Below are 72,089 nucleotides of genomic sequence, written 5' to 3'. Positions count from 1 at the left end.
GAAAAATAATTAAATACAGTTTGAGCTTTGGGTCTAAATTCAACCACCATCTGCAAAGTGTATATTAATCCTTGGACAAAAATTTTTTAGGAGTGTAACTAGATAATGCCCATGATTCTCCGATGTATAAGTCCATAAGACTGTAGCAGAGACATTACACTGCAAGCTCCTTTGGATACAGGAACTCATGATTGCAGGTGTTGTAGAAAGTGTAGAATTGAGAAGGCTATATGAATTAAGAAACTAAGCATGCCTTGTGATCACAAACAAAAAAATAGTAATCATTTGGGTGCACTGGGATATCAGCTCTGGGAGTCCTCAAGTGCAGACGGGTATAAATGAAAATTGTGAGGTTTCTGTTTACAGTAGATGTTTTCATTTCAGTGGCTTACAATAAAATAACATGCTCTTTTTAAGATTAACAATCCATAGGTATGGGATGATTATAAATTTAACATACACCCAAAAATATTTACTCCCCTGAGATATAGACATGATGGGGACGTCTGCCCATGGGACATAAAAGTGCATGATAATGTCCTAATCAATCAGAGTGTGAAATCACAGTGTACTGTAAGTGCTGTCTAGTGTGGCTAGTTTATCAGTTCACCGTGTTCTGATGTCTGTCATAAAGTATGTCTAATTCCAAACCAAAAACAAACATGCAAAACACAGTCAACTAGCTTGTTTAATGGTAGGGACAGATTTCTGTGGGTTAAAGTGTACCATGCAAAGCATGCCATAGGAGCTCATTGTTAGTTGGGCATAGTGAACAATGAATATTATATTGCTTATTGTGAGATATCTTCCAGCTTCAGCTTCCATTGTGGCTGGTGACATTTGTTCACCTGACATCTCAGACCCCCCCCCCCCCCTCTGCCACAGGGCTGTCTTAATAGCATCATAAGCCCCTAGGCAAAGTGAGGCACTGGGGCCCTTACCAGCCATCCCCAAGTTATACACCTACTCTCAAGGCAAAGGGACGCAGTACAAAGGGGATCAGGAGGGCTAAATACTGGGATCAAGAGGGCACAGTATAGGTTCTGGGCCGCTACCCGGGACACGGCCATCTTGGGACACCTTACTAAAAAGCATGACTGTCCTGGCAAATTTGGGATAGTTGGCAAGCATGATGTAATGCAAAACTATCATGGGGCCATGCACCTGGGGCCCTTGGGCAGTGCCCAAGACAGCCCTGCTCTGCCAGATGGTGAGACCACAAGCCTGAGTGAGATAGCCATTTAGACCTCATGCACATGGGATACAAATGCACATAAAACTCGGTATATGAGCCACAGATGTTGTGTACATCCACCCACAAAAATGAATGGTTAAATGCGTATATGTGTATTGATCATACACAAGATACACCTCAGTACTTGCATAAATGCACGCGTATGTATGGACATATGACCAGTGGTGTATTTAGGTTTTGTGCTGCCCTAGGCAACACATAAATTGTGCACCCCCCCCGAGAGAGCAAGAGAGATCAATGAGTGTGTGCAGGGGTGGACTGACAACTCATGGGGCCCTTGGCAATAGGGGATCATAGGGCCCCTGTGTCCTCGTCCAAACCCAAAAAAGCCTATGAAAAAGCCAATGAAAGGTACCAGGGGCATCTCATGGGGCCCCCTACTGACCAGGGCAGTGGCCAAGTGCTCGAATGGTCACTCCGCCCCTGAGTGCGTGCGTGTGTATATATATATTTCTTTCTTTTCCCTCTCTCGCTCTCTCTCTCCCCCTCTCCCCCCCCCTTTCTCTCCCTCTCTCTTTCTCTCTTCCCTCTCTCTCTTCTCTTGCCTCTCTCTCTCTCTGTTCTCTCTCTCTCTTCCGTCTTTCTCTCTCCCTTTCTCCCTCTCCCTCTCTCTCTGTCTCTTCCCTCTCCCGCCTTCTAGCACATATTTCCCCCATTCCTCCTAGCAAATACGACCCCCCCTCCCAAAATCCACATTACATTTCCTAGAAAAAGTGGAGAGGAAAGAGCCAGGAGGAGGTGAGCTGTGTTGTGTTCTCTGGGCTCTCCCTCCTGTCGTCCATGCAGCACATTAGACAGGATCACTGATAGATCGTATGGGACTGCCTGTACACACACACAGTATGATTACCACCCCCTACCTCCTCCAAGGGCTGCTGATTTTCGGGCAGCAGGAAATGTGGGTAGGGGGTGGTAATAATTCTGTGTGTGTGTGCAGGCAGTCCCATATGATCTATCAGTGATCCTGTCTCATGTGCTGCATGGATGACAGGAGGGAGAGCCGCCCCTTAAAAATTGCCACCCTAGGCAAATGCCTTGTTTGCCTCGTGGTAAATACACCGCTGCATATGGCCTTGGGTGAAAGCCCAGCATGTGTCACTGTCTGTGGGACCCACTTTGATGTTCAAATGGTAAAGTACCAGCCAAACTATCTTTTTTGTACTGATTTAGGAGGTGAATGCTCCATGCTTCACTAGCCCAGTCCTGCCTTGATTCCAAAGTGCAGTGCACCTCTACCACTATGGTCATTAAACAAGGCCCAACCTATAACTGACAGCAAAAATACAATGCATCACCCCACCTGATGTCCATCACAGATCTCAAAATATATACAAGCACTCAAAAGATTCTAGCTGCAAACTACTAGTTGAACAGTTCAAATACAAGGTTCGGGAATGCATTCACGCCAGTCAGAATTCATCTTTCATTGATCTGATCATATTAATCTGAATTCTGAGCAGCTGCTATGGCTCACTGCATATAGTACATGACTGCAATTAGCTCACATGCACACCAAGAATCAGAAAGCAAATATTCCCCATGGATGTAAGTTATTTGTGGTGAAGAGATCAAACATGACATAGGGCTCAATTCAAATCTCTGCTGCATTGCGTGAAATTGCTTGTTACACTGTATAGTGTGCTGCAATGCCTTAATGGCAACACAATGCACCTAGCCGTTACCCATGCGTTGCTTCACACCACAATGCATGGTAATATTATGGCTTATGGTGCAGCACGATTGAAGAGAGTTTATACTCTAGTTTGGAACAATTTAGATGTAGTAAGCAGCACATTCCAATGAATGTGATGTCCTACCACAACACACAGTAACATGCAAAAAACCGCCTAGCAACACACGTGCGGCGGTGCATCACACAGATGTGAACCCAACCCAAAGATCATGTTTTGCCACTCTAAAATGTTTACATATAAACTTATTCTGTCATGAAGCAGAATTAAAAAATAATGAAGGAAGCTACAAATCTTGTTACTGATCTGCTGCGTAGTTGCATTTTATCTTTGTGAGCGGAGTTCACAGACTGTGCAGTTTCTTGGCTCACACTTCTGAAAAGAACAAAGAGTGATATTAAAGATATGGATGCTAATCCCTTAAAGTGCAAAACCACTATTCTCTTCATTTCTGGTAGATGTGATTTTTGGAAACCTGACCATAAATTGGAAGATTCGACCTGCCATAAAGTTCTTCACAAAAGAAAAAAGACCAGATAAGAGATGCTGAGGCTGGCAGCCGGAGCCCCAGTAATCATACTATCAGGTTCCCAGGTATAGAAATGAGGGAGGCTTATGTGTTAACTACCTGTTTCCCAAGTCACCTCCCTGGAGTTTCCTTCATGTGTATAACCATTCCCAGCTAAAGCCTAGAGTTGTGAAAGAACAGAGCACTCCCTTTGGGTGTTGCCGTTGCCTGGGGATTCAACTAAGAGACCTATTAAGGGTAACAAAAATGCTGGATTATTAGTTATGTTTTTAGAAAATCACTGTGCACATACAAAATGTTACCTGAACCAAGTGTCCTGATACATTTATTGGTGAATGAGAGAATGGCAGTTGGCCATGCTCTGACAATGGTACCACTCTCACATATTTAGGACTGTCACAGAAATAAACACTCTTGGTTCTGTCTTGTAGTCATACAATCGATGACTAACTTCTCATATCTATGGGTAGCTTTAGCCTTACTTACATACCCTAAGCCCCACCTCTTTTCTTAGCATATTGTGACATGTACAAAAGAAGGTCTCATTATAATGTATATATGGTGCAAACTACATGACAAAGGCCTCCCAGAGCACTATGGGTTATCTAAAAAGACGCCAAATGAGTAGTTGCTGGATGAAAGACTGCTGGTAATGCTGAGAAGCTGTGATTCAGATAGATGATTTAGAATCGTAACATTAATATTTATGTCACAGATCAGGGTACACAGGGTATGGGGACAATGCAAAAATATCGTTGTCCATCCCAAGCCCTAGAAAATTGACCAATATGCTGGCAAATTAGCACGAGAACTCAAAATTTCCCATTCCAGATACAGGAAACAAATGAAAACTGCATGCACACACTAATATCTAACTGCTGCCACAAGATCACATCCACAATAACTTGCTAACCAAAGGGAGATCTTTGTATGGAGGAGGACGGATGAGAAAAGTGCTTGCTTTGGGAAAGTAGAATGAGGCTGTAAAACAGTTATCACAGTCTGCAATACCACCAGCCACCACTAAAGGGATACCATATGACTGGACACACACACGCAGGCAGATGCAAATTTTTGCATATAACCTGATGCACTCTAAGAGTTGTGTAGCAGTAAGGTGATTCCCACGTGCTTCTGTAGTTACCCAAGCTATCTTGTGTGCAAGAATCCATGTGTCACCTTTCCGTTGCCTATACACATACACCAGATACACAATTCACATTGTAGAATGCCACCATCTCCTGTTCGTCAACTGACTAGTCTGCTAGGCAACCATACACACATATATATCAATCAGCTGTAACATTATGACTACTTACCATTACATGACCACCCACATACTATTAAGTAGGTCCCCCCTTTTGCCACCAAAACAGCCCCGACTCCACTAGACATCTGAAGGTATGCTGTGGTATCTAGCACCAAGCCATCAGTAGTAGATCCTTTAAGCCCTGTAAGTTGTGAAAGGGGTGCCTCCATAGACCAGACTTGTTTTTCAGCACATCCCACAGATGCTCGGTTGGGTTGAGATCTGGAGAATTTGGAGGCCAAGTCAACACCTCGAACACACCTTCTTCCATTGATCCGTGGTCAGTTCTGCTGCTCATGTGGCCATTGTAGGCACCTTTGGCTGTGGACACAGCAACCTTTCAGTTCACTGAGAACTAGAAGCTGTCTGCTGTGGTGGCAGATGGGATTTCTAGTCCCCATTGGAGGCCCATGAAACAGGAAAACAATGTAAGAGCACAACTGGGAGACACAGTGTTGTCACCCTATTACAGGAAGTGTCATAACAAGGACTTTAATGGCAGGATCACTAGGGATTATTATAAGGGAAGCTGCAGATTTAACAGGATTGAAATAACACTTCTGAAATGACATTAGCATGATAAAGATGAAATGGGATTTTAGTGACCAGGTTTACATATACTAGTATTCTTCAGTAGTAGTTATTCCTTGAACTGACCATTAATCATTAGTAGAACGATGTCTCTTTACCGTTCAGTGATTCAACATTGCACACCGCTATGCTCATCATGGGAGTTTCCACGGTCTGTAGTTCCCCATACAACTGTGAAGTGTCAGAACAGAAACTGGTGGGAGGAAGGCAGAGCAGACTGTAAATTAGTCAATAGTAGTTGTTTTAGCTAGCAGGGTTAATGTACAATCTATGCAATCCTCTTATAGTAATACATCTCTTTGGAGATCATTTTATTATTATTATACAGGATTTATATAGAGCCAACAGTTTGCGCAGCACTTTACAAACTGAAGGTAGACATTACAGTTACAATACAATTTGCTACAAGTGGATACAGAGGGCCCTGCCCATTAGAGCTTACAAATTAATAATAAAATATGAGTAGATTTACTTTTTGTAGAAAACCAGGGAAATTTGGAGTTTTAGAATCCTGTAAAGCTGAAATCCAGAAAAACAGCCTGTACAAATTATATATGTACATAAGAACTGCTTTACCTGCCGAAAAGATTTGTTTTTCTGTTCATCCATTTCTGAGATTTATACCGCCCTGCCACACAGCATAGCCAGCTAATCTGACTATTCTCTACTTCAGTGACAGCTTGTTCACAGTAGCCGCTCATTAACCACTTCCCTGCCGGCCGTAGACATATATGCAACCTCTCAGCATGTGGGCATTAATGCCGAGCAGCCTCATATATGCGTTCCTATGCGCCCCAGTATCAGTACAGTAACCAGCAGGTAAAGGAAAGCTGCCAATGCATACTTGCGATCTGAAGCTTTTTGATCATGTGACCATTGTGACTTCCAATCACAGCTGTCACGATTGGATTGCCTGCCTCTGCCTCCTGGAATTTAGAACCTGTTAAAGGGCCAAGAGGTAGCTGCGGGAAGGGGTTAAAGTGTTACTAAACCCACAACAGTAAAATCAGTCTGTATATGCAGTAAAGCATGCTTGTTATACTCACTGTGGTACCTAAGGGGTTAATCCTCAGCATTGTGTAAAAAGGCTGTTTGATCTTGACTTCTCTGATCCTCCCCTTCTTCCAGTGTCCCCCTCTTATCTCCCCATGAGACATATCATGTGCAGTCACTCTGCACATGCTAATTTTGCTGTGTATTGCTAGAGAGGTTTTTTTTTCTTGGGAGGGTGCATGTGATCAGCACAGGACCAATCAGCACTGTCTAGGTCAGGTCCTGCATCCTCCAAGAGCAAAATGAAAACTCCTTTTGCAAGTTTTACCAGTGCTCTGCTGGACAAGGATAGAAATCACAAGATTGCTATATACTGCGGATTAAAAAAGAAGGTATTTAGTAGTTTATATTTACTAAAATAATTGCACTTCCATGTTCTGTGTACTGTGGGAGACCAGATAGAGTGGATGCAGGGCCCTGTGTTTAGTAACACTTTAAATTGATTAATTGTTGCTAGTGTCGGTTGTGTGTCGGCAGTGTCTCATGTTGTTGCAACGCAAGGCACTGTATATGTTTAGCTTTCTTTTTGTATCTTTATTAAAATGTGAAAGTGACAATTCATTTATTTCTGTAGCTCTGCTGTGGTACAAAGACAGATGGTGACTTCTGATCTGTTTGGTGAAAGTGCTGCATGTTTGAATTTTTCCGCAAGACACCTGCAAGTAGCCTTTCAGCATGAACAGGACACACAGAAAACAATTGTTTTCTATGTTCCCTCATGGTGCGTGGTATTAATCAATGAAAGAAAAATACTAGTCACTGCACACAGTATGAATGAACCTCCAAAGCCCAACTCTGGGTGAAAAACAACCCCTGAAGTGGGGTCCCTCCACACTGCAAAGGGTAAGTGCTCATTAAGTCTATTTTGCAGTAGAGATCAAATTACTTACCTAAAGCAGGCCATACATGGATCGAATTCCAAATGTTTTTTCGATTGAAAATCGGAAACATTGTCCGTTCTGTAATCTGATGGTGCCACCAATGATTTCGAAAATAGTTCGATTTTCAAGAATTTTACAGCATGCCCGATAAACGAAATGGGCAGGAACCATGAAAATTGGCCCCACTAACAGAGAGAAAATCGGTCGATTATTCTTAGGTCCAATTTTCGAACGAAAAATCGTTCGGAAATCGACCCATGTATGGCCGGCCTAATTCCTCTCTCCAGCAGGTTCCAGAGCTCTTCCCTCTCCCTGAAGGTCCGGCCTGTAGTGATCCCCCAGTACCCTGTATTGTACAAGAGGGAGCCAGGAGAGTGACTGTGGCTGGAGCAGCTTATAGAGTCTGCCGTGGACTGGTTGTTTGCTAGAGCAAGGAGGAGGCAAGTAATACAACCTTTCTAGACTGAGCTCGGGTTCACACTGATGCGGTGCGGCACATCGCATTCTGTGCAAATAACATGCGATTTCTGTGCGGTGCAATTTGAGCCATACATTTTGTATGGATCAGATCACACCGCATCCGCACCAAAATAGTGCAGGACCCTTTTTTTTCTCCGCACCAGAATCGGATCGCATGGGTATTCACACCTATGCAATCTGATTTTGCACATCGCACCGCAAACCGATTTCGGAGTGTTGTTAACATACACACCCACAGCAGTGTGCATGAATGGGGCGCGATCATGCTGCGGTGTGGAAATCGCACGGAAACCGGTGCGAATTCTGCACAGCATCAGTGTGAACCTGGGCTGAATGATCATTTAACCTTTGTGAGGGGGGTTTTGTGCCCAGGGTTGGGCTTTTTTCAGCGCACCTGGAAAACTCCCCTGCCTCCAGCCTGTGGTTGGACGGTGAAGGAGCAGCAACAGATTGATGGGGTCACCTCTCTGATCTTCTATGCATTTTTTTTGTCAGCATCAGATTGGTCACAATGGCTCCCCCTTTCCTTTCTCAGTCTATGGGATTCAACAGGTATTTTTTTAAGATATGTTCATATGTTTTTTTTTCTTTTAATATCTGCATAGAGTTCAGCTTTAACCCTTTGAATATTTTACCTATAAAGCTCCTTTTATTTACCAGATGAGCAATCAGCCACTCCCATATTTTGCATATAATACACTCCTAGCCACTTGTACCTGCAGTTACTTGTTCAGATAAATAAAGGAGAACGAGTTTGGGTGTGAATGTGGATTCACAGAATATCTTCAAAAAAATCTCTGAAAGAAGCTAAGGGAAATGAAAGCATATCTAAACCCAAGAACAAAAAATGAATGTATTGCAGCTTGCCTGTCCTTAGATGTAGTGGCTGCATTTGTTTTTTTTTTCCCTTTTATTTTACCATGGTAATCTTGCCAGTAACACACGTCCTGTACTAGGGTGGCCACTGTATTGAATTTAGGAGTATTAGGAAGGCCACCTTAGGAAGGGAGTGTGTTTGGACTATATAACATCTACTCTCTCCATACCTCAGGGGGAGGTGTTTTGTAGTCCATAAAGATAGTGGGGAACAATGCTAAATGATAACTATTTACAGAAGAAGAAAGAAAAGAAAGTTATCAGCCTACAAGTAGAAATGAGTTCCAATGTGCTTTTAACTCATCTCTAGCTGAACTTGGACCAGTTTTTTTTACTTTAAGCCTGGGTGCACACTGATGTGGTGCAGAATTCGCACCGCATCACAATTGCACCTCGTTCATGCAAACCGGTATGGGTGTGTATGTTAAGTTAATGACACACCGAGATCGGTTCACAAAACGCGGTGCGATGTGCAGAACCAGATCGCATGGGTGTAAATACCCATGCGATCTGATTCTAGTGCAGACCAAAAAAAGCGTATGTGGTGCGATTTGAGCAAATGTTTGGCTTTAATTGCACTGCACAGAATTCGCATGTGATTCGCACAGGAACCGCACTGCATTCACAGGGGCAATCCAATCAGGTCCAACCTGTCAGTTTTTCAGGCAGACCTGATCAGAAGGTCCATGCATTCCTATGCACCGATCCGGTCTGCTGCAAAACAACAAAAGGGATCCAGCCTCTTCCATTTAGAAGGTTTGGGGAGTAGTGGATGTAAATAGACAGCTGAGTTTGTTTACTCCCAGCCACCCACAGAGCAGAGCAGACAGAAACTGAGTGGACACGGATGTATCAGCCACCCACTCTGCTCTGATTAGCAGAGGATCCCCAGCTGATAGGAACAGGAATTTGCCCTATGTTAATTGAGACTAACGAGCTCTAGTCTGGGTCATTCCTGCTCTGAAACTCACGCAAGTTCACAGCTATGTGTGTTGCGATTGATGCATTCTGGCATATTTTGCTTTTATTTTGGGCCAATAGGAAAGTATTGAGTGCGACTTTGATGCAACTTTGGATGGTTGCGACTTTGACGCTACTTGAGTGCCAGAGAGTGAAAAGTTGCATCAAAGTGACAGCCATCCAAAGTCGCATCAAAGTTGCACCCTCCAAAGTCGCACTTAATACTTTAGTATTGGCAAAAAAAAATGTAAAGCACATCAAAATTGCAACATTTGCATTTTTGGTGCAGTTTCACTGAAGTCTTTTGCACCAAAAACACAATCTGCTTTGGAAAAAAAAATGTGCCTTATCCTTTCTAAAAAACACAGCAGCTAAAAATGCATAGATGTGAACGTGTCCTATAGCAAACCATGTTAAACGGACTGTAGTGCATTTCTGAAAACTGAGAAACGCACTGAAAACCACAAGGGTGAACCTAGAGCAGCTGTGCGGTGGTAATGACCAGGCCCGCAGCTCACTGGAGTAAAGAAAAAAAAGAGCACTAGTTTGGAATTCAGCTAGAGAGGAGTTCAGAGTATGCTAGAGCTTGTCTCTACTGATAAGATTTCTACTGAATCACTTCTTCTTTTGCACATGTCAAATAGATATAATAAAATGCTTTCAATGGCATATTTAAAGTGGAAGTAAACCACCGCATCAAATGCGGTATATGGCAGACTTGCCTGCCATGCGATCCCTTCCAGAGCTGCAGTATCAGCATTCTCGGTTGTCACTGGAGCTTCAGTCTTCTCCCGGCTTTCGGACCCTCTTAGACTACTTGATTAGCTGGGCCACAATGACTACACTCCCACACATGCCTACAGGCAGGGTTCCTACACAGGTTGCTAGGGGTTCCTCGAACAATGAGAAATTCTGCCTCTCAGATAAGTTTTCACTGATACCATCGGTTGTTTTAGCTATCTGTAAAGAGGGAATTCTTCCCAAAGACCACAAGTGTAAGGATCCTTTCACCCCGGCTTTTGTTTTTTTTGTTTTCAAAATCGAAGCTAAATGGATTAGGACTTCACTTTTTACCTACATTTTCATATCCGTTTACATCTATTTTTTCATCCGTTTACATCAATTTTGTTTTCATCTGTTTACATACGTTTTTCATTTGTTTACATCTATTTTTCAGTTGTCTGGGGTTTTTTACAGAAGAAAAATAGATGTTAACGGATGCGGACATTGACCGCTTCCCAACCACCATATAGCAGAACTACTGCTAGAGGGTGGTAGGGCTGCGCAAAATCATGTATATATATATATATATATATATACGTGTGTGTATATATATATATATATATATATATATATACATGATTTTGTATTTCTGGGTGGGGTGTGGCTAGAGGTGTCGATCACTGGGTCCCGGCTGGAGATTCCCTGCCAGCACCTGGCGATCGCTGACGAACACTGACAAGGGAGAGATCTGTATGTAAACAATACAGATCTCTCCCCTGTCAGCTGCAGCATGCTTTGTTTTGCTCTGCATAGTAGAGCAATACAAAGCAGCATATTTAAAACATAAAACACACACAGCACACATAATAAAACACAACACAGCACACAGTTAACACTTTGATCTCCCCAGATGTTAACCCCTTCTTGCCCAGTATCATCAGTACAGTGTCAGTGCTTTTTATTAGCACTGATCACTGTATTAGTGTCACTGGGGATATCAGTGGCAGTTAGTCAGTGTCAGTTAGTGTTAGAATGCCCGCCGCAGTCCCGCTATAAGTCACTGATCGCCGCCATTACTAGTATTCAAAAAAAAAAAATTCCAGCATATATAACGCCATTTGTAGATGCTATAACTCTCACGGAAATTTATTAATTTACATGTATTGGGATTTTTTAGCAAAGACGTGTAGCTGAATACATTTTGGCTTAAATTTATGTAACGAAATTTGATTTTTTAAAATTTTTTGTACTGGATATGTTTTATAGCAAAAAGTCAAAAATATTGTTTTTTTTTTCAAAATTGTCAGTCTTTTATTGCTTATAGCGCAAAAAATTAAAAACCGCAGATGCGATCAAATACCAGCAAAATCTATTGTGGGTAAAAAAGGACGTAAATTTAATTTGGGTGCAGCATTGCATGACCACGCAATTGTCAGTTAATTGTATCGCAAAAAATGGTCTGGTCAGGAAGAGGGAGTAAATCCTCAAGAGGGAAAATGGTTAAACATGGTATTTGTGTGTTTTTTATTTTTCTCGCTTTAAAAAAAAAAAAACCTGACAATTTTGAGAAAAAAAACAATATTGTTGACGTTTTGCTATTAAACATGTTCATAAATTTAGGCCAAAATGTATTCTGCTACGTCTTTGCTGAAAAAAATCCCCATATGTGTAAATTAATTGGTTTACGTGAAATTTATAGCATCTACAAATGGCAGCATATATACTAGAATTTTTTTGCGGCGGGCATTCTGACACTGGACAGGAACTGACTGACTGTCACTGACATCTCCAGTGACACTAATACAGTGATCAGTGCTAATAAAAAGCACTGACGCTGTACTGACACTGAGCAGGACAGGGTTAACTTGGGTGATCAAAGGGTTAACTGTGTGCAGTTTTACAGTGTGCTGTGTTTTACAGTGTAAGAATGCTGATTTGTATTGCTCTGCTATGCAGAACAATACAAAGCAGTGTGCTGGAGCTGACAGGGGAGAGATTTCTATTGTTTACCTACAGACCTCTCCCCCGTTAGTGATACTCAGCGATTGCGGGGAATCACCAGCCGGGACCTGGTGATTGACAGCTGAAGCCACCAATGGCGGCGCGGGTAGGGCATGTGTGCAATATCACACATATATATACATGTGAGTTTGCGCAGCCGTGCCGCCCTGTAGCAGTATTTCTGCTAAAGGGTGGAGGGCAAGCAGTTAGCAGATGTAAACAGATGATCATCTGTTTACATCAGTTAGTCCATAGAAATGCATGGGTGTCTGTTTTTCATCCATAAACGGACTGCTGAAAAACGGACATACGGAATGCCCGTGTGAAAGGACACTAAAGAGCATTCTTCCCACTGACCATCACACTTATGTATCATGAGCTGTAGATATAGTCACTTTTAGCAGAGATTCCCTGAGACCAGAAAGTTATTTCAAGGGTTCCTCTGTGTTGAAAAGGTTGAGTACAGGAGTCGCATCATCACGGCACAGAGCAGTGCTGTACATGTACGCTGAGCTATGCCTGAATGCAGGGCAGTGGATAAGGGGGTATTTCCAGTCCTCCTGTACGGGGCCCAGGCAGCTGGGTGAATCGGATGTGGGCAGGAAGGGTGAATGGGGAGATTACTGGAACCAATCCCCTGTATGGCTCTCCCTGCAGCAGCTGAAAGCTGGGTTCTTCTCCTCTCCCCCCCTGGCTGGCTTTCAGCTGCTGCAGAGATAAACATACAGGGGATCAGTTTCAGTAATTTACTAGCCCCTTCCATTCCTGAATGAACACAGCGAGTGATTGCTACCGATCACTCACAGTGTTCATTCATAACTGGAGCACAGTGCGTTTTTTTGTGGGGATGGGGGAGGCCCTGTTAGGTTGGCTGTATGGGGCCCCGTGGTTTGGGCTGTCAGGGGCCCCGTGGTTTCTAAAAGCAGCCCTACCTGCATGCCTCAGTGTACATAAATGCTGGCAGACAGGGAGAAGAGTTTATAAGAGAAAAGACCAACAGGAGTCTCTCCTGTGATACAAAACCTACCTGTCAGCCAGTTTGTAATTATTTGAGCTTAATTCTGCTTTGCTTTATTCTGCTTTTTACGTACACTGTTAAGGTAAGTGATTGGAGCGAGACGTAAGTTGTGTTGTATGTAGATGGTAACACCTCCACTCAGACACTGAAGCACATCACACACATTGCTTCCTCTTCTGACATTTGGCCCCCACCCACCTGTGTTCTCAGGCAGATCTCTACTACAGCCATTGAAAAGAGGAAGACGCATATTTCTGAAAAGGGAACAAACACACACGCTGCTGCGTTGCAGGTGATGAGTGCTGGGTCCTGGCCATGCTTAGGAAATGGTCTTTGGGGAAAAGTCTGATGGGCTTTTCCTGTTCCTAGTACAAGGATAACTACTCCAGTCCAGATTTGAAAGTAAGTGATCCTTTGATTTAAGATCAGCAGCTTTTATTGACTGATGTGCTTGCATACATAGTATGACTGCTTCATTTTTACCATAGACTGACCTACATTCAAAACAATGGTTTCAAAGGAGATATTAACCAAGGTTGACTTTAAAATCCTATTTTAAACATTTATATTACTCTACACACTTAGGATACATTAAGATACTTTATCATTTTAGTTGTTGGCTTTGAATATACTTTAACCTCCAGTTTCCTTTGTAATCCAGATTGAAGTTCCTTTAATTTGCAACTTCCTTTGTTAATCCTCATGCACACTGGATGTTTTGATAATGCTGGTAACATTAGCTGTGTGAATTTTTTAGCATTTTTGCATTAGTGTTTAGTGGTGATTTCCTGTGTTTGCATTTTTTAGCTGTTTTTTTTTCCCCCCAAAAAAAAATGTTGGGGGGTCATTTAAACATCCAAAAACACCAGTTTGAGGCGCTTTTGTGTTTTTCAGCATTAGAGTGTTTTTACAGCTATAAAAGCTCATCTAGAAGCCCACTAGTCCTGGGTTTTTTTTCCCTAGCCAAAAAAAGTCTCAGCCAAAAAAAATTGCAGTCTGTGTGTGCATGGACACATAGGCTAACATGCTGGGGAGCTTGCTAGCTGTAGAAAAAAATGTCAAAAAAAGCAGCTGTAAAAATGTCACGTGTGCATGAGGACTGATACAGATTGAGGATACTTTGCACCAGGGGCGGACTGACAACTCATGGGGCCCCCGGGCAATAGGGGATCATGGGGCCCCTGTGTCCTTGCTCAAACTCAAGAAAACCTATGAAAAAGGTACCAGAGGCATCTCATGGGGCCCCCTACTGACCCCGGGCAGTGTCTGAGTTTCTAAATGGTCAGTCCGCCCTTGCTTTGCACACAGGTGTTGCTTAAATCATTCCTTAAACTGGCAATACACTGTAGGACTCATTTAGGGCCAGTTCACACTATAGAAATGCAGTCCAGATGCATTTTTGCATGAGCGTTTCCAGACGCGTTGCAGTGTGTTTTTATGCATTCCAGTTAATTTTTTCCTCTCTCTTTTTCTTCAATTAAATAGGGACATGTTCGTTCAAGTGCATTTTTGGTGCGTTCCAGCACAGTTCTGTGCAGAAAAAATGCAGCATGTTCTACTTTTTTCTTCTGCAACTGGAACGCACTGGAACTGCAAGCACTAATATGAACTATGACATTGACAACCATACTTTCTGTGCGTTTTGGATGCAGAAAAGAGTAACTGAAGTGCATGTAGTGTGAACTGGCCCTTACACTTGCAGCCAGAAGAAGGTAAAAATAGGTGGTTGAGCCATGTTTTACCACCCCAATGGCTGCCCTTGTTAAGCAGCAAAGGCAGCCAGATGGGGTTGTACACTTGCCACGAACTGCATTGCTGCATTCAAGTGCATAGGGCAACTTTCCTGCCAGTGGTGTGTGATTCATAGGGTTTAAAATGAAATACCTCTGAAACTAATATCTATGAAAAGTGATCAAACGCAGCTTTTCAAAGGGGTGGCAAGGTCTGCCACAGGTGTAAACCTAGATTTATTTCTAACAGATTTCTCATTTCAAACTAACAGCACGAATGGGCGCATTCCTTGGGTTGGCTGTTGAATCCTGGCAGCAGTTGTCAAAGTATCTGTATGGGGGCTGCATCTGATTGGATGAACCCGCTGTTTTACTTTGTCAGACTGAGCAGGACTGGTAGGGACACCCACCAAGGAAACAGTAAGGACACAAATTTGCTCAGTGTATGGTTGACTTGGGTTCACTTTTGATCCAGAGAAGGAACAGACTGTGACATGCTAGTGCATTTGCTTTCTGTGTAAGACCCCATACATACATGCGCATTTTTATGCGTGTGCTCGGTGGTTGACACGCAGCAAGAGGATTGCGATTATTTTCTGTAGGGCTCTTTTGCACCTGTGTATTTCTCTTCTGTGTGTCTTGGCATAGAGGTTCAGGTGCTTTTTTTTTGGTGCAACAATGCACGTTTTTGGCCCCATAGACTTTAATGGGAGTGCATGAGAAATGCAGACATGCAAGTGTAATCCTAGCACAGAACCTGCATTCTTTCACCAAGAAAACCTTTTCTTCAAGCATTGAGGTGTTTTTTTTTTTTTTTTTTTTTGTTTGTTTTTTCCCCTGAAGCACCAAATAAATTGCTTAATCTGGAACTGCACAGCACCTGATCATCACAAACCAAAAACGCTATTTTAAATAATCTGTAATGTTCAAAGCAAACTCCCCCAGCCATCCATGTCTCCATGCTTTATGGAGAAATCATTTTGAAAAACATCCCCTGGCATTTCTGGCAGTAGCCATCTTGAGTAAGGGCAGATAATGCATCTATCATTTACTTCTTGGAATTCTTCTGCCCTTAGCTCAGTCATAGGCTGAGCTGAGAACCCTCTCTTCCTTCCTGAAGACTCCTGTGATATATAACCTCATTCGGCTAGGCGTGGAAAACCAGGAAGTAACTGAAGAAATGTTAACAACAAGTAAATATGATATCCTTTCCGGTCTATTTACGAATGCTATCGGCATAAGGATTAAAAATAGTCCATGATTGAGAGAGTGAAGTTCCACTTTGATCCTGGGCTCACACTGATGCGGTGAGGCACATCGCATGTGATTCGCACAGGAACTGCAACACATTCCTGTGCAGATCACATATGATTTCTGTGCATTGCAATTTGAGCCATACATTTTGTATGGCTCAAATTGCACCGTATTTGCACCAAAAAAAGTGCAGGACCCTTTTTTTTTTTAGTCCGCACTAGAATTGGATTGCAGGGTGTTAACACCCATGCGATCCGATTCTGCAAAGTGTTTTGCTAACTGATTTCGGGGTGTCGATCCAATTCTGCACATTGCACAACGTTTTGCAAACTGATTTCGGGGTGTTGTTAACCCACAGTGGTTCTTATGAACAGGGTGCGATTATTCCGCACCGCATCAGTGTGAACCCTTCCTGGGTTTGGTCACACTTCATGCTTGGTAAAACGTTATGTTTTATCGCGCAGGAAGTGGCTGTTCTGTTTGGTGTTGCCATGCTCTTTTAAAGCATAGAGCATTGTTTACTTTTTTACCTTTTACTGGAATGTCACAGTGTAGCATTTCATGCGTTTCTATGTGCAGTGCTTCAGCTGCTGTGCGAAACTGAGCTGCCGATGAACTGCGCTGTTGAACAGAAAAATCGCTGGTTCACCACCAGGGGCGGACTGACCATTCAAGTACTCGGGCACTGCCCGAGGGCCCGGGGTCAATAGGGGGCCCCATGAAATGCCCCTGGTACCTTTTTTTTATAGGCTTTTTTGGTGTGCTTTGAGTGTGGGCAAGGACACAGGGCCCCCATGATCCCCTATTGCCCGGGGGCCCCATGACTTGTCAGTCTGCCCCTGTTCACCACACAGATTTCTGCACCACACTACAGCTCACTCAAAGGCAGCATTCAAGTGGGAATGGGGCACATAGCAACAATTGTTTTCTGTGTGTGTGTGTGTTTTGTTTTTTTAAACTTAGTCATTGAAAAAAATTACACATACAAATTATACTTGTCAAGCCAATACAATGTCAAAATACTATGCAGCAAATAGTGTATACAAAGGGAATTGTCACAGCTCTGGAGTATCAAAGCCTGTAAACTCAACACATACTGCAGCTACAAATCGGTACATCCATGTATAAGAATAATCAGAAAAACCAAACTAGAAGAAAAAACGTACATTAACCACTTACCCTCCTGAGGATTTACCCCCCACCCCCCTGACCAGGCCATTTTTTGCGTTACGACGCTGTGTTACTTTAACTGACAATTGCGCGGTCATGCAACACTGCAACCAAATGAAATTTACATCCTTTTTTTTCCCCCACAAATTGAGCTTTCTTTCAGTGGTATTTGATGGCTTTTTTTTTTTGCGCTATAAAAAAAGCGACAATTTTGAGAAAAAAACAATATTTTTTACTATTAAACATGTCCAGTAAAATTTTTTTAAAAAAATCAAATTTCGTCATAAATTTAGGCCAAAATGTATTCTGCTACATGTCTTTGCTAAAAAAAAAAAAAAAATCCCAATACGTGTAAATGAATAGGTTTTTGTGACAGTTATAGCGTCTACAAATGGCAGTATATATACTGGAATTTTTTTTTCCATTTGTACTAGTAATGGCGGCGATCAGCGACTTATAGCGGGATTGTGGCAGGCATTCTGACACTGGGGGGAACTGACTTGGTGTCACTGACATCCCCAGTGGCATCAATACAGTGATCAGTGCTAATAAAAAATCACTGACACCGTACTAATGGCACTGGGCAGGAACTGGTTAACGTGGGGCGATCAAAGGGTTACTGTGTGCTATTTTGCTGTGTGTGTACTGCTTTCAACTGTAAGCACACTGCTTTGTATGGCTTTGCTATGTAGAGCCATGCAAAGCAGTGTGCAGGAGCTGACAGGGGAGAGAACATACAGTTCTCTCCTTTTGTCGGCAATGCCCCTCGATCACCGGGTACCGGCAAGTAATCACCGACTGGGACCTGGTGATTGACAGCTGAGGCCGCAAATAGTGCGCCCCCTCCTGGAAATGCAAAATCACATAGATATATATGTGGTTTTGCGCACCCGTGCCACCCAGTAGAAGTATTACTGCTATAGGGCGAGCGGAAAGCCGATAAAGGTTTCCGCAATCCCATGCACAGGGGTTCAGAACGTATCCAGTATAATGCAATGATCTTCCTGGTGTAGTAGAGCAGAATTTGTAAAAATCTTTTAGCTTTAGCAGTCAGTTCAGTATCCGAGAAAACACCACTTAGGACTACATAGATTGGGGAGATCAAAATGAACTGAAACAAATGCAGTAATCTCAGACCAAAATGGTCCAACCTTGGCACACGACCAAACCATATGCATAAAGTTCCCTTGTTCAGATTCACATATATGGCATGTGGGGGTGGCGCGTTTGCGCATATGTGTATACTACATTCTGTGTAAGTATCTCAATTGTATGAGCTTGTACAGTAGTAAGGAGTAAAAAGTAGAAATAAGTTGTGTGTGATTAGACAAAAGAAGTGCACGCTCCAGTTCAGAATTATTTAAACGCACCTCTCAGAGTCCCAGCTGCGCTTCTGACCAATGGCGTCATTTTAAGTACCTGGAGTGCCACCCCAGGGGGATATGTAGCTCTCTCTGCAATTGTATACCTGTGCAGAAAACTGCAGAACTCCACACAAGTATGAATAATTCCTAAATTTGCTCTCAGCCTGTCAGGGTGCTTGGGGAGCATGTGAAAGGGGTGCAGTAAAATCCTGCCACTGATGCTGTTACTGCCATTGAATGACTTTAATGATGAGGCTCCTTTTAAAGCCCAACTTCGGGAAATGTGAAAATTGCACTGCAAGGGTTAACTGCTCATTTATTGTTTTTTTTTTTTTAAAGAAAGCATTTTTACTACTCGATCCTCTGCTCCATCAAGGCAGACCGCGCTCCCCCATGCTCTGACTGTCCCTTAGCGTCCTCAAGTCCTATACATGGCTATGGATCCTGCACCAGTGTTGATGAGGTCAGAAGCTTAGATCACTGGAACACAGTGGAGAAGAGGCTGCAGGGATCACTCTAACACCACACAGGATCCATGCAGATGCAGCCCCACTCCAAAGGAACATTTTCACGTTTGCTGAAATTGAGCTTTAAAGTGGTTCTATGGCCAAAAGGTTTTTGCCTTAATATATTACCTGCATTAAGGTAAAAAAACTTCCCATCCAAATTCTTACCTGAATCCTGTATTGATCCAGCGCTGTGCCTGCATGCAGCAGCGCTGGTTCTCTCTCCTTCCTCTCACAGGCTCAGAGACAGCAGCAGGAACCATTGCTGCTCTCAACCAAATGCCATGAGCTGAGAGCAGGGGGTGGGGCTGAGCCATGCTGCAAGCCTGCACGTGTGCCACCATAGGAAGCGGCTTCTTTATGGTGGCACATGGAGAAGAGGAATAGCCAATATTACTGCCAGGGAACCCCAGAAGAGGAAGTTAGGGCCATTCTATGCACAAGTATAATATGTTTGTTATTTTAGCTTTTAAAACAAAAGCCTTTGATTCACACTTGTGTGAATGTTTTCATGTAATTTTGAAGCATTTTTGTCTTTTTTACATGTTTTTAAAGCATTGTCAGGCTTTTATTTGCCACAGGAAAGCTAGTTAACTAGGAAGAGGAGACAGTGAAATTGCATACAAATCTCATGTTACAGATGTTTTCTGCCTAGAAAACACCTATAATCTCTTGGGGCAAGAAATGTGAAATCATGCCCCAAGGAAGCTCCTGTACTTTTTTGAGTATTGAGCAACAGCACATTGCTCAGATGTGAATGGGTACAATAGAATAATATGGACATCTGGTATTGAGCGTTAGTTTTCTGGCAATGCGCTTCAAATTGCTCAGGTGTGAATGGAGGCTAAAAGTTTCACTGCTTTTACAAATGTATTGTAAATGATTGTGTTGTGTGCAGGACCCGTTTTGTATGTATAACGTTTAGGTGTTTACAACAGCAGACATTAAAAACAATTCAGACAGCCTCTCTGGTAACTTCTGACATGGTTTACTAGGTTACTAAACAGGTTGTGAAATATGTCTGAAATTCATTGCAGCTTACTAACTTTGTTACTGGGTTACAAGGGCTGTCATAGGCAGCCTAACACAGAGGGCGACAGGTGATGAGAGAGCTCACCGAAACTGAAATTTGCTGATTTTTTTTTTTTTTTCCCCCTCAGCCAATACACCTGACAGTCTTTGTGTATATGTCTACACAGTCTCAGAAATTTCCCAACAAGTTGGACCATTTAGGATTTAACCCCTGTACAGCTGATCTATGCGACCAATTTTGGAATTAAAATTCTGAAGGACCCTCTGCTCTGGTACACTGTACCAATACAGTGTACCCTTTCCAGCAGACTTTGCAAAAAAAAATAGGGATATTTAGTTCACACATATTGCAATACGTTTAAGCTGGCCAACTGCGTCAAAGTAATCCCTTGTTTGTCGATTTTGGAGTTGGTTGCATCATTTGTAAATAGTGGTATAAGTACTGACGTGATATGTAAAGTTAGTTAAATGCTAGTGGTGGAGACTGATGTTTTTTAACCGCCTCCTGACCGCCCTATAGCAGAAACACTGCTACAGGGCGGCGCAGTGCGCAAAATCATATACATACATACATACATTATGTATGTGATTTTGCATTTCCGCAGCTGCTAATCACCGGGTCCCGGCTGGTGATTACTCGCTGGCGCCCACTGATTTCCAAGGATCTCCAATGGGGAGAACTGTTTTTGTTTACTGGTTTTTGTTTACTTAGTTTTTTGGTTGTCAGTGACACCAATTCAGTCCCCCCAGTGCCAGAATGTCCGTTGCAGTCCTGCTATAAGTCGCTGATCGCCATTACTAGTAAAAATTACAAAAAAAATACAAAAGAATCGTGATATATATATATATATATATATATATATATATAATGTCAGGTCCATAAATATTGGGACATTGACACAATTCTAACATTTTTGGCTCTATACACCACCACAATGGATTTGAAATGAAACGAACAAGATGTGCTTTAACTGCAGACTGTCAGCTTTCATTTGAAGGTATTTACGGTACATCCAAATCAGGTGAATGGTGTAGGAATTACACCAGTTTGCATATGTGCCTCCCACTTGTTAAGGGACCAAAAGTAATGGGGCAGAATAATCATAAATCAAACTTTCACTTTTTAATACTTGGTTGCAAATCCTTTGCAGTCAATTACAGCCTGAAGTCTGGAACGCATAGACATCACCAGACGCTGGGTTTCATCCCTGGTGATGCTCTGCCAGGCCTCTACTGCAACTGTCTTCAGTTCCTGCTTGTTCTTGGGGCATTTTCCCTTTAGTTTTGTCTTCAGCAAGTGAAATGCATGCTCAATCGGATTCAGGTCAGGTGATTGACTTGGCCATTGCATAACATTCCACTTCTTTCCCTTAAAAAACTCTTTGGTTGCTTTTGCAGTATGCTTTGGGTCATTGTCCATCTGCACTGTGAAGCGGCGTCCAATGAGTTCTGAAGCATTTGGCTGAATATGAGCAGATAATATTGCCTGAAACACTTCAGAATTCATCCTGCTGCTTTTGTCAGCAGTCACATCATCAATAAATACAAGAGAACCAGTTCCATTGGCAGCCATACATGCCCACGCCATGACACTACCACCACCATGCTTCACTGATGAGGTGGTATGCTTAGGATCATGAGCAGTTCCTTTCCTTCTCCGTACTCTTTTCTTCCCATCACTCTGGTACAAGTTGATCTTGGTCTCATCTGTCCATAGGATGTTGTTCCAGAACTGTGAAGGCTTTTTTAGATGTCGTTTGGCAATTTCTAATCTGGCCTTCCTGTTTTTGAGGCTCACCAATGGTTTACATCTTGTGGTGAACCCTCTGTATTCACTCTGGTGAAGACTTCTCTTGATTGTTGACTTTGACACAAATACACCTACCTCCTGGAGAGTGTTCTTGATCTGGCCAACTGTTGTGAAGGGTGTTTTCTTCACCAGGGAAAGAATTCTTCGGTCATCCACCACAGTTGTTTTCCGTGGTCTTCCAGGTCTTTTGGTGTTGCTGAGCTCACCGGTGCGTTCCTTCTTTTTAAGAATGTTCCAAACAGTTGTTTTGGCCATGCCTAATGTTTTTGCTATCTCTCTGATGGGTTTGTTTTGTTTTTTCAGCCTAATGATGGCTTGCTTCACTGATAGTGACAGCTTTTTGGATCTCATCTTGAGAGTTGACAGCAACAGATTCCAAATGCAAATAGCACACTTGAAATGAACTCTGGATCTTTTATCTGCTCATTGTAATTGGGATAATGAGGGAATAACACACACCTGGCCATGGAACAGCTGAGAAGCCAATTGTCCCATTACTTTTGGTCCCTTAACAAGTGGGAGGCACATATGCAAACTGTTGTAATTCCTACACAGTTCACCTGATTTGGATGTAAATACCCTCAAATTAAAGCTGACAGTCTGCAGTTAAAGCACATTTTGTTTCTTTCATTTCAAATCCATTGTGGTGGTGTATAGAGCCAAAAATGTTAGAATTGTGTCGATGTCCCAATATTTATGGACCTGACATATATATATATATATATATATATATATAATCTCGCCATTTGTAAATCCTACAACTTTCGCGTAAACCAATTAATTTACGTGTATTAAGATTTATTTTTTTTTTTTAGCAAAGACCTGTAGCAGAATACATTTTAGCTAAATTTATGATGAAATTTTATTTTTTAACATTTTTTTTACTGGACATGTTTAATAGCAAAAAAGTCAAAATCATTGTGTTTTTTTTCTCAAAATTGTCAGTCTTTTTCTGTTTAAAAAACGCACAGGTGATCAAATACCACTGAAAGAAAGCTCTATCTGTGGCAAAAAAGGGCATAAATTTGGGTGCAGTGTTGCATGACCATGCAATTGTCAGTTAAAATAACGCAGCGCCGTATTACAGAAAATGGCCTGGTCAGGAAGGGGGGTAAATCCTCTGCAGAGGTCCAAAGACTGGCAAGAAGATGCAGTGCAGGACCATTGGTCAGGTAAGTATTAAGCCTTTAGATCTGCATTAAATGGAAATTCATCTTTCTGGGGAAAAAAAAAAGGTAAGACAAAAAATACTGAAATAACTCAATTCAAGTGTGAGATACAAATTTACAAAAAATGATGCTCACCATAATCTTAACAGTTTCCTGTAAGAGGTGACGGAATTTCATTTGTGTTTCCTCTGCAAGTCACAGCTGTTAACTGACACAGGAAGCACTTTTTCTAACCTGTGAGAAAATGATGTAATATTCCTGGCTGGTCCAGTAAAAGCCCTGCAAATATAGTGATAAATAAAAATGCAGCAGGTTTAATAATACATTGAGGGCTTTTTCGTATTAGTTGAATGTAGATCTTGTCAGTGCTACCCGTGTGCAGGTCAGATTACATCTGTGCTCTGTGGGATTGCCCATGTTGATACATATTTTTTGGCGCAGTATCCTGTGTTGCATTAGGGCAGCGCAATTATTTGAATGGACACACCAAATCGCACAAAGAAAGCGCCATTTATCTTTTTTGCACAAAACTGCATACCATGTTACTGTGTACTGCAATGCACTGGCAAGGTGTGTTTTGGGTTTCACTAGCAATGAATGGAGCTTTTTTTTTTTTTTGTTTTTGTTTTCTAGTAGACTGGATTGGCCCTGGAGGTGGTCCAGTGTAAATGGACATAGTCCATTTACACCCACCTACCCATAGTGGTGAATGGGCCATCTGATCGGGTCTGCCTTCAGGTCCCTTTTGTATGAAAGGGGCCTTGTATAGTAATGTACACATTACACAGACCAAAAGAGGTACAGCTGAGGCTGCATGAAAGACAGAAGGAATTGATCTCAACAGAGGGACAGTTCCTCCAAATAAGGGACAGTTGGGACCTAAGCCGGCCATACATGAGTCGAATTCCGAAATAATTTTCTGTCAAATCTTTTCTAAGATTTTTCGTTCGAATTTCGCACCATTAATGGGGTCACAGAAACGGTCGATTTTCGTGTGACCATTGCATTTGCGTGATCGGGCAAATTTTTTGAAAAAGGAACGAATTTCAAATCAATGAAGGGAGAATCGTGTGGGAAATGTAAACGATATAGAACTGAGCATGAGCTGTGACCTGGAAAGAAAAGAAAACTCTTGGCCACAAAAAATATTTTCTGTAGCAACATGAGGTGAAATTGAAGGCTTGGTTGGTCGAATTTCGAAATCAATGGTGTCGCCATTGGATTACAAAAATGCACGAAAATTCCGATTTTCTAAAGAAAATTTGTTCAGAATTCGACCCATGTACCATGTATGGCTTGCACTATGTCTTTTGTGTGTTACGGGACTGTGCATAATATCCCAGCACACAGCTGTGCACGGAACCTAATAATTTATCCATCTAATTATGCTAGAAAACAGGTTGATGACCTGACTTTGTTTGTGGTGCATGTGTTAACTTGTTTTAAAAGGCATTTCAGTGAAGAAATAAAACCCTGCCATTGTAAAACTTCAGCGTTGTAAAGATCTTAAAAGAGATCCGTTTTTCATTCAGAGGACTGATTGGTGTGTGTCATTTTATCATTATTTTTTTTAAAACTTTCTTTGAAGGACTTATGATTATGTATAAGGTATGTACAGTACATGGAGCAATAATTACTTAGTATATACCATACATAGGATATGCTGCTTGCTTGGCAGTGCAGTAAAATGGCGGGGAAATTTTTAAGACTAGTTAGGTTTAAGCTGGAATTCTGCTTTGAAGGATAAGTTCACCTTTTTACCAAAAATAATAAATGCACATTTTTTTTGCAGGTAAAAAATATGCATTTATTATTTTTCATTGCAGGAGCCTGTAAAGCATTGCACCAGTGATCAGCAGATGGTTGGTGCCATGCAGGTCTCCTGCAGACCTGTCCGTATATCTGTTTGCCCATATAGGATGTACGAGCAAGCAGATATATGATAGGCAGATTCAATAAACTACCACGGCACTCCACAACATCGTGGTAGCTCGTTGAGAACTACAATTTGGCAGCCGCTAAGGCTATTGGGATTTGTATTTCATTCCTTCATAGAGCAGTGTGAATAAATGACGCGGCCATGCCATTCTCTCTTCCTGCCCCGCCTCCCAGACTCTGAATGACAGTAAGTAAGAGACTGGGACTAGAAGTCATGTGTTGGGTGAAGATCACTCTGCCTGACAGAGAAGTGTAGGTTTGCTTTCTACACATTGTGGCAGGTGATCTGTGTCCACTGTTGTGCATCTTCAGCGTGGGACTTTAGTTTGGCTTGGCCTTACATGTTGTAGATCAGTTCCACCGTTTGGTATGCTTGTCATCCCCGCCCATGGGTGGGTCCTAAATCACCCACCCTCAGGATACCAGGATATTTAGGAGAGGATACAGGCATTATAGTTATTGGCTCTGAGGAAGAGGCAAGTCCTCGAAACGTGTCAACCAGTTGGAGGTCTAGGAATCCCATTATGGATATCATCCAGTGAGACTGGACCTTTCTGTACTTTATATGATGTGCCCTTGACATTGTATCCTTTTGTGCATATATTACCACTTTTATACAATAAATTATTTTTTTAAAAGGGTAATGCACTAGGCCTGTGCGCCCTCTGTTTGTTTCTTTGCATGTAATATATTTGGATTTCCCTGGTCCGTTGAGGGCAGTAAGGTGTGCATTTTCAAGGCATCCTACAAGTGGTTCTAGCCTTTGTGGAGTCCATCTTCTAGTGCAGGAGTATATGCATATGCCATTTTTGTAGATCAGAGGTGGCAGGCGTGATCAGGAGCTGGCGGCATGTCTGGTCCCGATCTACCTGTCAGATTGACACAATCGACAGGTTGCCGACCCCAGCTGTAAAACATTGCACCCGCAATGCCACCATCCTGCTGACTGTCGGTGTACTTGTCTTGTCTGCCGTACCTCTGAAGGACAGGGCAGTGAAATGGGTGGAGCGGAGGCTGGTGCATCTGTAATGTTGCATGTTACAACCTGAATATGTGGTAACATGTTACAAAAGGTGAGCCTGTCCTTTAAAATTGCCGCACCACAATGTAAAGCATCTTGGACTCGGGAGTGTGTACCCATCCAAGCAGCACGATGTCCACTATGTAGCTTGGGGAGTAGAATAAAAATACCTATGATCCGCTTGTTTTTACTGTTCCCTGGCCACACATGTGAAAGGAGCCTAAGCGTTTTTTTTCTTTTAAGTAAAACAATGCAATAATAACTCAAGATATGTAATCACTGAAACTACACATTACTTTCACTTTAAAAAGAAAGTTAAAGCACCAAAATAAAGACATGGTTATAAAATGAACCATGGGGTATGTTTGGACAGAGAGACACTTGCAAAGGCTCACATTGTTTTATGCACATGATCACATGTCGCTACCAGACCTGTTGAGGTACTATAGTGCAAATGGGCCTCTATGGATGGAGGGATAGGTAGAGAAGCTCTGATGTCACTCTCTCTTCCATTACACACTTCTAGCCATGGTGATACCGCCATTTTACAGCTCTGCGATTACTACAGCCTTTAGGAACTTGCTACTTAAATGGGAACTGAAATTTAGTGATATATCCTAAGAATGCGGGCTGAATACCAATAATGTAAAAGACATATTAACAGGGGTTGCCTGGGATTTTGTAGAACCCTTGGGATCGTCCAGGGGTGGCTAAGGGTTCTTTGAACAGTGGTGGATTATCTCTTGCCTGATGGTGCCTGCAACCAAGCACCTATGTCACTCAGCAGTGAACCAGTGGAGCCTCTACTTTCATCTTTCAAGTAAATATCAACTTACACCAATGATCTTTTAGCTGTCTGTAAGATGGGCATTCTTTCTTTTGATCACCAATTAAGGGCTTCATTCACACAGATAAAAAGAGCTTTCCTACATCATGTATACTGCGAATACCTCTGGCTGGGATGCCAAGTGTTTTGATCAATGGTGGCTGCTAAGCCTGTACAACTGATTATTAGGCTGAAAGGAGTAGCTGCTGTAAGCACATCTAGAAGTTAACTGAGGTTAGGGACAGATGTCCGCCCCGGACACAATCTTTCTGCATCCAGAGGCGGTCTTTTATCCCTAATCACAGGATATCACTGGACGTGTGGATACCTCCCAGATACTTGCTTACAGCTACTGTCAGCCCTTGTTCCTTTGAAAAAGTCATTGAGTTGCACAGGCTTGGTAGTCACTGTTGATCAGAATACCTGGGATCCCAGTTGCAGGTATTCACATTTTATGCTTGCTACAGGAATCTGCAGTGGGGCTCTTTTTGCACGCGTAAATGAGGCCTTACCGGGTGTTCTTTTTTCAGTGTTCCCCAATTTACGGGGCTCTTTTCCACTGGTCACCAAAAGGGGGCACCTTGCTTTAGACCAAGGTAACTATGCATATACCATACCTGTGGGATCCCTCAAGAACAGTAATGGCGAGCCTTTTAGAGACCGAGTGTCCAAACTGCAACCCAAAACCCACTTATTTATCGCAAAGTGCCAACACTGCAATTAAACCTGAATACTGAGGTTTTAGTTTAGAAAAAACAACCCATAGATTAACACCTTTTGTCTTAAAAGAAAAAACACAATAACACAGCTTCCACTGATCACCAGCACAAGCTTAAAATCTTGTGTTAATAAAAACAAATGTATTAAATGTATTAAAACTCACAGCCAGTCCAAAATAAATTTTATATATATATATATATATATATATATATACATACACACACGAGTCACAGCTAATGAGTCGCGGTTTGTGGCGTCATCGACACAAACTCCTATCCGAGTATGCACAAGGCCCCTCTGTGGGCTGTTATTCGATGCTCAGCTGATAGGGTGATGCTGGGATGACTTGGCTCACGTGCTGACAGAGGACTCTGCGTGCCTGCTGCGGCACGCATGCCATAGGTTCGCCACCACTGCTCTAGAAGCTAGATGTCACTGTAGTAGACACCACTATTAACAAGAGGCACATTTCCTTCCTCATGCTCCTACTCCATGAACAGTGAGTATAGATATGTAAGGATCAGGGAACTTGTCTTTTTGGACTATAGTGCAATAAATGTGTTTTTGTTTTTTAGCAGTGAGCGGCTTTTCTTACTTCGTGAGGATTACTAGGATATTCTGGACAGTATATAACACATTCCTAACCATTACTCACAGTGATTGTCACAGAATTGTAAACAGTGTTGCTCAGACATATGCAGAGCAATGTTAAAGCTCAACTCTGGGGAAAAGCAAATATTTTCTAAATACACAAGACATGTATATTCTTACTCGAATCTTGGTGTGCTTTGTGTATTTCCTCCAGATCTGAGCAATAATCCAGTGTTATCTTTGCTTTTGTGTAGAGGCGTACTATGCTTAATAAAGACTGGCCACTGCTGCTCTCTCCACTTGTGCATGGTGACTGGTCTTGTCTCCACCCCCTCCTGTAGTTTTCTGTGGGCAGCCTGTAGTGGGTAAAGCCTGCTGGATCCCTCCCACAGTTCTTCTCTCTGCACAGGCTATGTTTTCAAAGGTAATATCTGGGTTTACAAAGACATTTAGTGCATACAAAGTACATTTATATCCTTTGTGACTACTGCTTAATATATTTGGTTCTGTCTTCACTACACGTTTCCCTTTGTGTAGCTCGATATGCAGCTAAACCCTCCTATTCTGCAATAAGCCAGACTAAATGTAATCTTGAAACTTCATTAACAAAGCAGGGTGGGTATAACTAATAGGAACAAACGATAAGACATACATACTGTATAATCAATGTATGAAGTATACAAACACAATGAAATAAGCTGCAAATGGCAATATGTCCATGCTCACCAGCGATGCTGCCTATAAGGGATGTAAGTTCAGTCCATGACCTGTGCTGCAGAGAATGATGGCTTGTTCCTTTCCCTCAGTTAAGATGGAGTCGGAGCTCCCAGGATGAACCTGTTTGCTTTTCTTAGATAGGATTATGAGAGCTTTTGTTAACTAGATAGACTCTGTGTTCTGTAAAACAGTACACTTATTGTGTGCTCTATCTCACGGCCAAATTCAATATGGCAGCGAGAACACATAACTTTCCCTGCTGAAGGCAGAACCTATTTAAATGTATATTTTTGTACTCTGGTTCAGCTGGTCATACACTAGTAGAATTTAGAACCAGAAAGAGAAGGATTTAAATTTTTTCTAGAACAAAGTACTTTCTAACATTGTATGTGGCTTTTGTTGAGGACAGTGGATTCCTTCCAAAAAGTAAATGTTAAAAGCAAACCAAATATTGAAGCATGTTTTGAATGACATTTGTAAAGTCTCTGTAGGCATTATCAAATGTACCGACAGGATTTTTTGTACAATCATTAGTACAAAATTCTACCTGTGTCTGGATGGCTTAAGTCCTCAGAAAGATGGTCCGTGCAAACACAGTAGCAGAGTCAGCAGGCTGATTTTCAGAACAGGTGAAGACAGATTTTAATGACTGACAAAAGAAGAGGGAGCAACCGATGATCAGGACACAAACAAGCTGAGTACAATACAGTCCAAACAACACATAATCCAAAACCTAAACAGGCAGAAGTCATAGACAGATCTCTATCCAGTGCATGAGCAAACAGATAGACCTGCTGACCAGGCAAAGGCTTGATGTTCTGCTCTTGCATTAAAACCCACTAATGAGGTCAGGTGTACTTGGCAGAGACCTGAGCTGCAGGACTGATCAGCAGATGGTAAATAATCAAGACTGGTTGTTGAAGGAGTTGCATGTATTTAAAATATTGTTACACTAATTTAAGATCTGGGCTTAGTTTATAAGAGATTTCTGGAGTCCATTAAATGTGAAAGTTTGCATGCTTCTCTAGATGCTAATGGTAGAACAGACCGTTTTGTTGTAACGCAGAGCTTATCATTTTCTGTAGGGGACATTGATATGACTGACTGAACACCTTACTTAAGTTGTTTGTTGCCGTCTCTGACCCTGTTTGCACCAATCTCCAGAACAGGAAGTGAGGAAGAAATCTTACAAGGACACACCCAGAAGTAAAAATCTGACCAAGTGCTGACACTTCCCTACCAAAACGGTTTTGGCAATATTTCTACTGTAAAGAAAACCTGTTTTGAGAGACTTTACTTTTTCTAAAAATGCTAGTTTTCTGGCTGTTATGCTGAATCGGTGGATTGAGTACTTTGAATCACTAATCCAGAAGGAGTATAGAAATCATGAGGCAGCCAACAGTCTCCCTCATTAAAGTGGAACTTTACTCTCTCAATCAACATTGACTATTTAGAATCCTTATGCTGACAGCATTAGGAAAGTATATCATATTTACTTGTTTTAAACAGTTTTTTTACATTTCTTTAGTAACATCCTAGTTTCAGGCCTAAGCAAATGATGTCACACATCCCAGGAGATGTGAGGAGGGGTTTTCTCAGCTAAGCACACCCTCCTGCCTGCCCTAAGGGCAGATGGATTCCAGGAAGTATTTGCTACATTCATCATCTGCCCTTACTCAAGGTGGTCATTATTATAATTATTATTATACAGGATTTATATAGCGCCAACAGTTTGCTCAGCGCTTTACAATATAATGAGAGACAATACAGCAACAATACAGTTCAATACAAGAGGGATAGGAGGGCGCTGCTCCTTGGAGCTTACAATCTAGGAGATGGCCAGAAATGCTAGGGGGGTGTTTTTCTAAGTGGTTTTTCAGCTAAATAAAGCACGGAGACCTATTATTATTATTATTATTACTATACAGGATTTATATAGCGCCAACAGTTTGAGCAGCGATTTACAATATAAGAGAGACAGTACAATTACAATACATTTCAGTACAGAAGGAATAGGAGGGCCCTGCTCGTGGAGCTTACAATCTAAAGGAAGGGGGAGGTGATACAAAAGGTGATAGCTGCGGGGGATAATCTGGCAGAGGTGATTCAAGTACAGGTGGAGGTGGGGTAGGCTTCCCTGAAGAAGTGGGTTTTCAACGATCGCCTAAAGGCAGACAGGGTGGGGGCTGACCGGACATACTGTGGTAGGGAGTTCCAGAGGATGGGGGAGGCTCTGGAGAAGTTTTAGAGGCGAGCATGGGAGGAGGTGATGAGGGAGCTGGAGAGGTTGGCAATGTAGCTAGGGGCAGTGTTGTGGATGGCTTTGTATGCTGTGGTTAGTATTTTTGAATTTTATACGTTTGGTTAGTAGAAGCCAGTGAAGGGATTGGCAGAGAGAGGCAGCAGTTACTGATCGGTTGGTAAGGTGTATGAGTCTAGCAGCAGCATTCATATTAGACTGAAGGGGGGATAGCCTGTGTAACGGTAGACCAGTGAGGAGGGAGTTGCAGTAGTCAAGGTGGGATAAAACCAAGGCATGGATAAGTTGTTTTGTGTTGTCATTGGTCAGAAAGGGGCGGATTTTGGAAATGTTCCAGAGGTTGAGGCGGCAGGATTTAGCCAGTGATTGGATGTGGGGCCCAAAGGAGAGGTCAGTCTAGGAATACGCCTAGCACCCTGGCTTGAGGGGAAGGACCAATGGTTGCGCTGTTGATCTTAATGGTAAAGTCGTGAGTGGGGGATCGGGGAGGAGGAAATATTACAAGCTCAGTTTTGGAAAGATTGAGTTTATGGTAGTGATGTGACATCCATGCTGATATGTCGCTTTAGTAGATTTGTGATACGTGAGACTGAGGGGGTGAGCTGGGGAGTGGAGAGAGAGATCTCGGTGTCATCAGCATAGAGGTGGTATTGGAAGCCATGGGAGGTTATCAGTTGGTTCAGGGAGGAGGTGTAGAGAGAGAAAAGGAGAGGCCCGAGGATAGAACCTTGAGGTACCCCAACAGGAAGAGGAGCAGAGGAGGAGGAGTTGTATGTGACACTGAAAGTGTGCTGAGAAAGGTAAGAAGAGAACCAGGAGAGAGCAGAGTCACGGAGGCCAATGGAGTGGAGTTTACTGAGGAGGAGCGGGTGGTCGACTGTGTCAAAGGCAGCGGAAAGGTCAAGGAGTATGAGTATGGAGTAATGACTGTTGGTTTTAGCAGTTAGTAGGTCGTTAGTGAGTTTTAGTAGGGCAATTTCTGTGGAATGATGTGGGCGGAAGCCAGACTGTTGGGGATCAAGAAGGTTGTTGTCGGTGAGGTAGCAGTTTATACGGTTGTGAACAAGGCGCTCGAGAAGCTTGGAGGCAAACGGGATAATACTGTACACTGACACTATACTAAGGACACTGGTTGGGAAGGGATTAACATCAAGGGTTTAACTGTTTTCCTAACAATGTGTAATGTGCGCTGCTTTTAATTTCTGATCCTGCTGTTTTTTCTTGCTTTTAAGGGAGCAGAAACAGCCAGATCGCTGTTCCTAAGTACAGAGATCTGTGTGTTGGCTGAAATCTGCTACCAAACTCGTGCTGTGTTCAAACACAGCATGGGTTGGCAGGGGGTGTGCGCATGTGCACAGGGCTGGTGCTTCCACTAGACAAACTAGGCAGCCACCTAGGGAAGGGACAGCAGAGGTGAAGGAAGAAAGGACAGAGGAAGATGCCGGGTGTCTGGGTCTAGTGTAGCAGCTGAGCTGCCGGTCCTTCCAGTGTTCCTGTCAGATTCAGTCCCTTACAGGCGGCTGCTGATCACTGTGGAGTTCAAGCCCTTCTCTTTCCATTCATCAGTGAAGACGGAGCTGCGCCTGCAGAGGAAGGTAATGTCTGACTCTGATGTCTCATGTCTGTGTGATCGTGACCTGGCCGGTAGGCCATCCGTCACATGTGCAATGTGTCAGTGAATGATGACATCATCACAATCCCACAGCTTGCTCTGCTGGGCCTGCTGATCTGTGTCAGCGTTGGCGGTAGTGTGTTGTGTTGGATCTGTCACTGTGTGGGATCGCTCAGTTCAGGTGTTGTGTGTGTGTGTGTGTCTCTGGGCTGCCTGCTATTACAGCGTGTTATCTATCCCCATTGCCTGGGGAATTCCAGCCTAGGATCTGTCAGAGTTTGGGTCCATCATCCTCCACTCATTGTAACGATCACCCTGCCACTGCCTGCCAAATACAGTATTTTAGCAGTTTCATGTTTTTTTTTATTTAATATTTTCTACTGTTCTTCTTCTTTTTTTTTTTTTTTTTTGGGGGGGGGGGGGCACAAGTAGCTACTCTTGCCTAGAGCACAAAATAGTCTAGCACTGGCCCCAAACCTGGAAATAGACCAGTCACATACATAACTATGCCTGCTCACAGTATACTTACTATGAGCAATCAGCAGTTGGTTGAATTGTTTTATTTGGTTTCTTAAAAATTTGTAGGTTACACCACCACCACCACAGGAGACAAGTGTGTGTGTATATGTATGTATATGTGTGTGTGTGTGTGTGTGTGTGTATATGTATGTGTATGTATATGTGTGTGTGTGTGTGTGTGTGTGTGTGTGTGTGTGTGTGTGTGTGTATGTATATATGTGTGTGTGTGTGTGTGTGTGTGTATGTATATATGTGTGTGTGTGTGTGTGTGTGTGTGTTACCTCATCACACCTCCTACCTACCTACCTCACACCATTCCTTCTTCACTCACTTGAGAACTCCTAATAGCCCATGTTCTGTTATCCCTGTAAGAGATCTTTGGCTTTTCCCAGGCCCCACACATCCTCAAGATCTTTATAGATCTTCAGTAATCTCTACGTGCTACGCTTTCACTCTCTATTTGTAATTTTCTGTCATATTTGTATATACCTTTATCTTCATTGTACAGTACAGGACATGGAACTTGTATTCATTGACCATGGATTACATGCAGCTACCTTTCAGGCAAATAGCAGAACTAGAAAATCCAACTCCCGCAAGATTTATTATATCAAATTGTATTTTGGCCTTTCTTTAGTTTGGTCATGGCCAGCATTTGGCCCTGAATACCCTGAAAGGGCAAGTCTTTGATTTGACCTTTCTCTTCCAGGAATCTCTTGCCTCACATTTCCTGATCATGACTTTTCTGCAGGGAGTTGCTCATAAAAATACTCCATTTTGACCTCCTGTGTTGCTTTGGGATCTCAACCTGCTGCTCTGTGTCCTTTTTAGAGTCCCCCTTTTGATCCGATTAGAGACCTTTCCTTGGAAGTTCTCACATGTTTTAGGTCTGGTAAACATGTTTCGGAATTGGCAGCTCTTTCTTATAAAACACCTTTTCTGGTTTTCCAAAAAGTTAAATTAGTCTTGAGACCAAGACCTTCTTTTTGTCTTTTTTCCACCTCAATGAGGACATTGTCCCTCCTTCCCTCTGTCGTGCTAAAAAAAAAATAGACAAGGAAATGAATCCAAAAATAGTTGGTAACCGGGTGAATAAACAGCAGAGGAAATCTATTGTGTCTATAAGTGGCTTGAAGTCAGACAGTGTTTATATGCGTACCTCTTTGGTTTTGGATTTAAGGGTTACCAACCTGCCTCACACATTTTTTGCATTACAAGGAAATTGCTCTTACATTGCCTGCATGTTGCCAAGGCCTTCAGGGTCTACCTAATAGTCATGGCCTCTGTCACAGCTAAATCTCTTTTCTTTCTGTCGGTAGGTCCTGGTAGAGGAAACCCTGTTTCCCAGGCTACCATTGCCAGGTGGATCATACAACTTATTTCCAGGACCTATGCCTTTAAAGAAAGGTTCCTCTCTTCCCCATCCAAGCTCATTCCATTAGGGTTGTTGGTGTCTCTTTACCTTTTCAGCATCGACCATCTGCTTCCCAGATTTGTATGGTCATGCAAATCTGGGAAGCATATGGTCCATGCTGAAAAGTTTCACATTCTCTAGGTTTTACTAGGTAGATATTCAGGCCTCAGCTAATGCAAACTTTGGCCACAAGGTGCTTCAAGCTGTTATCTGAGTGTTTTCAGGTTCTTTAGCCCCTGTTATTTTTGTTGTCCTGTTACGAGTTCTGTTATATTGCCTTCCACACTCAGTTTATTTCTTGGGTAAGTTCCATGATCTAAAAAATACTAGTCCTTTTAGATTAATATAATAGAACTTTGACTTGCCTTTAAACTCCTTATTGTAGAATACAATACAGGGCACAGACCCCTCCCACTCTGCGTATTTGATCACTCTTTATTGCTTGCTAAAAAACAGACGTCTCATGGAGTGGATGGGGCCATGAGTGGCCCTTGCAAATGTTTTGCCAGTGTCCAATCACCAGAAGGTAGCTGCATATAATCTATGAAGTTAACCTATGCATACTGACACTACAGAATCTGACCTAGGCATCTAATCTTTAATGACCTCTAAACAGTAAGAAGGGCAACTAAAAAGTTACTAAAAACTCCCATGCAAACTGTAATTGTGCCAGCTTGTTCTATTATTGTTGCCATGAGGAAGCTGGTTCTGGAATAACGTGCAGTTGCAGATGGAGTTGGTGGGCAGGAAGTAGCTGCAAAAAAGACTGTTGGAGATTAGCAGTGCTAAGATACAAAAAAATGCAAAAACCGTTTTTCTAAAGAAAACAACAATGCAATTGTGTGATACACATTGCTTTAGCAAATTAAATGTCAGCCAGTTTTTAACCATTTTATATATAATGGTTCTTGTGAATTTACATATATAATAATATTATTATTATTGTTGTTGCTTTTATTATTTATTGTTATTAATATATATACCGTATAAGCCGAGTTTTTCAGCACATTTTTTGTGCTGAAAAACGCCCCCCTCGGCTTATACTCGAGTCAATGTCTGCAGGTGTGGGCGGGGTGACATGCCGTCCCTGTCATCTGGACACACCCCCGGGATCAATCCTCGCCGGTGATTGGCCGCCGGAACTGTAGCTCAGGAGAGGCACACAGGCGCCCAATCACCGGTGAGGAGGTGGAGCTTGGAGAGGAGGAGCCGAGCGGCACCGCGAAGATCGAGCGAGTGAAGAGGAGGATAGCGGCCGGAGAAGGAAGACATCTGACCGGTAAGTGTGTCATTAATACCAACGATGGGGCACTATTCCTCCCCCCACTGACACCAACGATGGGGCACTATTCCTCCCCCCACTGACACCAACGATGGGGCACTATTCCTCCCCCCACTGACACCAACGATGGGGCACTATTCCTCCCCCCACTGACACCAACGATGGGGCACTATTCCTCCCCCCACTGACACCAACGATGGGGCACTATTCCTCCCCCCACTGACACCACCGGCTTATACTCGAGTCAATAGTTTTTCCCAGTTTTTTGTGGTAAAATTAGGTACCTCGGCTTATATTCGGGTCGGCTTATACTCGAGTATATACGGTAATTTTTTTAAGTGGTTATGCATTCCTTGCATAAAGATAAAAAATGTTTAGGTATCGGTTTTGGCTCCTCGCCCCTCTTTTACTTACCTCAGCCCTCAATCGATCCAGCGCTGTGCATGTCTGCAGCTCTTCTCTCCCGCCGCTTCCTTGTCTCGCTGGCTTTGCTGATACAACAGGAGCCTTTGGCTCTCGCTGTTGTCAATCAAAGTAAGTAACGAAGGACTGGGGGCTGGGCTAAATCCCACTGTCTTTATCAATGGAGGCAGCAATGGGGCTCAAGAGCGAGCATGCATAAGTGCCCCCATAGGAAACTGCTTCCCATAGGGGCACTAAATGGAGAGGAAGAGCCAGCAGGAGACCCAAGAAGAGGAGGATCGGGGCTGCTTTGTGCAATGGAATTGCACAGTGCAGGTAAGTATAGAGAGGTTTGTTATTCTAATTTTATTTTTCTTTCCTTTACAATCACTTAATTTTAAAAGTTTCTTTTCAGTGTGGGGGTCACCCAGGTGTTTTTGCCATGTATGTACTGATTTTTCATAGATATTATTATTGATTGATCGAGTGAAACTTGTTTGGGAAATTTCACGTTTAGTTCATAGATATTAAAGCTGCACGACTAGCAGGGGGTTAAGTATCAACAAAAGGGAATGCTTTACCAGACTTAGGCAGGGACTGGATTGTCTACATTCTGTTTCTTTATGTTCAGTTTAAACAAAATGCTGGTCTGAATTTTCTTAAACTTTTGTTTCTTTCCCCAATAGAGCCTATTCCTCTTTTTGCCCTTCTTTGTTTTCATGCTTTGAAGGCAGCAGTTTATGCAGGTACAGCAAGCCCCAGCCCATATGCTATAAACACTTTCCCACAATTCTAAGCTTCCCCTCTGTCTTCTGCCCCTTCAGTGCCCCACATTGTACACTTACCTAAATATGGCCCTGCAGTTCTTTTCACGTTTCATGTAAATATTTTGAACACGCATATTCATGCTGCTGTAAACTATTCTATGGTTACAGACAATTTTAGGGCAAAAAATGCACTTTACGCTACTGTCACACCACTCTTTGTAACAATGCATATGTGTCTTTGCAACGTCTGTACAGCGTTCTGCACCATGGGTGCGTTTTTGATGCATTTGCTATTCATTTCAATGGGGAGGTGCATTTTTGGTGCAGTTCTTCTACTGTATCAAACATGCACCAAAAATGCAGCAAGCAGGACTTTGAAACATGAAACTGACCAGTGTGAAGTGTTCCATAGTATTTAATGGTCTTGTGTTTTTTGTTTTTTTTCTTCCGCTTTTTTTAATGCAAAAACAAAAGAAAAGCGGATCAGTGTGAAAGCAGCCTTACTGCAAATAGTAGATAATTTTCACAAGCTCCATGTGTTTATTAAAAGAGAACCCATTTCTCCCGACATGTAGGATGGGTAGGTCCAAAATATGTGTTTTTTTTGTTTATTTTTTAATGTGGGTAAATACCTGAATCTGACTTGGCATCAGTTTCCTGTGAAGCAGAAGCAGACTGGAAGAGGGAAATGCAGCTCAAGGAGTATGCTGAAAGAGAGAGCAGAGTGACAGAAATATGAGCTCATTCATCTATTTCTTTTTTGTACTGCCCAGTATCAGGTTGAGGGCGGAGAGGTGAACTGTAAGTATTATTGAACTGCAGCAGCGAAAAATCAGGTCTCTTCCCTTGCCAAACAGGACAGTGTGGTGTGGTAAATCTTAGGACTAGAAAGACAGAAATACAAGTCCTTTTGTAAAATGGCTCCTTTTTGTATTTCATATGTGTATTAGGCTGTTTGCCTGCTCCCACTGCTGCCTCCCTCCTCACTGGACAGATTGTGAGCCCATGGTTCCAGATGCTGTCAATCAAATGCTGTGACGAGGGAGCTGGGCCAAGCCCAGTCTGTGTCAATAGGGTTACTCAGGTGCGAGTCCACACGGGTGCCCCTATGGAAATCAGCTTTCCATGGGGGCTCCCAACTAAAAGGTGGAGCCTAAAGCACCAGCAGGGGACCCCAGAAGAAAATCAGGGCTGCTCTGTGCAAAACCATTGCACAGAGCAGGTAAGCCTAACATGTTTGTTATTTTAATTAAAAAAAAAAAAAAAACTGAAGGTTTAATGTTACTTTAATCTGGTGTCTGAATAAAAAAAAAGGGTACATTTAAAAAAAAAATGGGCATATTAGCTGTGTTAAATGCCCCCTTTTCGTAATAACTACATATGGCACTTGACACCACAAGCACAAATATAAGGAGCACCACACTGACCACTCTACACAGTGTATACCCCGAATATACTCCTATACTCATGACTGCTATGCTGTACATTAAATAGTTTTGACTGCTGCACTTTGTAAGCAGAGCTATATATTACATGTTCTCCTGACCATAGTGTTCTTGTCTCAACTGTTTCTGGTTTCTCAACTGATCTAATGAACATCTCAGGTTCATTGTTAAGCTCCATATTCTGTGTGAAAAAGCATATAAATAATGAAAGCTATTTTTTTTTTCTTTTGTTTAAATTAAAGAAATTCTATGGTCACCTGATACACATTTTTAGAACACCAGCATTGTAAAACAATACAAACAATAGTTATATTTGACAATATGATATAAGCTTACTTGAAAAATCTCTTTCATGTTGTGAGTTATGCCTGCCTGCTGGTCATCTCTTTCCACAACTTCCTGTATTCCCAGCATGCTTTCCAGCTTCTCCTCCATTGTTTACTTTCAATTTCTAAGGACTACAAGTGCAGCAGCTAATTGATAACTATAAAGGCACTCCAATACGCATTAAATTTGCACATGGACACAGACTAATAAACAGCTATTTCTTCAGAATAACAGAAGGTAGGACTCTGCAACAAAGTTTGTTTAAAATCCTTGCAATGCACATAGATCACCCAGAGGGAAATATTTGTTTTTCTCAACACAACTGGAGTTACTTTTTAACAAGTGCAGACTGACCAGGTCCTGAAACAGCAACGTTGCCTCACTAATATCCTTGCTCCACCATGCTTTACAGTTGAGTTGATATGTTGTGCTAGTATGCATCTTATTTTCTCCAAATATAATGTGAAGTGTCACTTTCAGATTCTGTCCCATGTGTCTGTAGATCACTGTTCCACTTTTTGATTTCAAATCCAATGGTCTGTATAATAAACACCACTCTTCCTGAGTGTTTCCCTTGTGGTTAACTTGTAAACAATATACATGGACAAGCAGAAGAGATGCCTACAGACCCTTTGCTGTTTAGCGTTCTCATCACCTGTTTGAGACATGACCCTTGTCATGTAGAGGCAGTGACAAATGTGCTGCATTTATTATTTGTAAACTCTGTGAAATGATGGAAGTCCTTAGAACTGCTGTTGTAACCTTTTTAGCCTTGTGGCCTTTAGCAACTCAGAATTTACCACAGAAGTTCTTCTTTCTATGTTCACATTGCACCATCAAATAGTTGTTTTGAAAAGCAGGTCACCAACATTTTCCTCCAGGCATCTTCCCACACAGCCCATGAGAGATGGAGGTTTCAACACTGGGATAGGGAATGCATCACCACAAATCTTTTTAAAAGGTCCTTCAGACAGAGTGGGCTATAGAACAGTTATCTCATGAGAGATTCATCCATCCCTTATAGAATCTCTTTAGGAAGAAGCATCTTGTTTTGCCCCACAGTACCCTTCTCTTCAGGGATTGATACCTTTCCTTCAGTGTTCAAAGAGGACCCGTTAGGTAAGTGACTTACCTCCTTGGTGGTCCATCACCCAGTTGTGGATTCAGCTGAAATAGTGTGTACCTTTTTTATCTTGGATGACTGTTTAGCAAACTGTGCCTCAGTCCATAATTGGCTGTTACCTTTTTTTGTTTTGTGAATCCACCAATGTTGGAGTCTCTTGCTGCACATTAGTATTGACCTAGAAAGTACACATAGAGAGTATTTTCAACCTAGGAAAAATTCTCACTTCCCTTTTAGTTTTACTTCCTCTCTTTATATGTTTTGGAGAAAGTCTTTCTTTTGTTGATTAACATTTTTACTTAGAAAAAAAATATTTTTTTTGCAATCCCTAGAAAAAAAACTGACTTTTAACTACTTTGTGTTTGTTCAAAAAAATTAATGTTACTATAGGTATAAACTATATTTTTTATTCTATTGTAGTAGAAAGATTTGCATGGTTATTTACAAATTTTGATTTTTTTTTTACTTTTTTTTTTTTTTAAAGATACTGACCAATTTAAAAAAAAAAAAAATAGTGTCTGCTCCTTTAAAGTGGTTATAAACCTCAGACATGGAGTATAAAGAAATCTTATTCCCCTATAATGCGTGCTTGTCTCAAGCCAGAGCACTAAGTGTCATTTCTGTCCACAGCCTCATTCCTCTACTATAAGCATGAATCACTTCTGATTAATTTTCCTGACGCCAAGAGAATGGTGACTGGGAGGGCATCACCTGTGATTGACAGCCTCAGCAATCTTCCTGTGTGTTCTGTGAAGGGGTTGTGTGTCTCTTCCCTCCAACTTGCTCTGAGATCTGGTTAATGCTGTAACTTCAGCTCCCCACCCCGTTTTGCAGAGCTGAGAAAACCTGTGTACATTCTGAACGTTGAATGGATGTAGAGGAAAGACAGCTGTAGATAAACAAGTACAACTACACTGGGTATATGTAAGAATTTACAATCACTTTAAATGGCAGAAAGGAATTTATATAAAAAAGTATACTTTAGAACTGGGTGGGGTAGGCAACCTGTCAATTGTGGCCATCTGGTAGATCAAGATCAAACATGCCACCAGCTCCTGACCGCACCTGCCATCTCTGTGACCTACAACATGTAAAGCTGAGCCAAACTAAAGTCCTGCATTTGAAAATGCACAACTTTGCACAGAGATCACCCCCACTGCTCAGAACACGCTGTGCACACAGTACACTTGCAGAGCTGCTGAAGGGTGCCGGCCCAATGTGTAGAAAGCATACATAGACTTCTCTGTCTGCAGTGATTTCTACCTGACAGATGACTTCTAGTCCCAGCCTCTTACTGTCATTCAGAGGCTGGGAGGTGGAACAGGAAGACAGATTGGTGCCTGCACTGCAAGGGAGCATGAATGCCAGTAAACAAGCCATTGTACTACATAGTAATTTGCATAATCCTCTGCAGGTCAATCCTTTAGCTCCTTTGTAGATCCTTTGTTTACCATCAGCTTGTAACATGTGTCCAAGAATGAAATGATGCCTGTCTGTTTTAACATTTTGGTGCATTGTCAGCTCACTAATGGGAGCACTGAATGCAAGTAAGCAATAAAAAAGCAACAGGCACTGGCTGGCAGATCTTTACTTTATATTGTAATGTGGTGTTATAGTGAGGGGGGGGGGGGGGGTCAGTGAGAGTGAAGGGGGTGAAGGAATTAATAATGTAATTAGTAATGCACAATTAGTAAAGGAGTTAATGTGCTGCCACTGGTCACTGATGCATTAGTGAACAGTAGCAGTTTAATAACCCTTTTTTGCGGCATTAATAACACCGATATCCGTGCTGCAGCATGACAGGGTTAATAAACACTGCCACTGGCCACTAATGCAGCATAAAGGGTTAATTAACACTGACACTGTGTACCAATAAGGAGGGTAGTTTGAAATAACACTACCACTAACCATCAATGCAGAAAGATTAAAGTAGAATTCCAGCTTAAACCTAACTAGCCTGGAAAATTACTCCCACCCCTTACGCCTAACACCTATGCGGACTAAGGTTCTTAGACCTAAGTGACCATTCACCAGGCCTGAACCTGACGGTCACATGTGGAGACATAGTCAACCCCGTGTAAGCTCTGACACCGTCCCACATGGAGCTTGTACAAGGTTCCCAACTTGAATTGAGCTGTGCTGAGCACAGTAAAGGTGAATAGAAGTGGGTCAAGGAAGGGAGTTCATATGACTGTCACTTTGCCCTTTAAAAATAATTTCATAATTTTGACTCCTGGCTGCAAATGTATCCCCTTTGTAATTATAAGACGTGGACCTGATACTGTGACCTTTTGAGGACTGTAAAAGCTGCGCATTTAGATGAGAAACTGCTTAGAGCCTTTTCTACTTTTTTTTTCAATAAACAGATATGATATGAGCCAGCACAATCCATGTACTGTTTGTACTGTGAACAGTAGCACTCTGCTTATCTCTATATTAAACAAAGACCATAAGGAATAAACCGCAAATTTGTGATCACCTGGATCACTGTTATTGCCGTGGGGGTGTCATGACAGTGACATTTTGTATCAAAGCTTTGTTATATACAGTATGTTCACAATCATGCGTTTCACACTTGGCAATTATTTGTAGGTCCTATAATATACATTGATACATTTCATTAATGTGAACTTGCACCATTTAAAATAATATAGTCTGTGAACGTGCATCAAAACCTATAGGTGTGAATTGGTCAAATATGTACGTTTAGCTTGTCCTTACACTGCCTGAATCTGAGTAGCAGTTCGATACAAGGAATCACTCAGGGACTAAATTAATTATGTGGTAGAACTTCTTAACAAACTAAAGTGTAAATGAAGCCGGAGTTATTTTTAGAATTGCTTGAAAACAAGTTGGCTTTGTTATCTATAGTGATGGCCCTACTAGAATACCCAGGGGGATAAACTGTCGGAAACCAACCTACTGTTTGCTAACAGAATACCATCATATGCAAAACATTTGCCTGGTGAAGGTGTCCTGCATGGTCCTTTTTTAACATTGCACTTTTTCTCTGTGATGTGATAACTTTAGAATAGAAAATTTGAATGTTATTTAAAGATCCATGGTATACTGGAAAATATGTACATTGAGTAGATGTAGGGCTCTTCTTACACCTCCTGCCCAACACTCCTGAAGGTGGTGGCATAAAATGTGAAGGTGGCACGAGTGCTGGAGTTCACAGGCTGAACCGCATTTGTGCGGAAGCCAGATATGTAGGACTAGGAGCTGAGGCTCACAAAGAAGGAACCAGGCACAGGGACAACATACCAGATAAGGAGACTGTAACATACATGTAAGATTTGAGTAGCTGAGATGTGATCTGTAGAAAATATGACAATGTAGGTTTAGCTTCATTCCATGGTAATATGTATTCAGAATTAAGGCAGAGGCATATGGTCACCAATTAGCATCTGAAAGGGACAGAGCTTCCTCTGGAAGGAGGTGACACCTGGGTACCAATAAGATTTGTCACCTTCTGGGAAATCTGGAAGGAAAAGGCTCCAGACAGTTCAGCTGCAGGAGACCAGGGGAGCTCCGATCTGTCTGGCGAGCTTTAAAGTATATACACAGATCAAAGGAATAGATTTCATCTCTCATAACAGCTAAAATATTAGTTGCAGAGGGATGAAAATACTTCCTTCTGACTGGACACTCTGTAGGCTACATCTGCATGTAAAAACTGTATTTGTGGCCTATGTAGAATGCCAGAAAAATGCAGGAAATGGTTATGTGGCGCCGGATTGCGACAGCTGAACAGTGATTGGTACTGTCGCGATCAGACTGATGTGCTGGTGTCGGAAATTCAATCCCTGACTTGGTGATTCAAACCGTTCCTGGTCCAATCGACTTTGGGCATTTCAGCACTCAGAACGTCCTGTGGGCTGGTACAGGAAAACCCCCCAGGGTTGATTGGCCAAGGACTAATGTCCAGCCCACGTCCATATTCCCATAAATTGAGGACTTGAGGTATGGACGTTGTGATTCGTATGGAGCCCGTCCTATTGACTGACAGATCGCGGACTTTCTCTGACTTGCTCCAGTCGCAGGATAAATCTTGGTAAAAGTTTTTTATTTCTGTTTTATTCCCTTTTATTTTATAGTCAATAGCCAATTGTGTGTCTTCTTGTATTTTCTGTAACTATGTATACTTTCTACATATTTTATGCACTGCCCACTTTCGGGATATTAAATCATAAAATTAATAAGTGACTTCTGGGTACTTAAGCTCGGGCTCATATCTCCGGAGAGATTGGATTGCAGTGTCTTTATATGCTCGGTCAAGTTCATTGCTAATCTGTATGCAATTGCACTGTGTGTTGGCAGATTGAAACATCGCAGATCTGCCAGACGGAGAGCTGTGTGTGTGTGTTCCAGCAGGCCAGTAAAACTGTTGGGTGGTGGCAAGCTACCGTTTGTGGTGTGTCTGGTGTGGTGGGGGGGTGTGGACAGTGGAAGAGTGATTAACACCGGGGTTCTGGCTTGTAGGATAGCTGGAGGAATCCTAGAAGAGTGTGCTGATCGCTAGGCTGCCCCTCAACCCTAATTAGTTCACCAGATTGTATGTAAGATCATATCTGCCTGTGTGTGTGGTCAGCTAGCTAGATTGGAGTGGAGTCTCCCTCCGGTGGTGGCCAGAGGTAGTGCGGGCTGCGAAAGTATATCATGGCCGATCTTATATACTTGTATATATTCAGATTAAGTCCCCCTTATTCCCTCTTACCCCAAGTCAGGGCCGCGCCTCGGTTAGCTAGTCGCTGTGGGCGTGTGCTTGTGGGTGGACCGAGACACAGAGTCCAGGAAACAAGCAGAAATCGGTAACATCCCAGCAAAAGGAGTTAGCAGAGTCCAGGAGGCAGGTTGACATCAAATGCAAGGACAAGTTGAAGACCACTCAGCAACTTCCTTCAGCAGTGCTTGAATTTATATAGGCCGCTGTGTGCTAATAGTGCTGAGCGTGCGTGCGGTGCAAACTAATTTTTCTGCATGTGCACTCTAACAGGCAATCGCCTGCTCACTGATGCACATCTGATGTGTACCCTATGTACAGGTATGGGCAACATAATGCACACATGCAACAACCAGTACTGGTGCCTTTCTACTGGTGAGAATCCAACCTTCCTTACAGAATGCTTGATGATATCAGCTGTCTTTTTTTCAATTGTGCAATTAGGTGTTAACCTGAAACACAGCTTAAAACTGATGTGAAAATGGAAAATGTATGCAAAAATGCAGTTTTAACTCTAGGCATTTCTAAGTTCTAAATCACTGTACATGTTGTACATTCTTTTCCATTAGTATACAATGTGTTTAGTACTTATTCATGCAGAACTGCATAAAAGAAATACGAGTCAAGTATTTTCAAGGGCCTGCCATAATTGTCAGATTTCTTCTTTATTCAATTTCTTCAGGCTAATGTCAGTTTTACATATTCTAAAATATCTGGTTTCTTAACTCATTCCTGCCTACATTCTGTATATTAACATTCCTCGATACAATACCCCCTGCTAAAGGATACCATAATAAATGTCCTCTGTTTGACAGCTTTCAACACACTGAGCAGTTGCTATCTATCAACCCCAGCTGTTACTGACAATTTCTGTGCCCACTAACCAATGACCGCTTTGAGTCAGTGTATGTAGATTTTGTTTATATCAATTTTGCACATCTGGGCACTGCAATGTTTCCCAATTTGTCTCTGCCTGCTCCAGCTGTCAGGTTGCATGGGTATCTTTGATGAACTGCCTTTTTTAAAGCATAACCAAAAATTCTCTATTGGCTTGAGATCTGGACTATGACTTGGCCATTCCAGAACATTAAAATTATTTTTAAGCAATTAATGTTTCATTTTGGCTTTATGGTGTCATTATCTTGCTGAAAGACAAGACTTGTCTCTAGGTCTGGGATTCTTGAACACTGCTTTAGATCTTTCCTCAGGATTTTTTCCATATATTGTATTCATTCTACCCTCCACATGTCCTCCAAGGTCTTCCACAGAAAAGCATCTCCATAGCATAATGCTGCCTCCACCACAATTCACAGGAAGGATGTTGCGTTTATGATAATGTCCAGTGTTTAGTTTAGGCAATAGAGTTTAACATGATGGCCAAAATGCTAAAGTTAGGTCTCTTCTTGCCATAAAAGCTATTTCTTCAGATCCTTCCATGTGCCTTATAGCAACCTACAGATGAGGTATCATGTGAGATTTAACAGTGGCTTTCTTTTTGACACATTCCACTAAATCTATAATTGGTGAGATTTAACAGTGGCTTTCTTTTTGACACATTCCTCTAAATCTATAATTGGTGAAACACCTACTCAGTAGGTTTATGCATACAGTGCCTTGAAAAAGTATTCATACCCCTTGAAATTTTGCACATTTTGTCATGTTACAGCCAATAACGTAAATGTATTTTATTGTGATTTTATGTAATAGACCAACACAAAGTGTCTCATAATTGTGAAGTGGAAGGAAAATGATAAATGGTTTTCAAAATTTTTTACATATAAATATCTGAAAAGTGTAGCATGCATTTGTATTCAGCCCCCTTTACTCTGATACCCCCAACTAAAATCTAGTGGAACCAATTGATGTCAGAAGTCGCCTAATTAGTAAATAGAGTCTTCCTGTGTGCAATTTAATCTCAGTATAAATACAGTATCATAGAGGTCAAGGAACACACCAGACAAGTCAGGAATAAAGTTGTGGAGAAGTTTAAAGCAGGGTTAGGTTATAAAAAAACAAAAAAAAAATCCCAAGCTTTGAACATCTCACGGAGCACTGTTCAATTTATCATCTGAAAATGGAAAGCGTATTGCACAACTGCAAACCTACCAAGACATGGCTGTCCACCTAAACTGACAGGCCGGGCAAGGGAGAGCGTTAATCAGAGAAGCAGCCATGAGGCCCATGGTAACTCTGGAGGAGCTGCAGAGATCCACAGCTCGGGTGGGAGAATCAGTCCACAGGACAACTATTAGTTGTGCAATCCGTAAATCTGGCCTTTATGGAAGAGTGGCAAGAGAAAGCCATAAGAAGTCCCATTTGCAGTTTGCGAGGAGCCATGAGGGGGGCTCGTGGAAGAGACCAAAATTTGAGACCAAAATTGAACTTTTTGGCCTAAAAGCAAAACGCTATGTGTGGCGGAAAACTAACACTGCACATCACCCTGAACACACCCTCCCCACCATGAAACATGGTGGTGGCAGCATCATGTTGTGGGGATGCTTTCCTTTAGCAGGGACAGGGAAGTTGGTCAGAGTTGATGGGAAGATAGATGGAGCCAAATACAGGTCAATCTTAGAAGAAAAACCAAAAGACTTGAGACTGGGGCGGAGTTTCACCTTCTAGTAGGACAATGACCCTAAACATACAGCCAGAGCTACAATGGAATGGTTTAGATCAAAGCATATTTATGTTTTAGAATGGCCCAGTCAAAGTCCAGACCTAAATCCAATTGAGAATCTGTGGCAAGACTTGAAAGCTGCTGTTCATAGACGCTCTCCATCCAATCTGTGCTTGAGCTATTTTCAAAGAAGAATGGGCAAAAATTTCACTCTCTAGATGTGCAAAGCTGGTAGAGACATACCCAAAAAGACTTGCAGCTGTAATTGCAGCAAATGGTGGTTCTACAGAGTATTGATTCAGGGGGCTGAATACAAATGCACGCCACACTTTTCTGATATTTATTTGTAAAACATTTTGAAAACCATTTATCATTTTCCTTCCGCTTCACAATTGTATGTGCCACTTTGTGTTGCTCTATCATATAAAATCCCAATAAAATACATTTACGTTTTTGGTTGTTAAACCCAGAGCAGTCCCAATGCCAGGAAGACACTGTCCAGGATACAAATTGGCTTACGCGTTTCAAGGGTAAGCCCCCATCCTCAGAGCTAAATCTGGCTCAGAGGAAGAGGGTTTGCCCTCGAAAAGCATAAGCCTATTTGGATCCCGGACTGTGTCTTTCTGGCACTGGATTCCTCTGGGTCTGATGATATGTGAGTATGTTGGGTTTTTTTTTTTTCTCAATCGTGAATAAAGTATCCATGGGATAATGCACTAGGTTGGTGTGGCCTCTTTTTTTGTGTTTTTGAAATGTATGTAACCTTGTTTTGAGACAATTTCTTGAATCTATCTACTGACTTCCCACTACAGTACCTTTTTTTTCACAGAGTTTTTTTTAGTGTGTGTGTGTGTGTGTGTATGTGTATGTGTGTATGTGTATGTGTGTGTGTATATATATATATATATATATATATATATATATATATATATATATATATATATTAACGTATATTCAAGCGCTCCTGTATCTCCATACACCTGCAGAGTCCAGCTGAAATCCCATACTCTCAGTATTGTGTTTCCACTTTTATCACAATCCAGAGTCTCCCTCCTGAATGTCTAGGCTTAAAACAGTAGTACTCCACAAAACAATGGTCCCCTGCAGGATAATTTCATAATGTGCTAGTATGTATTGCATACTAGCACATTATAAAAGACTATCCTAAAAATTAAGTCCTCCAGCTGTGTGCTGTCACCACTGACAGGGCTTCCATCTTTACCTGGGCTTCCATCTTTACCTGGTCTTCCCTCTGGATTCACAGGCTCCGGCTGTTTTGAATGGCAGAGCAGTGCTGACATCACTCCCACAGTTCAGCTCTCTCAAAGGATGGCTTGCCTTCCATTGTGCCGGTGCCATAGTTAGCTGCTACTAAAGTAAAAATCTCCTAAGTGGTGCATGTTTAGGAGATATTTACTGTTCCCACAAATAAAACTTATTATAGGCTTTCCTGTATTTACAAGTAAACAAGGGGGACTTTACTACGACTTTAATCACTGAACATTTTTCACTTTGCCAGTCTTATCAAAATGAGTAGTCAAACACTCCCTGTGCAAAAGGGCACAATGCATACCTATTTCATTGTGCAGATCACACAATCCATATCCAGCGTGAGTCACCTGTATTTCCTAGAGTCCCAGCTCGCATGCATTCCAAGCTTCACCCTTCCTCTGGACTGTGGACTGATCCTTGTGTAGACCAGCCTCTCCAGCAGTTGCAAACCTCTCTCCTTTAACCACCCTCACTGGAAGGTTCTCACCATTTTTCAATGTTAAACAAGGAAAGCTTCTCCTTGTGCAGTAAAAATACAAGATGGCCTTATTAACTTAAAATTAAATACTCCCAAGCATAAAATATATAGTAGATCTACATTAAATAAAGCAAACTTCCCACTGGTAACACTTGTTTGAGGCTGGCACCCATCAACACCATCCAACACCCAAGGCGTTTTGAAGGCTAAGTGACTGTCATCATCAGGAGGATAGGGAACCATCTTCCTTCACACTTTTATAAAAAATTAACATTCACTGATTTCTCCTCTCCCACGTAATACAAATTAACTGTTTCTAGAGAAGATGAGCTATCCCATTGCAAATGGCTCAGATATCATAGAAATTTATACAAAACATAAAATCTTCTATGTATCCAGAGTTTAAAAGTTTACATATTTGAAATACTGCACATGTCTAGTGGCATCCTAAAAGTTTCTTGGTCCAAGATATATAGTTATAAAAAGCAATTAAAGGCGAAGGCCACTTTCTGCAAAACATAATAAATGCACAAATATATGTAGCCACATATTGTGCATTTATTTATTTAATTTTACAAAATAAGCCTGCAAAGCATTGCAACTGTGATCAGTGGACTGCTTGTGCAATTCACAGGCTCCTGCACACCCCTCCTACAGCTCTGTCTGTACCGAAGTCAGGGGCAGACTGAACATTTGGAAACTCGGGCACTGCCTGAGGGCCCGGGGTCAGTAGGGGGCCCCATGAGATGCTCCTGGTACCTTTTTCATAGGCTTTTTTGAGTTTGGGCAAAGACACAGGGGCCCCATGATCCCCTATTGCCCGGGGACCCCATGAGTTGTCAGTCCGCCCCTGACCGAGGTACAGGCTTTCAGTTACTGAGCAGGAACAAATGTCAATAGACCTTGAGTGCAGTAATCTTTGCATTCTTCTGCCAATGATAATTACAAGTCTGTCTGCCACAGTGGCAAATGGGACCTGTTGGTGATTTCTCTGTGGTGGTTGTCTCTGAGACAACACAGCCATGCAGTAATAGCTGATTTAAAAATATAACAATAAAACCTGAAATCTTCCAAGGTTGTGAATTCTGTATATGAACTTGAAGCTAAACCTAGAGATGATCCCTTCTTTTTTTTTTTTTTTTTTACCTCCACAAAATGGGACTGGCATGGGGCTTTACATATCGAAGAAGGTAGATATATTAGAATGAAAGTAAAATATTTGCTAGGGAAAAACCATTCCAGGGAGGCAATCTCGCAGAACTACTGGGCAGACTTGCTGTCTACTGAAATCTAAACAATTCTGTCTAGGGGACTTGCACACGTATGGGAATTGCCATCGTTAACATCTTTTAAGATGTATGGTTCAGGACTGCTTTTTTTTTTTTTTTTTTTTTTTTTTTTTTTTTTTGAGTCACTGGCTTGAACTGGAACAAGCACACAGTCGTTCATGTCTGAAAAGCCTAAACTACCATCCTTCCTTCTCATTCCATGTCGTAGTTTAGTAAGCAAAGGCAGGATCAGGATTCCCTGGAGCCTGCACCTTTTTAGGAACAAACCGTTAACGACATCTCCCATACATCTACTGACAGATTTTCTTCAAAAGAAAGAGGACACATGTGATGTCATCTTCAACCTTGCATCACTACTCAGAACTAGCATATGCTTATCAGGTGGCCCAATACCTGTTATACACGTGCTTGTTCCAGGTTAATTACTCACTAAGCAGCAAAGTAAGAATATAGATGAGAGCTTCAAACCTTCAGATATATTGGCATCTCCCTTTATTCCTTTTTCAAAAATGAAAGCAGAACCTATCCTTTAAGCAGAGAAAGCGGCCATCTTCGCCTCTATTTAAACATGGTGTTGCACATGCTACCATAGTGCTAACATGACTTTCACACTTGCTAGTGTGCTTTTCACCAGAGGACGGCCTTGAACATAACTGTTTAGAAAAATGGTTACATCGGTGGGTTTAGTTCTGCTTTAATTTTATTATAACATTTATATTGTGTGTAGATGTGCTTTTAGTTTAAGAAGAGTATGGAAATTGAAGCACAAAATATTTGAGAGGAAGCTCATAATCTGTCAAAGTCTAGATGACATGTAACTGTAATAATTTAATCAAACATAATGGTAAAAAAATGTCCTGGTCTTGTGCCAGCTCTGCATATACAAGAGGCAATTCTCATCCACTGTCGGGAACGCCTCTACATTGCTGTGAAATTGTGTGAAACCGTTATCTTTAACAGAAAAAAAAGTGAGGGCTATTTCTGTTTTTTATCTTTCTAAACCTCCTCTTTCCCATTTTGGTAACTTGAGTCATTTTGTAACTTCTTTAAAATGAGAGGTTAAGCATACAGCTGTCTATATAAGCCAACCCATTAATGTGTGGTCACAGCCTAGCAGCTTCTTTACAGCAAACAATGGGCAGTGCTTGTTTCATTTTTCTATAACAGTTCTGAACAGCACAATGTTACATTCAATATTTTTCTAGTCTGGTGTATAGAGGGAATTTAGGAAAAAGAGCAAAATGGAGGAATTGGCAAGTGACGAGAAGCAGTGTACAGGTCGGTGTCACTTTATTTCCTGGTTTTCCTTTACTGGTAATGTCGTCCAAGATGAATTGCATTTTTGCCTCCTCTGGCGCATCACTTTTATAATTCTACATTATGTATTGTGCACTGTGCTTGCTTCCATGCTAGGAGTGTAGTTTTCAAGGACCCAATGGCAGAATATAAGTAGCATGCTAAAAATAACTGCCAGTTGCTGTTTGTATTTGCTAAAATTAAGTTCAGGAGTTCAGGAATGTTTATGTATTCACTATAAAATTGACATATATGAAATATAATGCTGGTAAATTTTTTAGCTTCGACCCTTTTTCTTTTTTTTAACAGCTCTGACACTGTAGTGGGCAGGTTTCTCACTGATGGAATATCTAAATACCACTGGAATAAAAAGGTTGTACTAGACCCTTCTGTCACCAAAACACTGACCGTCTCCAGAATCCCTAAACATAGATTTTCCATCCTAGAAATCATTATGCATAGTAAGGAACTGGAAGTGAAGATGGACTTTGGTGTGGTTAATAGGTATTATTTTCAAAGTTGGGCGGCACAGTGGCTTAGTGGTTAGCACTTCCGCCTGGAGGTACTAAGGTCGTTGGTTTGAATCCCAACCACAGCACCACCTGCTTGGAGTTTGCATGTTCTCCCTGTGCCTGCGTGGGTTTCCTCCAGGTACTCCGGTTTCCTCCCACACTCCAAAGACATGCAGGTAGGTTAATTGGATCCTGTATAAATTGTCCATAGTATGTGTATGTATGAATGTGAGTTAGGGACCTTAGATTGTACACCCCTTGAGGGTTAGGGACTGATGTGAATGTACAATATATATGTAAAGCGCTGCGTAAATTGACGGCGCTATATAAGTACCTGAAATAAATAAATAAATTTTCAGTATACATCAATGTGCAAAGAAAAAACAGTTAGGAAGGTTGTATTTTTGCACAGCTCAGCATATTGTAGAGCGTTACAACTCACTGCAACACTCAACAGGTAAAACAAAATCTCTGCTGTGGGGGGAAAAAAAAGAACCTCAGTGTAGTGCAATACCTTTAAAGATTATCCTGCAGTGACCAAAAAAAGAAATGAAGCACTGTAAATTACATATATCAGCATGTGTTGCAAGTGTTATGGTGTGAACTAGCTGTTCTTTGTAAATCTCATGTTCAAGCCATAAGGTATTGCTTGCATATATTAATAAGGCTTAAACTCTAAAACAGCAGTCTACAAACTTTCTAAACAAAGGGCCAGTTTACTGTCCTTCAGACTATAGGAAAGGAGGACTGTAACAAGTGGGAAAATGTGTCCGGTTTAGTGGTCAGTGGAAGTATAAAAAATTGTATAGCACCTGTGGTCAGCAGGAGGAGGAATAGTGCCCCACCACTGGTATTAATGGAAGGAATAATGCCCCATCAGTTGTGTCAGTGGGAAGAGCAGAGGACTAGTGCCTTATCGTTGGTGTCGGTGTAAGGAATAATGCCTTGTATCAGTTGGAGGAATAATGCCCTAAGGACCAGATAAGAGCAAGCAAAGGGCCGCAGTTTGGAGATCACTGCTCTAGGGCAACCTTTCTCAACTAGGGTTCCTCTAGAGGTTCCTAGGATCTCATTGAGCAATGAGCAGCTTCTTCCTCTCAGATAATTTCCCATTGACATCCAGATCCTTTTTTAGCAATCTGTAAACAGGGATTCTTTCCACTGACCACAAATGTATGCAGAATTTTTCCAACTGAACAGCATGCTAATAATCTGTGGACTGTAGATATAGTAATAACTAGCAGGGGTTTCTTTAGACCAGCCAGTAATTTCAAGGGTTCCTCCAAAAAAAGAAAAAAGAAAAAGGTTGCATAATGGGTTGTATTATTTCTGACATGATGGTTTTATCTTTTATGATCCCGTTTTACTGTTTTAGACTAATGTAATACTTCCCTGTGTAGGCTCTAAAGACAAATTTTGAATAGGTATGTACACAATGCTCACTGACCATATTGTGTTTTATTGTGAAGTCTATTGGATTGAATTGTTCCTGTATGACTTTAAATTCAAAAATAAAATAAAAAAAGTTGAGAGACTACTCCTAGAGTTTTTTTCCCTCATCAAGTTCTCATTTTGGAGGCCAATGTATTCTGCCAACATTTTTACAAAGGATGAAGATGTTCTCCATTTGAAGTTTGTATTTATTACAATTGAAGGGCAGTCATTTAAAGAGAGACAATGGAAGATTTGTGGTGTGTGTATAGGACAATACTTTCTATTTTTACTTTCTGGTTCCCTTGTCTGGTTCCATTGTCTAGCTGCATACAGTGGATATAAAAAGTCTACACACCCCTGTTAAAATGTCAGGTTTGTGTACTGTAAAAAAAATGAGACAAAGATAAATAATTTAAGAACTTTTTCTACCTTTTTAATGTGACCTATAAACTGTACAACTCAATTGAAAAACAAACTGAAATCTTTTAGGGGGGGAGTAAACCTAAAAAAACTAAAATAATGTGGTTGCATAAATGTTCACTCTCTCTTATAATTGGAGATGTAGCTGTGTTCAGAATTAAGCAATCACATTCAAAATCATGTTAAATGGAGGTCAGCAGTATACACCTGCCATCATTTAAAGTGTCTCTAATTAATCACAAATAAAGTTCAGCTGTTCCAGTAGGTTTTTCCTGACAATGGCAAAAGCCATGGTCCGCAGAAAGTTAACAATGAGATCCCTCTGATGCTTTGGAAAAAGGTATCAGTCAGGAGAAGAGTACAAACGAATTTCCAAGGCATTAGGTATACCATGGAACACAGTGAAGACCATCATCATCAAGTGAAGAAAATATGGTGCAACAGTGACATTACCAAGAACTGGACGTCCCACCAAAATTGATGAAAAGACGAAAAGAAAACTGGTCTGGGAGGCTGCCAAGAGGCCTAGAGCAACATGGAAGGAGCTGCAGGAATATCTGGCAAGTACTGGCTATGTGGTACATGTGGCAACAATCTTCCGTATTCTTCATATGTCTGGACTATGGGGTAGAGTGGCAAGATGGATGCCTTTTCTTATGCAGAAAAACATCCAAGCCTCGCTGTTTGCAAAACACATCTGAAGTCTCCCAAAAGCATGTGGGAAAATGTGTTATGGTCTGATAAAACCAAGGTTGAACTTTTTGGCCATAATTCCAAAAGATATGTTTGGTGCAAAAACAACACTGCACATCATCAAAAGAACACCATACCCACAGTGAAGAATGGTGGTGGCAGAAACATGCTGTTTTTCTTCAGCTGGAACTGGGGCCTTAGTCAAGGTAGAGGAAATTATGAACAGTTCCAGATACCATTCAGTACTGGCACAAAACCTTCAGGCTTCTGCTAGAAAGCTGAACATGAAGAGGAACGTCATCTTACAGCATGACAACGACCCAAAGGATACATCCAAATCAACAAAGGAATGGCTTCACCAGAAGAAGATGAAAGTTCTGGAATGGCACAGCCAAAGCCCAGACCTAAATCCGATCAAAAATCTGTGGGTGATCTGAAGAGGGCTGTGCACAGGAGATGCCCTCGCAATCTGACAGATTTGGAGTGTTTTTGCAAGGAAGAGTGGACAAATATTGCCAAGTCAAATGTGCCATGCTGATACTCATACCCAAAAAGACTGAGTGCTATAATAAAATCGAATGGTGCTTCAAAAAAGTATTAGTTTAAGGCTGTGCACACTTATGCAACCATATTATTTTAGTTTTTAATTTTTCTTCCCTCCACCTAAAAGATTTCAGTTTGTTCAATTGAGTTGTACAGTTTTTAGCTTACATTAAAGGTGGAAAAAGTTCTGAAATGATTTATCTTTGTCATTTTTTTACAGAAACCTAACATTTTAACAGGGGTGTGTAGACTTTTTATATCCACTGTATATGCATAGTTTGCGGTTTGTGTTACATAGACTGGTCTATATAAATGGTCTTCTCCAAAGGTGTTTTGTGTTGATACAGATATATAGACAATGTTTTTTGCTTGTAAACAAGGACATGATCCTGTCTCATTAGTCAATGTGCTGATGGTTTCTTCCCTAATAAGTAGGCTAGCTTTACAGATTGGTTATTACAGGGCTTTTTAGGGGATGTATTAAGCACAATGGTAATTTGTTTAGCTCTGTTGGATACAGATCTATGTGTTAAAGTTTACGTAAAAGCAACACTTTATTACTTTTTTTTCCCCATTTTTGTATAGAGTATTGATTGATTAGAGCTCCTAACAGGGTTTTATCGCTGTACATGTCCATATATTTGTCCTGGTGGCCAATGTCACTGGGACTGAAAGTGAGGGAAAATGTAAAATTTTGAGTTGGCACGAGGAGAGGAACACTAAGGAAATCTTTCAGTGGATACATATACTGTGATGACAACTGTGTAGGAGGAGATTTAGCTCACTTAGGAGATATTTGTTCTACATTCCTGTTGTGTCTGTAGGACAGCAAGTAAAGGAAGATATATTGAATGAAACACAAATGGCAAAAAGAAGTTTGGGATATATAAACATTGTCTAAATACCAGAGGCATGTGTATTATTACTTGAAAATGTATCCTCTGTGCAGGGGCTTTCTGTAATAAAGAGCAGCCACTGCTGTTCTCTCTCCTTGTACAGATGATTGGTCTTGTCTCCACCCCCTTCTGTAATTTTCTGCCAGCAGCCTGTAGTGGGTGGAGCCTGCTGGGTCCCTCTCACAGCTCTGCCCTCTGCACAGGCTATGAAAAGCACAGTGATTATGTTACTGCCTTATTTACAAGGCAATAGCTTGGTTTGCAGAGGCAATTTTGGTGCACACAAAGTGGATGCATCTTCTTTGTGGCTTATGAGGAATAAAAAATGTTTGTTTTGAGTTCAGCTTTAAGGCTTTGCTGTTATTGTTTTTCTATTGGAATGCTATTGTTAATTTATATAACTTTTAGAAGTCAGCTTTTGCAAGTGCAGGCCTTTGTTTCAGATAGGGAGATGAAGAATTCAAGAATAAAGGTAAATGGCACAGAATATAAGACACAGCCAATATTCTAGAACACTGTTAGAATAGACTGGAGATCATATTTAAACTAAATTCAAACCTTTTTTTGTTTTAGTTTTGAATTGTGTGCAGAGAGATTAAAACCCCATTCACTGCCACCTCTACCCTCGTTGGGGATATTCTCCCTCTCTATTTGTCTTGTTTACCATTATCAGCAAAGTTGAAAGTAAAAGAAAAAATCTGTCCCCAGAACAGTAATAGAGGGGAAATCTTTCAAGGGGGACACTAGTTCAATGGACTGCCCTAATTTGCAGGGATTTTCTAACTTCCTGCATTGGTTATGGCACAGGAAGTGAAGATAAGTCTCCCCAATTGAATACAGTGAAAAAAGCTGACAGGGGTTCCTATACTATCACCAGCCCTATCCCTAAAATAAAAATTGCCTGTAGCTCTACTTTAACAATGAAACAATACCTTTTTTTAGAAAAAAAAATAATAATCTTAGCATCTAAGGTCATTGACAAACACTGGCCTGTTTTAAATGAAAAGCTCTAAGCATCCAGAAATGTAGAGGTTTTTCCACTGACGTCATACAAACAGACTCATTCTTCATTAAATAGATAAGCCAATGACAAGCATGTAGTAGGCCCTTGGAATGACTTTGCTCATTTTGGCTAAATAAATATTTCCTGTAAATCTGTGTGGATCTCAAAGCGATTAAACCACTAACTTTACTAAGGCCCCTTTAACACGGGCATTCCGATCAGGTCTGCCTGTCAATTTTTCAAGTGGGCCTGATCGGAAGGTCCATGGAGTTCTCTGGACAGGCGGATGTAAACTGACTTGTGTCAATTTTTTTTTTTTATACCCACCTACCTCCGGGTTTGTCCAGGTCCATCAAGAAAAACAGAAAAGGAATGCATCCTTTTCTGTTTTTGTAGACCAGACTGGAGGTAATCGGTGGAAACTATTTACACCAGGCAACCCATAGAGCTGACAGGGGGCCGTCAGGCAGAAACTGAATGGACATTGGATGTGACATCCATGCCCTTCGGCTCTGATCATATACTCAGATTGCCTGCTGATTGGAGGGAAATCTGCTTGTGTGAAAGGGGCCTAAGAGTCAGGCACCTAAATATACCTGCACATATATTCTCAGTATCTTCTCCAATTCCCCATAACCTGTATCTCACTATGGCTACCTCACTGTGACTGTCAGCCTCATAGTGATGTGTAGGAATCGCAGGGAGGGACTAGGAGATAGATGGATAATTGTATGGCATTTACTGTAGGTGAATCTTACTGCGTTCTTACTGTGGTGTCCCTATGAGATGTGTGTTGGAGTGGAGGGGGTTTGGGATCATAGGAAAAATAATAAATGTTTGGATTTGGAGATTAGATGCATAAATTTACATTTTGTTTTTAGAAGTGCACCCACATCGAACTGTTATTTGCAATTGAATATGAGAAAAACTAAAAAAATAAGCTGTTTTGAAGCTCCCATGCAATCACCCACTCACCAAAGGCACCCTTTCTTAAATTTTCTATGATCTCCTTTTTCACACGATCTCAAAACATATAATGCCTCCTACTTTAAAATTAAGGGTAGACGTAGTTGCATTCTGCAGATAGCTCAGTACATGAGCACTGTCATGCTTCTAGTGGTTAGTAAATTTAATGGGAATGTAGTAGTAAAATAACGGTAGTGAGTGCTCTCTAGTAAAGCAGCTGATACACTCAGGTAACCAACTAAATGTCAAGGTCCTACCTTTTCCCTGAGGTTATGTTACTCCATGTGCTGGCGTCCATCTTGGATTTTGCTGTGCATGGTGGGAATCCTTTTATGCCTTCAGGTCTCTGAGGTCCACCCCCCAGAGGGGCGTGGCTGATGACATATAAGCCTGTGGCCCGCACATGCTCTTTGCACTTGTGTCTTGTGTCTTTGTGTTGCTATTACTCTGTTCTGACTCTCGTGACTCTCCAGGTATCTGATTTGGCTTGTGACTTGACTATTCTTTGTATTCTCCTTTGATCTGACCCTCTGTTGCTGAACCCGGCTCGTGACCTGTGATTCTCGTCTGCTGTCCTGTACTGTTTTGTCCTGTTGTTGTTGACCCCGGCCTGTCTGACTACTCTTTTTTGTCTCTTCCACCAGCTACACGCCATTGGCGGCGGCCATTACCGCAGCTGAGGTGTCTCGGGGGCCACGACCTGGTTCCTGGCTGTGTCAAGTCCATCACCACCATCAGGGGCCCTGGTGAAGGGCAGCCTGGGACTTAGACTCCGCGCCCTGAGGGACTTCGGTCTGTGGGTGGTGGTTGTCGTCAGCCAGTGCGTTACATTGTTAGGCCTGCCAGTCCGTTCCTCGGCTCCTGCCCTGACATTACACAAGTGCCATGAACCCTGACGGTGCATGCACGCCTTCGCTCCCAACGCTAGTCGCCAGACTCGATCAACAGGATCACCTGTTGGATCAGTTCGCTCAGGCGTTGCAAACTCTGCTTGCACGCACTGCACACCTTGCTCCTGGTGCTATTAGGCCGGTAGTCACTCTGGTAGTCTCTCCCGCTGCTTCTCCGCCTATTGCGTCCACCACCTCGGTGGCTGCATCAGCCGCACCCGGAGGTATGACTGGTTCTGCCCCTCTTCCACAGCGCTTTGGGGGTGAGCCGAGTCAGTGTCGTGGGTTCCTCAACCAGGTGGGTATTTATTTTGAATTAATACCCCACGCCTTCCCGCCTGAGAGGTAAAAGGTTGGGTTCCTAATTTCACTACTCTCAGACAAGGCCTTGGCCTGGGCAAATCCCTTATGGGAGAGGAACGACTCGGTGATTCAAGATTTTTCCGGTTTTGTCGATGCCTTCCGTAGGGTATTCGACGTACCGGCTCGTTCCGCCTCGGCGGCCAAGCTGCTCATGACCATGCATCAGGGTTCACGGACCGTGGCCGAGTACGCCATAGAGTTTCGTACCCTGGCGGCCGAGTACGCCATAGAGTTTCGTACCCTGGCGGCAGAGGTCGGTTGGAACAATGAGGCTCTGGTGGCTGCGTTTTCCCATGGTTTTTCTGACACACTGAAGGACGAGATTGCAGCTAAGGAACTGCCTGTGGTGTTGGAGGAGCTCATCTCTTTCCTGATCCTGATTGACACCAGGCTCAGGGAGAGGCCTTCACTCAAGGAACGCCTGCGGAGGCCTTCCAATCGACTGGCACCTGCGTTTTCTGTCCCACCCGTTCCTCCCTCTCCTCCCACGCCTCCTGGGGATAGATTGTCTGGTGGTGAGCCCATGCAGCTGGGGTTTGCTCGCCTTTCCGAGGGAGAGCGGGCCGCTCGGCGTCGGGAGGGTCGCTGCCTGTACTGTGGTCTTGGTGGGCACTTTCGGCAGTCCTGTCCGGTCCGTCCGGGAAACGCTCGCACCTGACATCCTGTCGGGGACAGATCTTGGGTGGAGTCTCCTCGTCTCCGGCGTCCCGCAGAGATAAGCCACTGATCACCGTTGTCCTCTCTTGGGCGGAGGGCTCGGTGACGGCCCAGGCGTTGGTAGATTCTGGGGCCAGCGGGTTGTTTATGGACAGCTCGTTTGCTGCCCAGCACTCCATTCCCCTGCAGGCTCGAGTTACCCCATTGGTTCTTGAGGCGATAGATGGCAGGCCCCTGCAACCACCGCAGGTTACCCACGAGACTGTGCCAGTGGAAGTAGCTATTGGGGCTGTTCACAGGGAATTGGCCTGTTTCCAGGTGATTTCTTCTCCGCACTATTCGGTGGTTTTGGGGTATCCCTGGCTCCAGATGCACAATCCAACCTTCAATTGGCAAACAGCCGAGATTCTCTCGTGGTCTCCACAGTGTGGGGCCGGGTGCATCCGTGGGCCGGTTAAGGTGCTGTGTGCCTCCTCGGACTCTGCGTTGCCCACTGATTATGGGGAGTACCAGGACGTGTTTGATAAGGTACGCGCTGGTGCCTTACCTGCTCATCGTCCTTACGACTGCGCCATATCCTTGCAACCCGGTGCCACTCCTCCGCGTGGCAGGGTGTATCCTCTCTCGGTTGCGGAGAATAAGGCCATGGAGGAGTACGTTGCGGATGCGCTTTCCCGGGGGCACATTCGTAAGTCTACTTCCCCAGCAGGAGCGGGCTTTTTCTTTGTAAAGAAGAAGGGTGGTGAATTGAGGCCTTGCATTGATTATAGGGGTCTTAATCGAATCACCACTAAGAATGCCTACCCGATTCCCTTGATTACTGAGTTGTTCGACCGCCTTAAGGGGGCAACAGTCTTTACCAAACTTGACCTTAGGGCGGCGTACAACCTCGTACGGATCAAACAGGGGGATGAGTGGAAGACCGCGTTTAACACCAGAACCGGTCACTACGAATACCTGGTGATGCCCTTCGGGTTGTGTAACGCGCCCGCAGTTTTTCAGGAATTCATAAATGATGTCCTTCGTGACTTGTTGCAGCAGTGCGTGGTGGTTTACCTGGATGACATCCTGGTTTACTCTGCCTCCATGGAGTCCCATATCCAGGATGTCAAGCAGGTGCTGCAACGATTACGTGAGAACAAACTTTTTTGTAAACTTGAGAAGTGCGAATTCCATCGATCCCAAGTTGCCTTTTTAGGCTACATCATTTCTGCGGAGGGATTTTCCATGGACCCTCAGAAGGTTTCGGCGGTTCTGCAGTGGCCTCGTCCCAATGGTCTTCGGCCCATTCAGCGCTTTTTGGGTTTTGCCAACTACTATCGGAAGTTCATCCGGAACTTCTCCACGCTGGCAAAGCCTCTCTCAGACCTAACCAAGAAGGGCAGTAATCCTCACGAGTGGCCACCCGAGGCCATCGTAGCTTTCGAGGCTCTGAAATCCGCCTTCGCGTCGGCTCCGATACTGTCTCATCCCAATCCTGGATTGCCCTTCGTCCTTGAGGTTGATGCATCCGAGACGGGAGTAGGCTCTCTCCTGTCTCAACGTCGGTCGCCCGATGGACCCCTACTTCCCTGTGGGTTCTACTCCAGGAAGCTTTCCTCTGCAGAGTGCAACTACCAGATTGGAGATAGGGAGTTGTTGGCCATCATTCTGGCTCTCAAGGAATGGAGGCACCTGCTCGAGGGCTCCGCGGTTCCGGTCCTCATTCTTACCGATCATAAGAACCTGACTTATCTTTCGGAGGCCAAAAGATTGACACCCCGCCAGGCCAGATGGGCTCTGTTCTTGTCACGCTTCAACTATGTGGTTTCATATTTGCCTGGTTCCAAGAATGTCAGGGCTGATGCGTTATCACGGCAATACTCTGAGTTGTCCAGGGAAGACTCTGAGCCAATCTCAGTTATTCCTCCAGATCAGATCCTGGCTGCCATTCGCACCAATCTGACCTCTCCTCTTGGGGAGCAGATTTTGGCGGCTCAATCTGATGCTCCTCCCGGGAAGCCGGAGGGTAGATGTTTTGTACCCGAGGGATTGTGCACCCGCCTGCTGCGTACCTACCATAACGCCAAAACTGCCGGGCATCCGGGGAAGAACCAGCTGTGTTGGATCGTCTCTCGCTTATTCTGGTGGCCAACCCTCCGTGCCGACATTGCCTCTTATATAGCGGCATGTTCGATCTGTGCCCAGAACAAGTCTCCACGGCATCTCCCTTTGGGTCTTCTGCAACCCATTCCCAATGGGGAGCGTCCTTGGTCACACCTAGGTATGGACTTTATTGTAGACCTCCCAGTGTCTCGGGGTCATACGGTCATCCTCATGATCGTCGATCGGTTTTCCAAGATGTGCCATTGCATTCCACTCAGGAAATTACAAACCGCGCAAGAACTGGCCACGGTCTTTTCCAGGGAGATTTTTCGCCTGCATGGGTTGCCTAAGGTGATTGTCTCGGACCGCGGGAGTCAGTTCATGTCCAGATTCTGGCGCGCCTTCTGCTCCCAGTTGGGTATTAGTCTCTCCTTTTCCTCAGCCTACCACCCGCAGTCCAATGGGGCTGCGGAGCATTCCAATCAGGCCTTAGAACAATTCCTTCGGTGTTATATTTCAGACCATCAGGACGATTGGGCCGATCTCCTGCCTTGGGCAGAGTTTGCCAGGAACTCGGCGGTCAACTCCTCCTCCGGGATGTCTCCCTTCATGGCCAACTATGGGTTCCAACCCGCGGTATTACCTGAGAGGTTCTCACCACAGGACATTCCGGCTGTGGAGAACCATCTTGCTGCCCTGCGTTCTTCATGGGGGCAGATCCAGAGGGCCTTGAGGGACTCAGCTCAGCGCCAGAAGTTCCAGGCTGATCGCAGACGGTTGCCCGCTCCTTCATACCAGGTCGGCGATCGGGTGTGGTTGTCTACTCGCAACCTCAATCTTCGGGTGCCCACACCCAAACTAGCTCCCCGTTTTGTCAGTCCTTTCCGCATTCTCCGCAAAGTGAATCCGGTGGCCTATGCCCTTGCCCTTCCGTCTGGGATGCGGATCTCCAATATCTTTCATGTTTCCCTGTTGAAACCTCTGATCTGCAATCGCTTCACTACCTCTCTGCCTCGGTCCCATCCTGTCCGGGTTGACGGTCATGAGGAGTATGAGGTGAGCCGGATCCTGGACTCTCGATTGGTGCGCGGTCGATTACAGTTCCTGGTTCATTGGCGCGGTTATGGTCCTGAGGAGCGTTCCTGGGTTCCTTCCGCGCATGCTCCTGCCCTCCTCCGCGCTTTTCATACCCGCTTTCCTCAGAAACCTTTTGTTGAGCCGCGGAGGGGGAGGGGCCCTTGAGGAGGAGGTACTGTCAAGGTCCTACCTTTTCCCTGAGGTTATGTTACTCCATGTGCTGGCGTCCATCTTGGATTTTGCTGTGCATGGTGGGAATCCTTTTATGCCTTCAGGTCTCTGAGGTCCACCCCCCAGAGGGGCGTGGCTGATGACATATAAGCCTGTGGCCCGCACATGCTCTTTGCACTTGTGTCTTGTGTCTTTGTGTTGCTATTACTCTGTTCTGACTCTCGTGACTCTCCAGGTATCTGATTTGGCTTGTGACTTGACTATTCTTTGTATTCTCCTTTGATCTGACCCTCTGTTGCTGAACCCGGCTCGTGACCTGTGATTCTCGTCTGCTGTCCTGTACTGTTTTGTCCTGTTGTTGTTGACCCCGGCCTGTCTGACTACTCTTTTGTCTCTTCCACCAGCTACACGCCATTGGTGGCGGCCATTACCGCAGCTGAGGTGTCTCGGGGGCCGCGACCTGGTTCCTGGCTGCGTCAAGTCCATCCCCACCATCAGGGGCCCTGGTGAAGGGCAGCCTGGGACTTAGACTCCGCGCCCTGAGGGACTTTGGTCTGTGGGTGGTGGTTGTCGTCAGCCAGTGCGTTACATTGTTAGGCCTGCCTGTCCGTTCCTCGGCTCCTGCCCTGACACTAAAACCCTTAAAAGTACAATAAAGTGCAGTGCTAAAGCAAAAACAAAGAAATGATCACAGTAAAGAACTGGATATGAATCCGTCTGTGAAGATATGATAAATCCAGGAGTTTATTACTCAGGGATTGCTGCTCTCCAAGTATAAATTGCAAGGCTTGTCCGTTACTTTTATACAGTAAGTGGTCTTGATAGATGCATCAGGAACTAGCTTTCAAACTGACAGCTGAGCCCTGCAAGTGAATTGTGGTAAAAACTGGAAGCATAAACAAACTTCCCTTGTGTTTAAAACCAGAATCTGCTTTTAATATGTACAGTATGAGTGTGATTAAAGTATTAGGAATACCTAGCTGAATTAAAGTTTGTTTTAATATTTGTCTTGAACGTCACTTTAAATTTACTACATTTGCTCCTCACTCCTAGGCCAGGAGGATTTTTCATTCAATAATGTCCATGTAGATAACAAACCTAGTATTTTATGATGTTACTGTTACTTAACCCCTTCATGACGAAGTGTAAAAAAAATCTTAATGCCTAAACACCGTTTTTCAACTTTGACACGTTCGTAAAACTGTACATGTGCAGTTGAACTGTACTATCCAGGTAAATTACTGTATACATTGTTTTTTCTTTCAAGCAAATTGGGCTTCCATTTGGTGGTGAGAGATAATGGATTTTTCCTGATTATTTATTTTTTTTAAATATTATCAAAGAAAAAGTGGCACAAAATTTTTAAAAATCCAGTTTATTAATATGTACCTGTATATTTCTTGCTTTTACCATAACCTACCAGCAAAGAGCAACCCAAAATAAATTTTCTTGCTTCTGATGATCGCAGTGATACCATGTTATTTTTTTTGTTTTGTACCCTTAGTAGGGACCAGAAACAATAGTGTGCATTTATCTTTTTTTTTACTCTACAGAAAACACACTGACACTTCAGTGATACTAAATTTAAAAACTGTTTTTGTTTTGTTTGTTTTTTTTATCCGACCTAAAATACACTGGCCCTGGCCTTTGATCCCAACCTTTGTCTCTGACCATGTCTTTTGACCCCAACTCTAACCCTGGAGAAGGGTTAAAGTAGAATTAAAGGCAATTTTTTTTTATATTGGACAGGGTTAGAGCTATAACCTGTCAGTTTTATTCTATCTATGTGCCATTGGAGAGACTTCACTTCTGTCACATAACCAAAACAGGTAGTGAAAGGAAATACTCCTATGTGAGGGAATCCTTGGTCATCAGAACTAGTGCCCCCATTGGAAATTGTCCCTGATTATTACTGTTCTAGGGACTACCCAAAATGTGGGATCTTTTTCATTTTCACTCTTGGTGATTAACAGTATAACAGGACAAATAAAGAGGGCGAATCTCCTTAACAGGGGCACAGGCAGCAATAGGCACCTTAGAGGTGTTCTAAATCCTTGCCACTCTATCCAAAATGTAGAAAAAAAATGTCTTTAGTTATACTTTGTACATATATAGTAAAACTCACTGTATATGCTATGGATAACAAAAGTAGGGTAATTCCCTTTTTGGGTTATTTTAGAATAGTATAATGCAATTACAAATAATAATGATTCTGTGTGTGTGTGTTTGTGGCTTATATTGTGGATGGTGATCACAGAACATTTTATAGTGTGGTGTTTCCCTGCTAAGGCATTGGTTCTATTCCACTCAAGGGTAGATGACATGTAGAATCAATAATATACAATACTACTAAAGAGGTTTTTGTCATGTTTTGAGTTGGCTGTAATTGCTGGACAATTATCTGTATCTGCCCATTTATTTACAATTTATCAAATTTTTCCTTATTTTGTAGTAACCATGAAGGACCGTCTGAGTGAGCTCCTTGAATATTCAAGACTTCATAGTCAATATATTGAAAATGATGAAGAAGATCTTTCTCAAGAACTTGCTATGTTTGAAACTGACCATTCTTTGGAAGTCCTCTACAATGATATACAGCTCATTCGGACAGAGAACCACTTATTAAAAGTTGATGTAAAACGACTGGGGAAGCAAACCACACGCTTTCTCACTTCAATGCGTCGCCTTAGCAGTATCAAAAGAGATTCAAACAGTATTGCTAAAGACATTAAGTTACGGGGAGAAGGCATTCACAGAAAGCTTCAAAGCCTCAAAAACCTTAGTGAAGGTGCTGAGAATGTACATGGGGAAAATGCTGTTATTGCACGTGTGGCTAAAGCACAATATATTACTCTTACACGTGCCTTCCAGAAAGCCATGGTTGAATACAATGAAGCTGAAATGGTTCAAAGGGAGAACTGCAAGATCCGCATACAGCGGCAGTTGGAAATCATGGGCAAAGATATATCTGGAAACCAGATAGAAGACATGATAGAACAAGGAAAATGGGATGTCTTCTCTGAAAATCTTCTTTCTGATGTTAAAGTTGCTCGTTCAGCCCTTAATGAAATTGAAACTCGACACAAAGAATTGCTAAAGCTGGAGACTCGTATAAGAGAGGTCCATGACCTCTTCTTACAGATGGCCTTGTTGGTTGAGGAGCAGGCTGAGACTCTGAATGTTATTGAATTAAATGTGGAAAAGGTTAAAGATTATGTTACTGTTGCCAAAGCTCAGATCAAACAAGCCGTGGAATATAAAAAGAAGAATCCGTGCCGTCAATGTTTCTGTTGTTGCTTTCCTTGCTGTAACTAAACTAAAATAATCTAAATGGCAGTGTTAAAAGACTGGATTTTCCAAGGGAAAAAAACTGTTCCAATGTTTATGGACATCATTTAAATCCAACAGAATGGATGCTACAGGCTAAACAAATATTTTTGTAGGGACCCAGTTGGTCACAAAATGTGTGAAAAATTAAATATAGTTGCATTTGAAGATGAGGTGTTCATCATCTTCTAAACGTATAAGAATTAGTAAAGGTGAAAAACTGCATGTTTCTGAGGTGGTGAGGGCCAAAGGATTCCAACTATTATAATATAATTGAAACTATGATATACTTCCGTATTTAGGCAAACATTAGCATACACATGCATGCATTAGTCACTGTGAATGGTTTTAAAGTTTATTTTTATGTTATATGCAGAAAGACATTAATAAATGGCTTGGTGTTCTGTCCTTTTATGATAATGCTGTATTATTAAAAGTGTAAAATGATCTTCTAAATGTCTGTTTGTTAAGCTTGCCATACATTTTACCATCTAAATGTACAATTTTCTTTACATCTACCCAAAAAAAAAATTGTTTAGGCTTACATAGGTTTGCTAAATATAAAATAAACTGTGCAGTTAATGTATAGTCAAGTTGTAGTATATGGTCAGCTTTAGTGTTACCAAATCTGATGTTGCACCTTTATAAATAGATAACAAACCTATCAGGATTTAAAAATTCACACGCTCGAGAAATGGCAACAAGCTACAGCACCTAAAAAAAATAATTTCCATAGGAGACACTTCAAAAGCCTTTTCAGGTTACCAGTTTAGAGTTAAACATGTGCTCTGGTAGTAGCATTATTACTCTCACTCTGACGTTCATGGTGACACCTCACGTGTGATGCAATCAATTACATATGTGTGTGGGATCCACATGCGTATTTGCATTTGCACACGGGAGTTCTTTAAAAAAAATAATTTTTTTTTACTTCCCCTTTTTTTTTTTTTTTACACTTTTTGTCATTCAAGTTGATTGCTATAACAAGGAATCTGCTACATCCCTTGCAATAGCTTGGGAAGTGACAGGTACTCTTTATTGAGAGGTTGCAAGGGCATTGGCTGCTTCCCTGGCAGATTGCTGGCCAGATAAACTCTGAACTGAAACCAGAAGTGATGAAATCCTTGTCACTTCTAGTTTAATTCAAAAGAGAGGAGTGGGAGAAAGGCATGTTCCTCCTTCTCCCCTGTGAGCAGCAAGCCCAACCGCTTGCAGCAGCCCTAGGCTCGCTGATGAAACAGAAGAGCCTGGGAACAGCAGCGGTTGGAAGAGGGGGTTGGCCCTCTCTGAGCTTTGTAACTGTGATCTGGCAACTGTAGCTGCTGCCTCTAAAAAAAATTACACCAAGATCACAGCTGCAGCCAAGACTCTGATATAGCCATTTCTCACCAAAGATGTGTGTGTATATACTGGATGGGACCAGTCTGGTTGTGTGATCCTGCAGCTATGGCTCCCCTGTTTTGACAATTCAGCGCTCAACAATGGCTGGGAATTCCAGGAGTCATGATGTCACGCCAAGGCTACCATGGCCCAGCTCTTGTCGACATTCCCTCTTCTCCCTGGCAGCTGCTGCTCACTGACATAGGGGAGTTGGAGCTGCAGGATCACATGACCAGATCAGAGTGGACTAAAAAATGTAAGTATGCAGATTTTGTACACAGGGTAGGCAGAATAGGTAAGCTGGAAAAACCATCAGCAAATATAAATGAGTGCTTAGTGGCAGCACAACTGAATATATAACATCGTTGGTACAAAACCACAAGTATTTAGCTCACTGTTACATTTTAATCTTTTTAAAACAGAGTATACAGACAGATATAAAATATATTTAACACCGTTCTGTATTCTTTTAAAATAATAATTAAATTTGGTTGTACATACAACCAACCAACATACGTACTTGAATCTCGATATCAACCTTCATCTTGTCTTGCATCAGGAGCTAATCAGACTCCTATGTATGCACATGTGTACTGACTGGGAGAGACCATAGTTATGCGGGGTATACACTAAGTTTTTTTTTTTTATTTATTTTTTGTTCGACCCAGCAAGCTGAACAAACAAACTTTCAGAGCACTGTACTAACACAAGTGATGCTAAGCTACTGTATTCTGACAGGGAGACTGCCCCCACAGAACACACTGGTTGGCGCTGGCAGCCAGTGGTCGGATGCTGGTTTTCCAAAAGGCCCGACAGGCAGCTGTACACACGGGCCAAATGTCAGCTGGTTCCTGCCGAACCGACCATTTTCGGCCAACTTTCAGCCATGTGTACCCAGCCTTACCCTACATCTCTGTGGTGCTGTTCATTTATTGTTCAGTCAGTAGGCTGTAGTGTTGCCCTCCTGGGTGTCGTGTCTGGCAGAATCACAAATGTTGCTGGACAAATCCTTTGCCACGAAAGATATTTCATATCTATTTATTTCAACTGTTTTTAGCTGTTTGCCTGCAGTTCAAGTTTAAAGCTGAACTCCAGGCATAATCGTCATTGTATACTTACTGTACATTGTGCCAAACTAGACCAATGTAGGTGTGCAATTAATATCATACCTGGAGTCCAGCTTTAATTACAAACACGGAGGGTTACAAGTAGGGATGGATCTAGCCTACTGATCTGGGAGTGCAGTAAAAAAGTCATGAGTCAATTTCAACACTGTGTGAGTCGCTGACAGTCTTTCATCTCAGACCTAGACCTGGGAAACACTAAAATGTATTAAGTTTTAATTTGATTAGGATGATTAAACAAAACCTGTGCCCCCTTATATCAGATGTCCCTATCAGAGTCTCCCTTTACATAAGGAGTACTCTTCAGGGTCCCTCTTTACATCATGACTACTCATTGGAGTAGTCCGGTTCCCATCTAAGTGCCCCCTTACATCGAGTGTCCCCATCTGAATGCCCTCTTACATCAGGTGTCCCCATCAAAGTCCCCCTTACATCAGTGTTACTAATCCGAGTGCCCCTTACATCAGGTTCCCATCAGAGTGCCCCTTTACATCAGGTATCCCCACCAGAGTTACCCTTTTACATCATTATCCCCACCACATCACCCTTACATCAGGTGTTCCTATATGAATGCCCCCTTACATCAGGCGTTCTCAACAGATTGCCCCCTTACATCAGATGTCCCCATCAGAGTGCCCCTTACATCAGTGTTCCTAATCAGAGTGCCCCTTATATCAGGTGTCCCCATCAGAGTCGTCCTTACATCAGTGTTCCTAATCTGAGTGCCCCTTACATCAGGTTCCCATCAAAGTGCCCCCTTACATCTGGTATCCCCCCCAGAGTTACCATCTTACATCATTATCCCCACCAGAGTACCCTCTTACATCAGGTGTCCCCACCAGAGTTCCCGCCTTACATCCGGTATCCCCATCTGAATGCCCCCTTACATCAAGTGTCTCCATTTGAATGCCCCCTTACATCAGGTGTTCCCATCAGAGTGACCCCTTACATCAGGTGTTCCCATCAGAGTGATCCCTTACATCAGGTGTCCCCACCAGTGTTCCCCTCTTACATCATTATCCCCATCAGAGTGCCCCCTTACATCAGGTGTCCCCACCAGAGTGCCCCCTTACTCAGGTGTCCCCATCAGTGTGCCCCCTTACATCAGGTGTTCCTAATCCAAGTGCCCCTTACATCAGGATGCCTCCTTACACCAGGTGTCCCCACCAGAGTGCCCTATACATCAGGTGTTTCCACCAGAGTGCCCCCTTACATCAGGTGTCCCCATCAGGGTCCCCCTTACATCAGTGTTCCTAATAAAGTCCCCCCTTAAATCAAATGTCTTCAACAGAGTGCCTTCTTACTGATGTATTACTGTCCCTATTAAACTGCCCCTTACATTAGTATCCTTAACAGAGTCCCCCCCCCCCCCTTTAAATATGATCAGTTATCCCTATCAGTATGCATCCTTACATCAGCTGTCTGCATCAGACTGGCTCATGGATCAGTGGATACACTCTCAGAGACCTGGGGGTGCACAGCTAAAATCTGGGGGGGGTACAACCCACAACAGCACACCCATAGATCCGGCCCTGGTTACAAGTTCTATTACTCAAAGGGAAGCCAATGGCTCACAGACTTCTACAATATTGAACACCTTTAAAAGAAAAGTATGGAGTTGCTTTTTTGTTTTTGTTTTAAAAATCATACTTAGGTGAAGATGCTGCATCTGTCCCTCTGCCGGCTATAAGGGTGAGAACTGAGCGATCAGACACCACTGATCGCTCCGTTCTCCCTGCAACTCTGAGCCCTGTCAGTCACCGCTGTCTGCTCTGCCGCCCCCCCAGGGCTCTCTGGAGCACTGGGCTGTGGAGGGGTCTGGAGTGGCTGTTAAATTGCACTGTTCTTCTTTTTTTTTTTTTTTTTTCTTGTTTTTCTTCATTTGTTTTCCAGATCTGAATGGTTGAACCTTTTTGCATTTTAGGCTTTGAACACATACAATTATACAACACATATAAGCTTATTTTATTCGGCCCTACTATGAGCAACAAATTGCACAATACAAAGAAATCCTAACACCCAGCAATGCAGAATTAATGCACAGGTTAAAGTAGTTACAAAAGCAAATAATTTTTTTTTTTAAAAGTCCCATTACCTGTTTGCTCCCCCCCATCCCCAATACTTATCTGAGCCCTCTCTTGATCCATTAGCGTGCCTGTCTGCAGCAGAGCTGCTGTCTCCCTGGTCTCACAGGACAGACTGAGAGCTGTGGGAGCCTTTGACTCCTGCTGCTGTCAGTCAAATCCAGTAAGGCAGGAGCAGGGGGCAGGTCTAGGCAAAGCTGCCTGTGTCAATGATTATACACAGCCCAGCATGGGAGCAAACCCGCACCTGTGCCCCCACTGCAAGCGGTTTACTATGAGGGCATACTAAGGAGGGGAGGAGCAGACAGCAACAGCAGGAGACTTCAGAAGAGGAGGTAAGGGAGCGCTCTGTGCAATACCATTGTGCAGAGCAGGTATGTATAACTAGTTTTATTGTAGGAAAAAAATGGAGCCTTTATA

General features: G+C 42.6%; 1 protein-coding gene across 2 annotated transcripts; it reads left to right on the top strand.

Annotated features, from left to right (window-relative positions):
* The first annotated feature begins 13,576 nt into the window (after positions 1-13,576).
* On the top strand, positions 13,577-67,537 carry STX11 (syntaxin 11). 2 transcript variants are annotated; one of them, XM_089654607.1, is made up of 2 exons: positions 13,577-13,769; positions 66,207-67,537. In XM_089654607.1, the coding sequence occupies exon 2, from the start codon at positions 66,212-66,214 to the stop codon at positions 67,067-67,069; it is 858 nt and encodes a 285-aa protein (XP_089510733.1). In that variant the 5' UTR covers positions 13,577-13,769; positions 66,207-66,211; the 3' UTR covers positions 67,070-67,537. The 2 variants fall into 2 exon arrangements, with proteins under 2 accessions (XP_089510733.1, XP_089510731.1); XM_089654605.1 differs by lacking the exon at positions 13,577-13,769 and adding an exon at positions 51,843-52,026.
* Positions 67,538-72,089: the final 4,552 nt, after the last annotated feature.

Source organism: Staurois parvus, unplaced genomic scaffold (genome assembly GCF_062004578.1).
Source record: "Staurois parvus isolate SC_StPar_1 unplaced genomic scaffold, SC_StPar_1.0 ptg000780l, whole genome shotgun sequence".
NCBI lineage: Eukaryota > Metazoa > Chordata > Amphibia > Anura > Ranidae > Staurois > Staurois parvus.
The sequence above is the reverse complement of the archived record's forward strand: the minus strand, read 5'-3'. Positions and strand labels throughout refer to the sequence as shown.

What these genes read in the sequence shown, in the direction of transcription:
- STX11 (XM_089654605.1), top strand. Translation starts at nt 51,990, where the DNA reads ATGGAGGAATTGGCAAGTGACGAGAAGCAGTGTACAG. An exon ending in TGACGAGAAGCAGTGTACAG is followed by an intron (nt 52,027 to 66,206) that starts GTCGGTGTCACT and finishes CTTATTTTGTAG; the next exon opens with TAACCATGAAGGACCGTCTG.